The following is a 72,089-nucleotide window of genomic DNA, read 5'->3' as shown; positions in this document are numbered from 1 at the left end:
AATTTGCCCTCGCTCGGAGGGACCGAAAGAATAATACAGATTTAACTAACCTATGAGCTAATTAAATATTACAGACAATTAACTAGTTAAGCCAATTAACTAAGCTAATAAAGCAGTAAAAGGCCTCGAAAGAGGGTCCAATGCATGCGTGCTCGGGTTTGCTCGGAAATCCGTCGCCATGCACAAGTTGCCTCTGTTTCCCTTGCTCTACTCCTCTAAAAATTGCACAAATCCCAAGGTATGCTCCATGGACACTGTGGATCACCACTGACCAAGTAGAAACCCCACCGACCATGTCCGGATGGTCATCGACCATTTGTTGAGCTCTCGGCCATCAATAATTAGTCGGTCGGCAGTATAGAAGGCCAGCCGGCCAAAGCTTCCTGCAGCAACCTGTTTTGACAGCAGCAGAGGGCAAAACATGGCATGGCAATGTATTTCAAGCAATGTTTGCACTAACCACACTCTTTATCATGTTTATGACTCAAAGAAGGATGGTCCTCGATTCTCGGACCATCAGTTGTGCATTTCAATGCGTGATGGCCGAAGAAACCAAGTGTGCAATTTCAATGTCGAATAAAATGCACTTAAACAAACAAATGGCCCAACCCCTATCATACTTAATTCAAGAGGCAAAGCATGCATGCCAATGCCATGCATTTTAGGCATGTGAGCTAGTATGCAACATGAGTATGCAAATGAAGATGCAAGGATGCAACTAACAAGCATGCAAAGTTTAATGTCAACATGCACACATGCAAGGCATATAACATGTTAGACAACTTAGCAAGAAATGCATGCCAAATGCAACACCATTCAAGCATGCAACAAAATGTCCTGAATCAAGTATCTAAACATGTAATCATGCATGCAAACATGGTTCATCACTTAGGCATAAAGAAGCAACTTCTAAGCACACTTAAAAGAGGCTAAACATGGGCATATGGCAAGCAATATAAGCTCTGAAAATCATGAAAAAGGGGTGCCAAACCAACTAATCAAAACAAGCAAAGCATGCATAAAAGCTTGGAATTAGCCCAATGACTTAAACCATGATCATGTGACACATGAAACAAATGATCAAAGTGAATCAAAACAGTCTCAAATCATGCAAAAGTAGGCCCCAAAAACCGCTTAGATGGCATCTAAATGATCTAATCCTAGAGGCATACACAATAGCATAAACATAGAGCATGAAACACCAAACCTCTAACACATTAAAAGAGCATCAAATGCAAGCATATAAGCACACCACAAGGACTGAAATGGCATGGCAAGTGGTTCCAAACCACTGAAATGATGCAAGGATGGCATGCTAGAGGGGTCACTGCTTAAGGCATACAAGAGAGGTTACATGGTAGCTATACAAAACAAGGCATGAACAACCCAAATGACAAAAAACAGACCTTTAGCATGCTAAAACAAGCATAAAAGCTCCACAAAGCTAAGCCAAAAACATGCTAGAAACAAGGCTCAAAGCACAAGGCATGTTAAGGCAATTCATGGCATTACAAGACATGTATGCTAAGCAAGCATGATGTGTCTAAACCAAGTAAAAACAGAGGTAAAGCATGGCAAAATACTACCAAATACCTACTGAAACATGGCCAACATGAGTTCAAAAATGGTGCTCACACATGAGGCTTAAATGGCACATTTTGAAGACAACAACGAAAGGGGGTGGCCCTCTCCTTCTTAGGACCTTAAACCACCATCCTCACCACTGAAATCCCTCAAGATTTCAGTGGTGAGGAGGCCCAAACGAAGTGGTCCCGGAGCTCACCAAAATAGCACAAAAATGGGGCCAAACAAGCCCTAAGAGGGGTCGAACAACCCCAAACAACAAAACACCCTTGAACAACTATTTTAAGCAAGTAAAAACAAGACTTTAATTACTCATGTACAAAGTCTAAAAATAGTTGCAAGATAGGCAAAAAAGCTATGCAAAAATGGCGAATAAAGACAAGAACACTCACCCTTGAAGAACACTTCCAAGATCACAAGGTCAGACCTCTTCTTGGATCAAAACCAGCTCAAAAAGTCCAAGATCAACCCTCTAAAGCCTCAGCAATTAAGGGAAGGTGTAATGGTAGGTGTTTATGTGCAAAACTATGAACAAACACACACTTATACACAATAAGAGGAAAGTATAGAGATAGAATAGGCACACTTCTAACCCTAAAAAGAGCCAGACCTCTGGAGCTTCTTTCTAACCCTAGAAAAGGGAGGAGAGGCTTCCTCTTTATAGAAGCTCACTCTTGCAAAGCTTCTCAAGTAAGCTAGTCAAGAGGGAGATCCCTCCATACACGTGTATGGAGGAGAGCAAAGTGGGTGCCAGCTATCACAGCTGGCACAAAATATCTGCCAAAAGCAGATGCACAGTAGTCGGTCGGCCAAAAATGCAATTTGACCAAAATAGATGGCCGGTCGACCATTTAGAGTGCCGGTCGGCCAAACATTTGGCCGATGGCAACAAAACACGGCCGGTGGCCTCAAGCCACGGCCGGTGGAGTGTGGGGATGGACAACAAGGCATTCCCTGCCCTCCAAAGCAAAAACACAAGTGTTTGGTGCAAAACTAAACACAAAACAGTCGAACCGAGAGATCCTGAGGCAAGGCGCGTAGCCAAGACCTCCGGGAACTCAAGACAAACAAAAACAAGGATGATCACCGAGTGTTCAAACGGTGACGTCCAAGTTGAGGACGGTCAAAAATGGGGTGTCTACAGTTGCCCCTCTTTGACAGAACTCGAAAGTCATAACAATGACGGGAGTGATTGTCAAAGCCCAGAGACGACCCATTTTTGACAAGGCCGAAGACTTAGACAAACATGCAAGACAGACAAGATATGCGCCCGAAGGCAGGGGTAGAATGCAACTGACAATGCAAGAAGCCGAACATAACTTATGATCATGCAAAGAAAGCTGTAACGAAGCATAACATGCAACAGTTTTAAGCTAGCATACAACAATCCAACTACACTACAATGCAGAAAGGATGTAAGAGAATTATGCAATTCTCGATACGTCTCACTCGGAGAATACAATACCTGTGCGGTTCGTCTAGTTGCACCAGCTTCAAATGAACCGTACATACAATATCGTGCCTGAAAAAGAACGAAAACTCAACAGGAACAACATTGTTAGCATCATGCATAACATGCAAAATGAATGCAAAATGATATGTGATATATACAAAACTATGTATAACAATGCAAGTGAGAATGCAATGTAATTGAATCATGATCAAATCATGAGCAGTTCAAAATCACACAAATGTCAAAAGGATGATGGAGATACAAAGTCCATCTACCATAGAAAAGGTGCCGCAACCCTCAAACCAACATACCAGCGTGGAATAGGCGCGTACACATGCAGAACTATGAGTGATGTAGACGGACACAAGAACAGGTAATTGGGTGGAATGACATAAGTGGGGAAGTGACCCGCTGAGGAAAGACCAATGATCCTAATGCTGGATGCAAAAATTACACTACAATGTAATATATACAATGGATATGGCGTGCGGGCCAAACCAAATCTTGCCTAGGAAGGCATGTACACATACAAGCCATGTCTAACACAGAAAAGGTGCCGCAACCCTCAAACCAACATACCAACGTGGAATAGGCGCGTACACATGCAGAACTGTGCTTCAACGCGAAAAGTATGGACACATACCAGACCAAGCTCAACATAGAAAGGCGCAAGCCATAGATGGATGTGATGCAGTGGATGCATGCAAGCTACAATGCAATATATACAATATGCACTAGATGGAATGGATGTACAATGCATTATATACAATGAATGCTATGTACAATGCGATCTGCCGGGGAGAATGCAATGGATGCAAATATAGTATTCACAGCGGATAAGGCACGCGACCAAACCTTGTTTTGCTTAGGAAAGGCATGCACACATACAAACCAACGTTTAACACAGAAACGGTGCCGCAACCCTCAAACCAACATATCAGCGTGGAATAGGCGCGTACACAAAAGTCTCAGATCTGTGTTTAAACGCGAAAAGTACGGGCACATACCAGACCAAGCTCAACCTGGAAAGGCGCAAGCCATAGGTGGGGGTGATGCAGTGGATGCATGCAAGCTACAATGCAATATATACAATATGCACTAGATGGAATGGATGTACAATGCATTATATACAATGAATGCTATGTACAATGCGATCTGCCGGGGAGAATGCAATGGATGCAAATATAGTATTCACAGCGGATAAGGCACGCGACCAAACCTTGTTTTGCCTAGGAAAGGCATGCACACATACAAACCAACGTTTAACACAGAAACGGTGCTGCAACCATCAAACCAACATACCAGCGTGGAATAGGCGCGTACACAAAAGTCTCAGATCTGTGTTTCAACGCGAAAAGTACGGGCATATACCAGACCAAGCTCAACCTGGAAAGGCGCAAGCCGTAGGTGGTGGTGATGCAGTGAATGCATGCAAGCTACAATGCAATATTTACAATATGCAATGGATGGAATATATACAGTGGATGCATGACATATGCATTATATACAATGATGCATGACATATGCATTATATACAATGATGCATGGCATATGCAATATTTACAATTGAATGCATGGCACATGCAATATATACAATGATGTATGACATATGCAATATATACAATAAAATGCATCACATATGCAATATTTATGATGAAATGCATGAAAAATGCATAATAATGCATGCTATTTACAGTGCATGACATATGCATATATTTTTTTATTGTTTGGTTTTGTTTTTGTTTTTGTTTTTGAAATGCAAATGATGCATGTTGTCTGGAATGCGTGACAACGCAAGTTGTTTGAAATGCATGGCAATGCATGTGAGGAAGATACATAACAACGCATGTAAGGTGCGTATAGCAACGCGTGACGAGGATCATGCATGACAATGCAGATGCCAAAGGTTTCGCACCTTCGAAGGATTTAAGGTCTCCTAGACCGAGCGTATTTAAGGTCTCGTGCGTGTTGTATGACGATGCAAGCATAATGGCGCACGACTCAGTGCGGCATTCACATCAAAGCATTGTAAAGCAACGCGTGTGGGTCAACTTTTCAAATCTTGAAAGGGACAAAAGGATACAAAAAGGATACACCCTGCACATATTCAAGTGCTGCGCGCAGAAGACACAGTCTGAGGTCAAAACGGAGGTCGGTTAAGCTTTGAAAATGGACTGTATTGCACTGTCTTGAGCAATGAAGGCCCCAAACCACATATCTGACCCAAACAAGGTTGTAGGAGGCTCACCGGCCATCAGAGGAGGTCACCAGTTGCCCACCGGCCACAAAAATAGTCCACCGGCCAACAGCAAAATAACTCAAACAAACCACTGCCCATTTTGAACACTCGACTCGTAACACAGTGCTTGGTTTAATCTGCATATAGCCCACACAGCTCACAACTGATTCTGAACACTGCTCATTCTGAACTCTGCACATTCTGAACTTCATAGCCCATAACACAGTATTCTTAGTTCATTCTGCACGCGGCGAAAATAGTCCGAATCTGAAAAGATGGAATACAAAGGTAGAATCGGCAGAAGCTGAAACACATTCAGATGCAATCCGAAACCCACATGTTCACTATTTCCAAGTGACCCGGGTTAAACCCCTGCGGTTTTACAAAAGAACCAAACCTGTTTTGCAGAAATATGGAGAATGGCACAGCACTCTGAGCATAAAATGATTTGAGAAAAAGGGTTTTCAACCGGGTATTGAGCCTACGACTGAACACAGTGAAAAAGACTCAATAACGAAAAACAAAAGGTAAACAACCTAAACACAACAAGACACGCTCGGAACCGACTCAAAGCAAGAGTTAAGGTAAACAAAACAAAAGACACGACACACAGACGCATTAATGAAGACGGGAGACCTCAGATCATAAGGAGCCAGTTTCCCTGGGTATTGTTTCCCACCCTTTCTCATTTGTGTGATTCTCACATCACTCGGATCTCAGGCTCGGTTTTTCTCTCAAAACCTTTTGGCTCGCTTTTTCTCTCAACTTACACCTCTCTATTCTTTATTCTCTCATTTTTTTATCCCGTCCCGGGGTGTTTGATGGATGAATAAGAAGTTGTGGGTTCACACCCAATATGATTAGCTCGCGGCTATTTCTTCTGGTGGCGTTTGGTCGATGCCCCAGACAAGGGAAAGGAGTATCTTGACCCACCCCAATTCGTGCTTCGCACTTGGTTTGATACCTCGTTGCTTGGAAGAGTTTGAGGGCTTTCAGCCCTTTTACTGACAGCTTCAATTGTGCCTTCTTCTGGCGAATAGAGTGCCCTTCTGGCAAGTATGTTGACTACGGGGGAAAGACAGAACACCTGACTCAACTGTGCCCCTAGTTCATCATTTTGACCATTTTTTGGTTCCTTACTAAAACAGTCTTGACCAAGATGAGAGTTAGATCAACATACTTGTTCGATTTTCGATTTGAAAATCATGCAAGTCAAGCTATGAGCACTGAAAATTTTCCTTTTTGGGTCCAAGAAAATGGTCCAGTTTTGGAAAATGAAATAGTTTTCGAGAAAATAGTCAACCTCAGTAAAAAAATTTCAAAAACTATTTTTGCAAACGGTCAATGCTCAACGAGCACAGAACTTACTCTTGAGATGTACAACCTCAGATCGAAAGGAAAACTGCCCCTTTTCTGAAGGACACTGCACGGCAACGGAAAGTTGCCCTTTGTTTGAATGGCACCGCAGCGCTTTGAATGGCAATAGAAAGTTGCCCCTGGTTTGAATGGCGACTCATGGCAACGGAAAGTTGCCCCTTGTCTGGATGATGCTGCACCGTATTGTAAACAGTCCTCCTTAGTGATGATCACAACCGAACTCTCGGGTACAGAGAAGACGAAGATGGTCAAAACTAATATATGGACACAATCGCTTTGAAAGCGTTGGGGGCTGGACTTCAGGATGAAGCTGCCTACGTATCCCAAACATGGGAATCAAGGATGATTAAAACCATTATATGGACTCAGTCGCTATGAAAGCGTTGGGGGTTGGACTTCAGGATGAAGTTGCCTACATATCCTAAACATGGGAATCAAGCCTTACGTAGTTCCGGTTAAGGTACACTCAGGTATTAACCTTCACTTTTTAGGCTCTAACTTTTGCCAAGGCGCCCGTTGCGGGTTTTCGACCTTGCAAGTTTTGTTTTTCTTTCCTTTTTCAATTCTTTTCTTTTCTTTTTTTTTTCTTTTTTTTCTTTTTCTCTTTTCATTTCTTTTGCATTTTTTGTTTATTTTCTTGCTCTAACTTTTGCCTGGGTTGCCCTTCTAGGTTTTCGGCCCAGCGAGCCTCTCAAAGGGTAAAAGTGTAACAAGTCCATGCCAAATGGTTTTGAGATCCTGAAGTCATCTGAATCCAGGAAAATGACTGCTGTATTGATTTGCTGAAGGACCCATCTTCGGCTCTTCGAGCACATCGGACATTTTTGCCCCTAGTTGGAGGGGTGCTTCTGTTCTAGCTTCACAAGCTTCTTCTGATAAGATATGATCTTCTTGATCTGACTTTGGTGCCTCTTGTTCGAGGGCTGCTTCCAATCTGGCCACACAGGCCTCTCTTAATGGTCGATCGTTGAACACTCCGAATTATGGTTCAAGGTTTTAAAGCAAGGGCTCAAGTCTTGAGGCTGAGAGCGATCCTAAGCTGCACAATCTCAAGAGCGATTCCACACAGGTCTTCGCAGGGCCCGCGCAAAACACTTTGTTTTTGAAAGTTTTTAAAGAAGCGACAAATCGCTCGCGCTGAAGATAGTGTGGAACCAGTTTGGATCAAGCCAAAGTCCTTCTCAGTACTCACGCTGACAAGCATGATTTCAATCATTAAGGGCTTAGCACGCCTCTCTTTCTCTCATTTTGATCAAAGTTTTTCAAATCCCAAGGAATTCTTTCCCCTTTATTTTCACCGCAGTGTTCAAAAAGGTTTTGAAAAACTTAGGTCAATGCAATGATTTTCAGGGCACAAGAGAGCAGGTGGAATGTACTGCTATTCCATTCAAATCCTCTGGCACAACTAGCTCAAAATAGCAGTACGCACGGAAACATGATAGCCGCAGCTGTTTCATTGAGATTCCTTGGTTGCAACTGGCTCCACGGCAGAGACAGACTCAAAAGAAAGCAAAAGGGTAATTACAAAACAAAAGGGTGTTCAAGACGACAACCCTGAAATCACCCGACGTTCTATACAATGGGACTGACTTGACGCGACAAGACAGACCCTTAAGCAAAAAGACTGACTCAAGACAATGAGACAGACCCAAAACAAAACAAAGAACTGACTCGACACCCAAGTCAGAAATTACAAAACTGCATTCGCAAATGCGCCCGACAGTGCATGCCAAACGCCACATCTGAAGTACACCGAGCGCCGCCCGTAGGTTGTCCAACCCCTGATCACATACTTGCAGTATCCTCGAAGTCCAATAGCTCAGTAGTGACAGATTTTGTTGAGATAGGTGGGAGGATGACCTCATTGTCGATCAAATCTTGCACTTCATGACGAAGGCGGAAACAACCATTGGTGCTGTGACCGGACTGTTGGTGGTACGCGCAGTACAAGGTAGCATCATGTGAGAGAGGGAGATTCTTCGGGAGAGGCCGAGGCTCGAGGGGTTTAAGGTGCCCTTTTTTAGCCAGAATTTGAAATGCCCTAGACAAAGGCATGTAGAGGGCATGAAAGACTGTGCGCCCTCAAGACAGGTACTTCAAAGTCTGAGGGTTCTTGTTAGACGCACTAGAGAAAGGGTCGGCAGGCACTGCCTTGACTTTCTGATCTTTTCCTGGTGTAGGGTTGGCAGCGGAAGGAACTGTCCTGGCCTAACGGGGCCTATCTCGATTTTTCGCCCGGCTTGAACTGCCTTCGGTTGGAGTGGGGAAAGCATTATCCACAATCTTAGTCATGACTACAAATACTTGCTGCTTATTCATCCCCCCGGCTTTCAAAGCCTCGACTGCCCACAGCATTTATTCAACGGGATCAGCATCTGTTCCCACTTTATTCTTACCTCTAGCCTCAGCCTGATCAAGGGTTTGGGTTACTACATCAGAGCAAAACCCGGTTGTTGTTGACACGTCGTTGCTGTAGTTGGAGGCAACCTCTGGTTGGCTGATCTCGATCACAATCCGCCCCAGTAGCGGGGGCTCCTGTGGTACAAAATTCCTGGCATATGATGTGGCTGGTGGCGAAGCCGACATTCCATAGGCCAGATCGGCCACGAATCTCTGGAGATCGCCGATCATTCCCATTAACTCAAACGTGGTAGGCTCACGAGCCTGATACAACTGGGGGATCCAGATCGGGTGTGCAGCAGGCGACCTGGGCAGATGTGGTACATCAACATTGGTCTCATCCTGCAAGATGATCCCTTGGTCTAACGCGGCTGCCATATCCACAATTTTCTCTGAACTTTGGGTCATCATAAGTCCGCTAAACTGAACGGTAACTGACGGATCAGATATCTATCTTGCCTCAGCGAAGGAGAACACCAAGTTTCTGAACCCAAATCTCTGAACTGAAAGGGAAAACAAGCAGTAGTTCAGCCCAGACGAAATAGACATAGACATGACTGAATAACTGTACCCTACTACTGATCACTGTTTTCCAAAATCGCTGTCCCAAAACTGAGTCTGATACCCGTAGATATAACTGATTCCCCAAAACACTGATACTGATGCCCTCAGGCCTGGTGCCCCAGACTTGCAAACTGGTATGTATGTTCTTATAGAGATACATTCTAGAAGCACATAGCAAGTAAGAGAGAGCCAAAACACCCCTATGTTGGGGTAGGGTTTCCCTGTCCTATTTTGTCAGGAGCTAGGGTTTCACTACGCACACAGCGGTTTCAAACAACCTAACATCGGGTAAGCAACCTGTCCTAGCTTGGAATGGTCCCTACGGATTCCGAATATGCACTAGGTCGAATGGTCAAAAGGGGTGCCTCGGTAAAACCGGGGTTTGTGTTCTCATACTATCAGAGCCCATAACCGGTCAGCCTTATGGTCATGCCTTGACAAGACAAGCCTCCGGCAAACCGTTCAGGAACGGCAGATGGCAAACACGGTGTCCTAGGCACACCAATGTGCATGCAATGCAAAGAAACACATAAGTGTAGTCAAAACATGATATCACGAGTTCGACTCAAGCTCTCTAAATCCCCAGCAGAGTCGCCAGAAATTGTGGACGCGCCTTCAGGCTTTATGCCACCACAGTTCGGACTCCCTTTTGTGTCACGATTCTTAATCTGAACCAAAGAGTCCAAATCCGGCAAATCGTTTTGAGAAAACAGATTTTTAGAAAAGAAGTGCCAAACATGGACTGCTTTAACAGCTACAGAGTCGCCACCTAAATATTTTTTAATGGGGGAATTTAGGAAACCCTGACTCGTTTGCCTAAGGCCACGTGTCCGTCATTACCAAAGTTGCCTCGGCTCGGGGACTTGGGTACAATTGGGGAAGGTCAGCTATGAGCACCCCCTCTCGCCCGATCCGAAGATCGGCCTCTACTAACCATGATATCCAATTTTGAAAACGTTATGTGTTCTTATTCCGGTTTAATTAGCTAGAATTACTATGTGATGCGCACAGCAAAACAAGTATAGACTAGATCGCCTAATTTGGAACAAAGCATCGCATATCCATTTGTTTGAAAAATGTTTTGAAATTTGCTACTCGTGAGTAGGCTAAAACACGGATTTCGATGAGTTGTTCCAACTCAAGCAATCCAACCTTCACCCACAGGCATTCAAGCAGTTCATTTCACATAAGCATCTAGCCACATGGTAAGCATGCTATCATGTTAACATTCACACTCGTGTGAGATGCTAAAGCACAAAATACTTACAGTGTGCTCCAAGCCAAAACAAAGAACTCGTTAGCAATCAATGTATGATCCAAGTCCATGTTAAGTGCCTAATGCAGCGCATACAGAATGCAATTAGGATAGGCTCGGCTAATCCTAGGATGGCATGTGAAATGCAACCATTTGATGCACATATTCAAGTTTAGATTTGAAATACTATGCAGTTAGTATGATGCACCGAGCTCGATGCATGCAATACTGATGAATGATGCACGCATGCATAGCATAAGGATGCTAAATTAAATATGTCCTAATACTAACCATCAAAGCAGGTAAGTAAAAGGGAGAAAGAAGTGGGGGTTGGAAGACATGCACACACGCACCCACACTTATTGCAAATTTGCCCTCGCTCGGAGGGACTGAAAGAATAATACAGATTTAACTAACCTACGAGCTAATTAAATATTACAGACAATTAACTAGTTAAGCCAATTAACTAAGCTAATAAAGCAGTAAAAGGCCTCGGAAGAGGGTCCAATGCATGCGTGCTCGGGTTTGCTCGAAAATCCGTCGCCATGCACAAGTTGCCTCTGTTTCCCTTGCTCTACTCCTCTAAAAATTGCACAAATCCCAAGGTATGCTCCATGGACACTGTGGATCACCACCGACCAAGTGGAAACCCCACCGACCATGTCCGGATGGTCATCGACCATTTGTTGAGCTCTCGGCCATCAATAATTGGTCGGTCGGCAGTATAGATGGCCGGCTGGCCAAAGCTTCCTACAGCAACCTATTTTGACAGCAGCAGAGGGCAAAACATGGCATGGCAATGTATTTCAAGCAATGTTTGCACCAACCACACTCCTTATCATGTTTATGACTCAAAGAAGGATGGTCCTCGATTCTCGGACCATCAGTTGTGCATTTCAATGCGTGATGGCCGAAGAAACCAAGTGTGCCATTTCAATGTCGAATGAAATGCACTTAAACAAACAAATGGCCCAACCCTTATCATACTCAATTCAAGAGGCAAAGCATGCATGCCAATGCCATGCATTTTAGGCATGTGAGCTAGTATGCAACATGAGTATGCAAATGAAGATGCAAGGATGCAACTAACAAGCATGCAAAGTTTAATGTCAACATGCACACATGCAAGGCATATAACATGTTAGACAACTTAGCAAGAAATGCATGCCAAATGCAACACCATTCAAGCATGCAACAAAATGTCCTGAACCAAGTATCTAAACATACAATCATGCATGCAAACATGGTTCATCACTTAGGCATAAAGAAGCAACTTCTAAGCACACTTAAAAGAGGCTAAACATGGGCATATGGAAAGCAATATAAGCTCTGAAAATCATGAAAAAGGGGTGCCAAACCAACTAATCAAAACAAGCAAAACATGCATAAAAACTTGGAATTAGCCCAATGGCTTAAACCATGTTCATGTGACACATGAAAGAAATGATCAAAGTGAATCAAAACAGTCTCAAATCATGCAAAAGTAGGCCCCAAAAACCACTTAGATGGCATCTAAATGATCTAATCCTAGAGGCATACACAGTAGCACAAACATAGAGCATGAAACACCAAACCTCTAACACATTAAATGGGCATCAAATGCAAGCATACAAGCACACCACAAGGACTGAAATGGCATGGCAAGTGGTTCCAAACCACTGAAATGATGCAAGGATAGCATGCTAGAGGGGTCAATGCTTAAGGCATACAAGAGAGGTTACATGGTAGCTATACAAAACAAGGCATGAACAACTCAAATGACCAAAAACAGACCTTTAGCATGCTAAAACAAGCATAAAAGCTTTACAAAGCTAAGCCCAAAACATGCTAGAAACAAGGCTCAAAGCACAAGGCATGTTAAGGCAATTCATGGCATTACAAGACATGTATGCTAAGCATGCATGGTCTGTCTAAACCAAGTAAAAACAGAGGTAAAGCATGGCAAAATACTACCAAATACCTACTGAAACATGGCCAACATGAGTTCAAAAATAGTGCTCACACATGAGGCTTAAATGGCACATTTTGAAGACAACAAAGAGAGGGGGTGGCCCTCTCCTTCTTAGGACCTTAAACCACCATCCTCACCAATGAAATCCCTCAAGATTTCAGTGGTGAGGAGGCCCAAACAAAGTGGTCCCGGAGCTCACCAAAATAACACAAAAATGGGGCCAAACAAGCCCTAAGAGGGGTCGAACAACCCCAAACAACAAAACACCCTTAAACAACTATTTTAAGTAAGTAAAAACAAGACTTTTATTAGTTATGTGCAAATTCTAAAAACAGTTGCAAGATAGGCAAAAAAGCTATGTAAAAATGGCAAATAAAGGCAAGAACACTCACCCTTGAAGAACACTTCCAAGATGACAAGGTCAGACCTCTTCTTGGATCAAAACTAGCTCAAAAAGTCCAAGATCAACCCTCTAAAGCCTCAGCAATTAAGGAAAAGTGTAATGATAGGTGTTTATGTGCAAAACTATGAACAAACACACACTTATACACAATAAGAGGAAAGAATAGAGATAGAATAGACACACTTCTAACCCTAAAAAGAACCAGACCTTTGGAGCTTCTTTCTAACCCTAGAAGAGGGAGGAGAGGCTTCCTCTTTATAGAAGCTCACTCTTGCAAAGCTTCTCAAGTATGCTAGTCAAGAGGGAGATCCCTCCATACACGTGTATGGAGGGGAGCAAAGTGGGTGCCAGCTATCACAGCTGGCACAAAATATCTGCCAAAAGTAAATGCACAGTAGTCCGCCGGCCAAAAATGCAATTTGACCAAAATAGATGGCCGGTCGACCATCTAGAGTGCCAGTCGGCCAAACATTTGGCCGATGGCAACAAAACACGGCCGGTGGCCTCAAGCTATGGCCGGTGGAGCGTGGAGATGGCCAAGAAGCCATTCTCTGCCCTCCAAAGCAAAAACACAAGTGTTTGGTGCAAAATCAAACACAAAACAGTCGAGCCGAGAGATCCTGATCAAGGCGCGTAGCCAAGACCTTCAGGAACTCAAGACAAACACAAACAAGGATGATCACCGAATGTTCAAACGGTGACGTCCAAGTCTTAAGGACTGTCAAAAATGGGGTGTCTACAACTACTGCTTCAATTTTCTGTGGATCAACTAAAATTTCATCTTTACTGATTACATGCCCCAAAAACATAACATTGTCAAGCCAAAATTCACATTTAGTTAGTTTAGCATACAGTTTATGTTCTCTTAGGGTCTGTAGGGCAATTCTTAAATGATGTTCATGTTCCTCCGTGCTTTTGGAATAAATTAAAATGTCATCTATGAATACAACAATAAAGTCATCGAGGAATGGTTTAAAAATTTGGTTCATAAGGTCCATAAATGTAGCAGGTGCATTGGTAACTTCGAAAGGCATAACTAAGAATTCATAATGCCCATACCTCGTTCGAAATGCAGTCTTTTCAATGTCCCATGTCTTGACTTTCAACTGGTGGTATCTAGATCTAAGGTCAATTTTGGAGAACACTTGGGCACCCTATAACTGGTCAAATAAATCATCAATGCGAGGCAATGGATATTTATTTTTCACTGTTACCTTGTTCAATTCACGGTAGTCAATGGAGAGTCTCAGTGAGTCGTCTTTCTTTTTCACAAATAAGATTGGCACGCCCCACGGTGAAGTACTGGGCCTGATGAACTTCTTATCTAGTAGTTCTTGTAGCTGAACTTTCAGTTCTTTCAATTTAGTCAGTGCCATTCTGTAAGGAGCTTTAGATACTGGCTGTGTACCCGGAATCACATCAATGGTGAGTTCAATCTCCCTGTCAATCAAATCCCCTGGCAGATCATCTGGAAAAATATCTGGGAATTCTCTAACTATAGGAATACTGTTCACATCAGTTTTATCATCAGTAGGTACAGTCAATACAGAACATAGATACCCTTTACACCCTTTTCTAATCAATTTAAAAGCTTTCATGGATGAAATCAGGTATGGGAGAGGTAGTACTCCAACTCTGTTAAACACAAATTTAGGCAGTCCGGGTGGACGGAAAACAACTTGTTTTGTTACACAATCTATGGTAGCATGGTATTTTGTTAACCAATCCATTCCCAATATCACATCAAAATGATCTATATTCAATGGCAGTAAATCAATATACAGATGAACATCCCCAACAATAATTTCACATGCAGGGTACATATAAGCACAAGTCATGGATCCCCCAACAGGTGAAGATACAGCTAACAGATAGTTCATGGGTTCCAATGGTCTATTCAATTTTCGAGAAAAAACATGCGATACATATGAATGCGTAGACCCCGAATCAATCAAAACATATACATTTTGAGCACAAATTGAGAGTATACCTGACACAACGGTCTCGGTATTCTGTACATCTCCCGGTACGAGTGCGAACACTCAGCCTTGCCTCATAGGCTCTTTTCCAGTCGCCTTGGGGTTGGGTTTTGGTGGAGCAGTTGATGCTGCTGCGCTTGGTGCAACTTTACTATTGCCCTGAGGAGCAGAAGGGCAATCCTTGACCATGTGGCCTACCTTGCCACACCTGTAACAAGCACCAGAAAGTTTATAACTAACCCCCTTATGTTTCTTACCACATTCAGAACAGGGCGGTATGGAACCACTTCCCTGGCTGGAACTGGTTGTTGACCCTGTATTCTGCTTTTTGTTCGATGAATTATTTCTGCCTTTCTTAAACTTGGAGCCTCGTCTCTTACCACGCCATTCAGTTCCCGGTGTTTCAGTGCCTCGATGTTCGACTCAGCCATGATTGCTCGGTCAAGAACATCCACATACTTAAGCAGCTTCAAAACATTAATTCTGTCAAGAATTTCCACATTAAGGCCGCCTTCAAACTTCCTAACCTTTTTCTAGTCAGTGTCAACCATGTGCGGTGCATAACGGGCAAGTTCGGTAAACTTTGATTCATACTCTGCCACCGACATAGTACCTTGCTTCAATTGCTCAAATTCGGTTACCTTGCGGTCCCTAACACACTGTGGGAAGTATTTCTCAAAGAAGGCTCCCTTAAACTGAGCCCAATCCATAGCAGTATTTGTGTCACGGACCAGCATCCACTACCTTCTAGCCTCTTCTTGCAAGGTAAAGGTGGCCAGTAGCACTTTGTGTGCTTCAGAACACGGAAACACTTCAAATAACTTTTCTGTTTCAAGCACCCACGCTTCGGCCTTTAAGGGTTCAAGGCCTCCCTGAAATTATGGCGGTTTCATCTTACTGAACTTCTGTGTTAGAGCAATGATGTCATTATTCACATTCTGTTCCGATTGTACCGGAAGAGGTGGGGGCTATTGGTTCTGTTGTTGTAGCCTTAAGGCCTCAGTCAACATTTCAACTGTTCTCTTTAGCCTTGCCATTCTGGCCTCAGATGATTCAGTTTCATCAGTAGTTCTTGCATTATCCATTTCACTATAGACAATTATAACAATAATAAACATAGGCAGTTGCATACTTAAGCACATTAGCACATTAGCACAGATATTCATGTCATGGCCACACACACTTATCAATGCTCATGCAATGCCCTGATCACTTTTCTACGACATCCTATAGCTCATTTAGACACGTGTGTGCGGTATAACTCGTGGTTTAACATCGCTCTGATACCACTCTGTCACGACCCAAATCCGCCCCTATGGGTTTAGCACCGTAACCGGCCAGTAATACGAAATTACCGAAGGCCTGCTTAACAGTAAAACAGTAATACAGAGTACTAGGACTGGCGGAAGCCAAAACAGTAATTAAAAGATGTCCAATGAGCTATGACAGTCTGTATGCAAAAAGACTTTTCATATATATCCACATAAACAGTACATATACATTCATATACAATCATACAGGTTAGGGACCAAGTCTCTACCATAACAGTACAGTAACAGTCTAAACAGTCTATACAAACAAATACAGAAAGGGGAAATCTAAAACACCCCGAAGCAGCCTTAGCTCGGCAGCACTTGGAACCTCAAGATAAGGCACGATGGTTGGCTTGACAAGACAAGAGCTAATCCGATGCTCCTAACTCGGGTTCGGTGCCTGAACACCTACATATATATATATATAAACAGTAAGCTAAAGCCCAGTGAATAATATATGCGTAAAAAGGTTAGGAATGAATGTCCTTTCAGTATTGAAAACAGTCATTTATCAGTATATCAGTCATTCAGTTTGTGGCTTATAATTCATGCCATAACAGTCATTCAGAAACTATAGTAGTCATATATGGTACATCCAATAACAAAACAGTACAGTAGGTCTTAACAGACCGAGCAATCAATGATGGCCATCATATCAGTAAACAGTAGTGGTTCTAAACGTGGGAACCGACAGAGATCTCTGTAACAGTAGCAGTAACAGTTCAGTAACAGTAAATTGCTATGGATGCCACGAATACAGTTCACAAATAGGACAAACATTCATTTAGTAAACAGTGTCATTTCATAAAGCAGTATAGTCATTTGTTCAGAAAATATCTCAATTGAACATATCTTTACAACATTGTTACTCACAGAGCACTGGGCTATAAGCAGCTAGAGCATCCTCGGATGTCAACCCTACACAGTTATAGAATGAACACACACTAAGCTACATAATTGGGAAATAATAACTCAATCCCTAATTTTCTTCAGTGTGGTTCTATATCAATATCCTCATTAAGATGCCTTAAACTAGGCCTAGGAATGCCTAGGACGGAATGAGGATGCAAAGATGCACTTTAAAACACTTTTCAGATTTTTTAGAAAACAGGGTCTCGCTCGAGCATGGCTTTCTACGCTCGAGCGGACATGCAGACAAAGGAGCTCCGCTCAAGCGTGACTTCCGTCACTCGAGCGGACTGTAAGCTACAGTAAAAGTACTGGATGCACAAAAATCACGCTTAATGGGCGCTCGATCCTCGCTCGACCGTGAGACACAAGTCCTCGCTCGAGCGTGAACTCTCTCGCTCGAGTGGACTGAAAACGCATGCAAAGTACTGGATACACGTATTTCACGCTCGAGCGCCACTTTCCTCGCTCGAGCGGACTTCATGTATTCAGAGTGTACGCTCGAGCGTGGAGTTCCTCGCTCGAACGTGGGTCCAAAATCTGGAAATTCCAGATTTGAACCTCAAGCTCAAAACTCAATTTTAAATCATCAAATTCGATCCTTTTGGGCCAATTTTCTAGAAAACACTTGTAAATTCATAGTATGACATGTTTCAAAGATCAATTTGAGAAATAAAAGCCCAAAGGTAGTTCAATTAAACACAATTTTCAAACAAAACTTCAAGAACATGAAGTGTATGCAACATGCAAGAATTTAAACAACTTTAAAGCTTTAAATACTTGTTCAAAAGAGTTAATTTCCTCAAGAACATGATGAATTCATGAACTATACTCAAGATATGGACATGCATGCAATAATTTCCATGAAAACAACTCTATACTTCAAGAGATGCACATGCATGCATGATTCAAGCTTCAATTCAACATTTTTAGACCAAAACTTGACTTAGATCACTAAACTCCCATGAATCATGCAAGACACAACTTCAATTCACAAATGAGATGATGAAATTTCTACCTTATGTCTTGAATTCAAGGTAACAAGCTCAAATATACAATTCTCTTCCAAATTCTTCAAGTCTCCAAGCTAAATGCCTAGATGAACTCAATTTCTCCTATCTCTCTCTCTCTAGTTGGCTAGCTTAAGAAATGGGCTGATAAAATGTTGAAATGTTAGCATATAGAGATCAAATAAAGGCTCATGAAAGTCTACTAAGTGGCATTCTTGTAAATAAGTCCAACTCTTGTAAATTAGCATTATTTAATCCAATTTAAACATAATCACATTTCAACTAAATATATCATAAAATTACATAAATTCCAATTAGCATAAAACACTAATCAATTTCAGATTCGACCGCCGATAAGGCCTTCAATTTGCAGTTTGAAACTTAAAACACGAACAGATCATTTAGCAGTCAAACAGATAGAAATGCATTTAACTAACACACTCAATCAATCAGTTCAGATTTTCAGTCAATCAATCAGTTAACATGCTTAATCATAGATTAGCACTAATCAGTGGTGTTATCAGTAAACAGGAGTGAGGGTTGTCACAGATACATTTTTGTATTCCCCAAATAAACAGAAAATTTTGAACTGTGGGCTTCTTAATACATTTTTGTAGCACCTGCCTCCTTAATTAATTGTTAAATTACGTGATTTGCCTTAATTATGTGTTTATATGCAAAATTATGTGCCACGTGTTTTATGTGTCATGTGTTCATTGTATTGGAGTAATGGGAACAGATAAATAAAAATGAGAAATAAACCTATCTGAAACAGTAAACCATCATATTAAAATTAAATATTTGAAATAGGCAATTAGAGCCTGATTCACAATAGTATGCTTCAATTTAGTGTTAATTGAAGTGGCTTGTGATGAGAATTGAGTTGGTAAGAAATTAAACTTAGAATTAGGAAGACCCAAACAAGACCTAACTTTACTCATCAAATAAGAGATAGATAGAGATAGATATTTTTGTAGAGACTTGAGATAATTCTAAAGACAAAAGGGAAAGAGAAAAACCTAGGGTTCAAGGAGAAGAATGGGGAATTGACCAATCTTCATCAAATCATCAACTTAAGGTAAGAAATTTCCCTCAATCTCATGAATTAAAGTTGTTCTCATCATGAAATTATGAAGCAAGGTGGTGTAAGTTGTTATTTAGAACCCTAAAGAGGAAAATTCTTGGAAATAACTCAAGGTGTTAGCATCCATGGCATTATTCTTGTTTATTCATTTGTTTCTAGCATGAGTTATGAGATTTGGGGAGAAATCTTTATGGACTTTGATTTGGGAACTCACCACATGCCTAGTTTTGTTTTTCTTCTTAACTTCAAGCTTTTGGATCTTGTGAATGGCCAAATGGGTTTTGTTTTAAAGCTATGTTTTTGTTTGATGTTAGAGTTATAGAATTGAGGGTGTTTTTTTGAGTTTTGGGCCTTGTTTGCATGAAATTGAAGTTGGTTTTGGAAAAAGGGAAAAGTTCCATTTTCAGCAGAATTTTTGAACTATTTTTCACCTAAACCGCTCGAGTGGCCTGGGCCATCGCACGAGCGGCCGGGCCTCCATTGGCCAAAATTGCATTCTGCTTAACCACCACTCGTGCGGCCAAGGCCACTGCACGTACAGCCAATAGGGCAGGTTTTGTCTATTTTTCTATCTATGTTTCTGACTTTTGGGCCTCCGTTTACATGGTTTTCACGTGGTTTTCATGTGCATTCACATCTTACAAACATGATGGGAATTAAGGAATGAAAAGGAGAGATTTAGGGATGAAGTAATAAGTAAACCGAACCATTGAGACTATATGTTGAACCATTGTGCTTGTATGTGTTTATGTAAGTCAGACACTGCATCCTATCCACATGTTATAAGGAGCCAATTGTAAGTAACAATGTTATAAAGATTTGTTTGAGCCATATTTCTTTTTTACTGTTCTTGTTAAGGACTGTGTCTAAAGCGATATGATTTATTGAGTAAATAAGTATTCCACCTCATGCAATATGTTCACGTGGCCCTTACCTGGGGGTAACAATGCCATGGTTATATTCACATGGCCCTTACCCAGGGGTAACAATACCGTGGCTATGTTCACGTGGCCCTTACCCGGGGGTAACAATATCGTGGTCTATGTTTACATGGCCCTCACCCAGGGGTAACAATATTGTGGTCTATAGTCATGTAGCCTTCGCCCGGAGGAAACAATACTGTGGCTTATATTCATGTGGCCTTCGCCTAGGGGTAATAATACCATGGCCAAGTGTGTACAAGATATTGAGTTATATGATCTTATCGACTATGATTTTAAAGACCGTTACATGTGCACGTGCATCCTTATGGTTGCTATGCTTTTATATAACGAACATGATATTGCTATGTGAATTGACCTTGATGTTTAAACGGGCATTATTCCTAACCTCTTTACACATTTGTTATTCACTGGGTTTCAGCTCACAGTTTATATTTGTTATGTAGGTGATCAAACTCAAGAAAGGACCTAAGGGCGTCAACCTACCTTCTATTTTGTAAATCTAACCATTGTACCTCACTTCGAGGTTTCGTTTGAACTAACTCCAAGGCTTTTGGGTGATTATGAGTTCACCTTTTTGTAAAGTAATCAAGTGATCTTTTGTTTTATAAAGTTTTCATTAAGGGATTAATTCCCTAAGTGTTGTATATGTGTTGTATATGATTTTGGCACACATGTATGATATCATAACGGGTGCTTGTACAGTGATGCTTGTTAACATTTGTATATTCATTTTAGTTTCACAGCTCATTCGACGATGTAATGTTACATCATTGGCTTCCACCAGCCCCTATTACTTTTTACTATTAAGCAGGCCTTTGTCAGTCTCGGATTACTGGCCAGTTACGTCTCTAATCCCGTGGGGCGGGGGTTGGGTCGTGACAGTCATGTTCTAATGCTATATTCTAATGGTTTGAGTAAATGATGACCATTAGAATATGATATACTGTCCTCATCATAATATTGCTTCTAGTTTCTATCATTGAAAAGCTATCAGGGGACACTTGTGCTAGAAAAAAGTAATTTCAAGTTTTCAAAATATTAACAAGTTTAGAAGTATATGGAAGATATGTTATGAAGTGTTGATGAGTGCCTAGATGAGTCAATTAGATTTTTGAAATTTACTATTAAGCGAGTCTAAAATAATCACAGTGTATGTATAAATAGGTGTCATGAGTTGAGAAGAGAAGAAAAAAAGCCTCTAAGAGTGAGGAAGAAAACATATTATTTGGTAATTCACACTTTCCATGTTGTTTATGCAGTTAATGTCAAATTTATTTGTCAATTTTTATTAGTTTCATTAATGAAAAATGAAAATGGTAACTTGACTTAAAGTATAATTAAATCAACTGTCACAATTAAAAATAATGTAACTAAAATGAAATTTCGATAAAAGTTTAACTCTTTTAAGTATAATTAATCTAAATGCCTACCGTGTTGTCTATCTTATTGGAGCTTCATTTTGTGATAAAGCTAAACAAAATTTGTAAAATGCTCTAAATGTGCCTGTCTTGATGAAGATGCTCTTATTATTTTATTTAAAATAATCTCTTTTTTTAGGCAAACAATAGAATATTAGTAGGTTAGTTAATTAGATTACAATGAAAGGGTCAAAATTGCTCCTTCACCTCAAATCATAAACCCTTGATCTTCTTATTATCCCAAGGGATAATTATAAGAGCTATTAGGTCAACTATCTTGTCTGTTAATTTGAAATAATCTAAAAGGCAGGAAAAAATTAAGAAAATTAGAGGGCCATCTATTCCCATATATAAATAAGTAGGTGCATGTATGAGACTATCCATGGGGTTTATGGTTCCATTAATTAAGATTGGCACATTTTATTTATGAAGTGTATATGTGAAGAAATGTGTATAGGAGGGAGGAAAGGTAGTTAGTTGGAGAGGGAAAAAGTTGCACCAATGTTTTGTAAGAGGTAGTTGGATGGAATGACTTAGAGATGGGAGAAGAAATCTCATTTAAAATTTGTGTATGAGTGAGAGAGAGAGAAAAGAGAGAGAAAGATGCAAAGTTGATGTTAACACAATTATAGTTGTAAAGTTGCCTAAAGTGTACCATTGCTTGCAAGTCTCAAGCCATAAGATATGCTTCCAGGATTAGAGGCTTTTACATCGGACTTGTTTGATAACTCATTTTTAATTTTTATTTTTATCCTTATAAACAAAGGTGGGTCTCTTCATATATGCATGAAGAAGTTATGAGTCTCAAGCCAAAGGTAGGTCGAACTGTATGTGTGGAACTTTCATTAGAAACTGAATAGCTACAAAGATAAGGGATATGAAAATGAAACCCTTTTCTTGCCCTTTTTGTAGGGCCATAAAACCAATCTACAAAACCACCAAAACACAAGTGGTTGTCACCTACAAACATTAACATTATAATCTTAGCCTTATATTTTGTAGTTTGTAACACTTTCTCTAATATTTTGTTGATGAATTAATGTTATGGTTGTGTTTAACCTTTCAGATGGCCCCAATTAACAAGAGTTGGATGACAATAAAAAATAGATTAAGCAGTAAGGAGTATCAAGAAGTGGTTAATTCATTTATTGAATTTGTGATGAGAAATGTAGGCCTGGAGGATAAGATTCGATGTCCATGTATCAATTGCTTGAATGACAAAATACATGTGAACCACATTGTCAGGATTCATTTGATTCGAAGATGGATGTCTCTTTCTTACAAGAGTTGGGTGCACCATGGGCAACTAGTACCCGTGGCTAAACCTCTCATACTGAATGGAGGTCACCATGACATATGTAGTCAAATTGTAGGGGAAGATCAAGATGATGAGGATGAATTGCCTACTATGTTGGAAGAGGTTTTCAAGGGTTTTGCAATGGATGATGAAGGGAACGAATTACCTGCTAGTTTTGAGAGTGTGGATGGGCGAAACTTTGATAAGTTATTTGAAGATGGTCAACATAAATTGTACCCAGACTGCACAAGGTTCACTGTGTTGCCATTTGTTATTAAGATGCTTCATATTAAGGTCTACAACAAGTGGAGCAACAACTCGTTTGATATGGTTATGAAAGTTTTCAAAGCCACTCTACCCGAGTGTGATGAGACTGTTCCATGGACCATATATGCTGCCAAAAAATTCTTGAGTGACTTGGGTTTGGGCTACATTCCCATTCAAGCGTGTAGGTATGACTGTGCACTGTTTTGGAAGGAGAATGCAAATCTTGATAATTGCCCCAAGTGTAAAGAGCCTAGATACAAGTTGGACGACGGAAAGGGTAAGAAGATCCCTCAAAAGATATTGAGGTATTTTTCGTTGACAGCGAGATTGTATATGTTCAAGAAAACCGCTACAGATATAAGATGGCACAAGGAGAAACATGTGGATGATGGAATATTGAGGCATCCAGCTGATGACGAGGCATGTAAAGACTTTGATTGCCAACATCTTATGTTTGCCATGGATCGACAAAATGTAAGGCTAGGTCTTACTCCTGATGGTTTCAATCCATTTAGAAATATGAGCACATCATGTAGTATATGGCCCGTTATCCTAATGCCTTACAATCTCCGACTGTAGAAGTGTATAAAAGAGCCTTTTTCCATGATGTCATTGCGTATCTCTGGACGATCGGCACCTAGAAGAGATATCGATGTTTACTTACGGCCATTAATTGATGAGTTAAAGGATTTATAAGGAAATGGGGTGTAAATTTATGATGCCATACACAAACAATCTTTTAGAATGCATGTTGCGGTGATATGGACCATCAACGACTTCCCTACATATGGTAACGTGTGAGGGTGGACTACCAAAGGTTATTTGTCTTGCCCCATTTGCAATGAGGACGCATCATCACAAAGGTTAATAAGTAAGATAGCGTACATAGGTACTCGTCGTTACTTACCCGAGAATCACAATGGCGTAGGAGCAAGTTGTTTTCCGGACGAAGTGAGTTTAGGTGCAGACCTTTGGAGTTATCAGGGGAGCAAATATTAGAGCAAATTGAGATTGGGACATACAAACCATTTGGAAAACATCCAAATAATAGGAAAAGACAAAGGAACGAAAATCCAGTGCTAAATTGAACGAAAATCTAGTTTTGTTAGATATTGAAAATTATTTTTTACACGAAATGAAAATTATTTTTTTATTTTTTATTTCTTAACTAAATTAATTTTTACTTTTAAAATTTTTTTTCTAAAAATCAAACCATACATAGCCTAAGAATTTTTTGATAAGTCATTTCTTACGTTGGTAACTTATTTAATTATTTGTTAATTTTACAACATTTTTACCATTTGAGACCTGTTTGGTAACCATTTCGTTTTCAGTTTCAATTTATATTGATAAAAATTTTAAAAACTATCATAAAAACTTGTTTGATAATTTTTTTGGTTTATAAATAGTTATCTCAGTTTGTAAATTTGCGAAAAAAACTTAAATTCAAAAAATGAGTTTACATTGGTTTTTAAATAAAAATTTAAAAATTTTACTAACAAATTTTTGTTTTTAATTAATTTTTTTCCAATTAAATTTTTTTTTCAATGAATTTTTTTCCCAACTAATACTGACCAAGGGAGCAATTCGTAATACTACTTTAAACCTTAGGGAGATTGTAATTTAAAAAATGTGAGGGGTGTCAATGTAATTTACCAAATGTAAGTAAAATTAGTATTTAAAAAATTAAAAGGGCTGAAGAGAATCTATAATGAAACTTTAAATCTCAGCAGAAAATATATTTTTCAAAAGGTGAAAGGAAAAATTGTAATAAGGGATTGTTTGGGATGACCTAAATAAGTGTATTTTTTGTCTTTTTACGAAAAGATGTACAAAAAAGTAGAGAGGTGATATGATGAAAAATAAATAAAAAAATAAAAAAATAAATTATTTGAGATATGTCAAACTTGACTTAAATATAAACCCCAAAAAATATCATTACAATTTACCCAAAATAAAAAATAAAAAAAAATAACTTTTTACCATCTTTTCAAAAACAACTTTTAATTATTCATTCCGATGCTTTCTTCTCTTTCCTCCGACCTTCGCTAATTCTCTCAATTGCACGCATTTTTCCTACTCCTTCTTCTTCTTCTTCTTCAAGAAACGCAGCCTCTGAATCAGTCTAACGACGATCATTATCATCATCACCATCATCTGCTACTATATTAATATATAGGGTTCAGTTCTCAGAAGCCAAAGATCGAACACCTTGTAGATGTACAGTTCAAGAATCAAAGAACCCAGATCAGAAACCACGTTTGAGAGTGATGGTCCTCCCTCTATTGAAGCTCGGTACACTCGTATTGAAGACTCTCAGCAAACCCATTGCCAGTCGCCTCAAGAAAGAGGCTGGCAAGCACCCCAAATTCCGTAAAGTCATTGTCGACATGGCCCAGGTACTCTCTCTCTCTCTCAAGTGATTTGAGTTTTTTGAAATGTAATGTTCTCAAAAATCACTGAAGTTTATTATGATTCTGATATGTGGATGTGATTTTGTTATTTGATTTATCAACCAGTTGTTATGGTACCAGTATGTAATTGAGAAGTAGGGTTTTAGGGGCCTTATAGATTGAAGAATATGAAAAATGTTTAAGCATTAACACTATGTTTGGATACTTTGGAGAGAAAAGAAAAGAAATGATTTGTTAAGTTAGGATAGAAAAGAAAAGAAAAGAAAAGAAAAAATTGTGATTCCTCTCCAAATAAGTGATTAGCACCAAAACAAATACATTTCTTTTCTTTTCTCTCCAAATCACTCAATCCAGACGGAGTGTAAGATGGAACGGAAGTGACCTTGGATTTTCATTCATAGGGTGTTTGGCAATATTTTGAATTGATGGTTCTATTGTGCTTTACACATCATTAAAATGAATAATAATGTATTCTGGAAGAAAAAGAACTAAAATGTAGGGTAATCCGTATCCGTGGATACGTATGGGATACACTACATGGCGTGTTCCCTTATTTAATTAATTTGTTTTAAGGGGACATGTCGGAGACACTTGAGGGACAAACTAGGGACATGCCAAGTTGTATTTTCCTTCATTTTACTTAGTACTTTTGATGAATGTTGAATGCTTATTATTTTTTTGTTAGATTTAAATACTCAATAGATCATTCATAAAAAAAAATTATAAACTATAAGTGCTAATTTAAATTAAAAAAAAAAGAAAAAAAGAATTAGAGTTAGTTTTTGTTAATATTGATTGTTTGTGGATGTAATATTAATCTAGATAGTAAATCAAAATATATGAAATCATATTTTATTTTCGTGCCCCTGCTATGTCCGTGTCCCTATTTTTTTGAAATCGCCGTGTCCTGTGTCCGCATCCGTGTCCGTGTCTGTGTTTGTATTCGTATCTGTGTCTGTGCTTCTTAGGTTGTCTATGTATTTTGCTCATTGTGTCATTTTGGTCGCTACACTTTCAATTGGCTTGATTTTAACCTTTAATTTTAGATTTTATGTCAATTTGGTTCAATTGATAATGCCAGTTAGGGTTTTTGATGGAAATCATTAAGTTGATTGAGATTAACTTACCAAGTTGAGCAAGTTTACAATTTTGCTTCTAAAAACATGACACATGTTAACAGCTATAATCAATTGGTTCAAATTGACACAAAATCTAAAATTAATGGTTAAAATCAAGCCAATTAAAAGTTTAAGGACCAAGATGATATAAAGAACAAAATGTAGGGACTACCGATGTAATTTTCCCTAAAATGTATTATTTAGATGGAATGGAGGTGATCTTAGATTTTCATTGTGTCTGGCAATCTGTCAAATTGATGATTCCATTGTGATTTAAAGCAGAAACAAAGAAGAATGTAGCATTGCAAAATGGTATGAGCTTAAAATTCAGTGTATACTGGAATGCTTAAGTTTTCAAGTTCTTTTTGTCAAATGCAATAAATTAAATTGGAGGCTTTGATCAAGAAGGTTAATGAAGGCATAATAGTTATTGGTGTTCTTTCACTGCCTAAATTACTGTTCACTTTTTCTTCCTATTGTCTTCATGTAACTATGCTATACATCAATGTTGGTTTTAATTAATGAGTTATTTAGTTTCTGTAATTGTTCTGAGGCACAAATCCTAAATAGGAGTAACTTTTAGTTTAGGTTCCAGCTTCTCTGGTAATGTAGTTCTGTCTTTGAATGTGTAATTGAAGGATTTTAAGGATGTGTTTGTCTTTACACTGGGTGTTGGTACCAGGCAAACCATCGGCTCACCACAAGAATGCAAAGGCGCATCTATAGCCACGCAACTGATGTTGAGATCCGCCCCCTAAATGAGGAGAAAGCTGTTCAAGCTGCTGTGGACCTTCTTGGGGAATTCTTCGTCTTCTCGGTAATCTTTATTTACAAGTTACTTCTTTTTTTCTTTTTGAATATTTTCCAAAGCTTCTTAAGTCATTTTCAATAATATATTCTCAAGAAGATTAAAGATAACTAATAATAGGAAAATCATGCATGTGGACAAACATTCTTGTGTGATTTGAGAGTGAAAAACCCTGTGCTCTCTATCTGTCATCCAGCTGCAGCACACACACATCGGAATGAGTTATAGCTCAATGATTTTGAAAACATGGTCACAAAACTCGTGATAAGTTGCAAATTCCCAAACTATATGTGATTTGTTCGTCAATTCCTAACCCCAGTGTGATTTGTATAATTTGATTGTTCACATGTGTTTTTTTCAAATATTCTGCACTAAGTCCTAATTATTCTCATAGTTATTTATTACTCCTTATTTTGTCATATATTGATTGTATACTTGAACATTTATTGGCTTGTCCACTTTTTAAGTCATTCTTGAATATTGGTCTGAGTATTTCTAAAGTTTTTCCATTGCATCCTGAATCCTTGATCCCTTGGCCGAATTTTTCTATAATACTGGGTTGTGAGTTTGTTCATATGCCTGAGAAGACCAATAATGGTTTGTGGGATGGGATGTTCTTCTTCTTAATGTGCAATCTATTTGCCTTTCTTTTGGCATTGGGAGTGAGTACTGCAGAGACTATACAGTTCAAAAATCCTGTGTGCAGGCTGGGCAGCAGATTTTCCGACAATTGTTGCAGTGACGTGCTGGTCACCAATTATTTGTGTAATGTATTGCATTACTGTGCAGTCATGCACTTTGTTCCCAAAAGTGAAGAGTGGTGGTAACTACTAAGGTTCCAGTCCTTCCACTTAGGTCTCTATGAAGTATTTCCCTTGTTAGGAGATTCTAGAGCAATTTATTACCAGTAAATTTTCGTCGGAAGGAGGTCTTTAGGCAAGGAGCAACTTGAAAGTCCTTGAAACTCAGCACCAACTTGTAAAATAGAAATCGATTTAAGTAATTAGCACTAAAAGGAGTGACATCAGGAGTGGTTTCAAAATATCCTTTGCTATCGGGGTTAACTAATTGGATCCCATCATTTGTATTGTGCCACGACGTACTATTGATCACTTACTGGTTGATGATTGCTGTAATTCTGAGCAATTATTGTTCATCCAGCAATGGTGCTTATTTGACAGGAGAATCTAGTCTGCTATGGCTTCGCACATTTTTATTTTTGTCAGCTTGACATCTAAAACCAACCTTATGATAGATTATCAACCACTAATTATAGGCCTGAATGTATATATAGGTTGCAGGAGTTGCTCTTATCTTGGAGGTGCAAAGAAGTGCTAGATCAGAAGCTAAGAAGGAGGAATTGCGTAAGAAAGATTTGGAGGTAAAAAAACAATAGTCTTGTCTTTTTATGAAACTGTACTCCTGTTTTTGTGTCCTTTGTAGGGCAAGCTATGTTCTTATCGAAGTATAAGATGATGCCTTCTTTTATTTTATCATCATTATCATTACTATATTTGTTGCAAGTAGGTATTTTTAACAAAATGTTTTGCTAAGTTTTAAAGAATATCTATAAATATACAAGATCATTTTAAGGCTTGGTTAATCAACTAGTAGAAGTTTTATGACCAGTCTCCATATTGCCTTTTCATCTATCTATCAGACCAAGACAAGTTTTGGTTCATGCTTTCTTTGTTTCTGTCTATTATAGTTATAGATTGTACTTCTTGTTTATCTTGAACTTCTCGTGCTTGATTATTACAAATGCAAATTTTTTCAACCACAAAAGATGTATTTGGTAACAAAACTAGATCAATGAGTCCAATTAGAACTTGGATAAACCATTGAATAGTGTGCTCACAGTATCTATCAACCAAGTAGCACAGTATAGAATAGTCATTTTTATATTGGACACTCATCTCATTGGCACTCTTTGTGTAGTTGTAGACATGTCTTACACTTTATATATTTTATAGACATGCTCATATTTTAAGAATAGATTCTATAAATTGGATACATGGCCAACACGCATCATGAGCATAACCCGATTAATGGAGATTGTGATTGAAAGCTTACTTTTTAGGAGTTTGAATTTACTTAGGATTTTGTTTATTAGAGTTTTCTTAAGATTAGTTTTTCTTAAATTTATTCATATTAGGATTATTACTTTTATTAGGATAACTTATGAATGTGGGGTTGGTTGTATGATGAGATTATCAGAGACTGTTGGCATAATTAAAAAAAAAAGAAGTTAGGATTTTGTTTATTAGGGTTGAATGTAGGATTTTGTTTATTAGAGTTTTCTTAAGATTAGTTTTTCTTAAATTTATTCATATTAGGAATATTACTTTTATTAGGATAACTTATGAATGTAGGGTTGGTTGTATGATGAGATTATCAGAGACTGTTGGTATAATTAAAAAAAAAGAAGTTATTTCTTGGTACACCTCTGTTTTCTATCTTCAACAGACTCTTTCCTTTTTCTTTCTTTCTTTTTCCTTACCTTCTCTTCTATCTCTTTCTTCCCCTTCTTTGCTTTTTATCTGGCATTTGTTTCCTGTTGCTTGTTCTTTCCTTCACTCTGATATGTCACTCTTGGTATCAGAGCCTAGCTCAATAAATACTTAGAGCGAAAAACGTATTGAGATGTCCATGACCAACTAGAGCTCAATTCGTTTGCAGCTCTATGCTAACCTTGTTGGAGAGAATCAAAGCTCTTCTTTTTTTTGATCTGCGAAAGTTAGTTGTTAGTTATTAGATTAACATCTATGGGAGTTAGTCTCCCCACCCTTAGGGGTGACAAACGAACCAAACAGCTCGAGCTCAACTCGTGTTCGACTTGTTAAAAGCTCATTCGAGCTCAGTTCGTTAAATAAACAAGCCAAGTTTGAACCCATTTTAGAGCTCCTTTAGGTTTTCAAACCAAACTTGAATAGTCAATTGCATTTTCGACTCAATTCAATAAGCCTACAATTATAAAAAAAATATCAAATTACTCGAGCTTGGCTCGATAAAAAGCTTGTTTGAGATCGACTTGAAAGTTTAACAAACCAAGCTTGAACAAATTTTGAAACTTGTTAAAGTTATCAAACCAAGCTTGAACAGCTAACTATTCGACTTGTTCAGTTCGTTTATCAAAGCACCACCCTTGCAGAGCACCAAGTGCTTGCCCCTCCTAATTCAACTCCCCCTTAAGGAGAGTTAAACCCATGACCTTCCTCTTGGGACTAGACCCTTAGGAGGGTCATGGTGGCCAACTAGGCTAGGCCTAGTTGGTTGAGAATCAAAGCTCTTGACCCATAAAGTATTGGAGTTCACCATCTTTGCTACAATTGAATTCTAGCCATTGCTTGTCATGATCACGCTTACCGACAATAGTCACTCAAGAGTTGCCAACGTTGATTGTGATGAACTTTTTCCCAACAAAGCCTAGCTTATTGTACCCTTATTTGAAACTTGTCACCATTAATTGCAAGCCTTGTTATCAAAAGCCACATACGTGTTCTTGTCTGGTAGATTGGTGTAATTGCCACCCTCGCCAGTGTCTCATTGTGTTTTCGTTAGGTTTCATTGATAATAACCAGCCATCGTTAGCCAGCTACCGTCGCCACAGTGTAATTAGCTACCATTATTACTGACTGTGGTTGCCAAGGGTTGCACTCAAGAGTCTCAAACTGTGGCATGAAGAAGCAAAGATCTAATACAAGGGCTTGTATTTAACCAAGGTTTCAAAAAGTTGTGTTACATAATGGTTGCAGTGGTAAACGCTACCCATTAAACTCTCTTTTACAGTGTAATAGAAATTCACATGTGTAATAGCCATTTCGGTGTTACGTAACGGCCGTAGTGGTACCGTAATGGTCGTAACAGCCCGTTACACACCATTACTATATTCTAAATAGCTTCCTTGAAAAAACCTTATGAAAAAATAAATAAAAAAAATCTTACGAAAGAAGAACAAATGCTCAAGTGATCTAAGCCCAAAGAAAAAACTTTGTATAGATTTTTTTTTCTTTATAATTTATTTTTTAATTTTTATTTCATTACATTAGCATGTAAAATGAAAAATATATAAACAGTGGTTGTATTTATTTTTATAATAATTTAATTTAATATTTAATTGTAAATATTTTTATTTTGTTACTATAATGTGTTGTCTAAAAAATGTCTTTAAAAAAAATTCACTGATTTTTATAATCATTTCATTTAATACTTAATTGTAAATAATTTTTTTTAGTTAGTTGTAAAGTATTATCTAAAAATGTCTTTTAAAAAAAATCATTAGCTCAAAATTAATTTTTGTTTACAATTTTTTTTTTTAATAATTGTAAATATTTTTTATTTAGTTAGTTCAGGTATTGGTCAAAAATAATTTTATAGACATTTAAAACTAATCATTCTTAAAGTCATTAACTATTGAAACAAAATGTAAAAAGTTTATTTTATAGTGATTTAAAAATTTGTGAAATATATTGGATCATACTTAAAAATTAACAAAAATTGATCAAAATCTATTTTAAACCCTAAAAAATGTGATTTTCAAAGAAAAAAAAATATGCATCTTGGTAAGTATTTTTTCAAATTGTGCGAAAATTAAAAAATTTACGATTCTGATTACCGCAATCGTTACACTACGGCCTTTATACCCCGTGACCGCAATCGTTTACCGAAACCTTGTATAACCCTTGACCCAACCCACTAGCTTAAGTTCATGCAGAATATAAGAAACTCAAGAAAGAGTAAATTCAAAAACGTTGTGATATTTCGAAATTAGCATAATTTCAAAGAAAAAATCGATAGGAACCATTCATAACATGTTTATGCCATTATTAGAGTCTTATTTTATTAGTAGTTTATATTTTCTAAGATTTTTAAGTCAAGGGTAATTTGGTAATTTTCATATTTGCCTACATAGGCTATAGGGGTCACTTATGGATCGTCTTGTGGATCAAGTTATATAATGGGGTTGTATTTATGTTTCTTATTTGGTCTTAAATTGGTTTTGAAAGTCAGATATTGTAATAGTTTTCTCTTTTGGTTTTAGTTGGTTTAGGAAATCTCCTAATTCTATGTAAAGCTATGTAATGCTTATAATTCTATACCGTTAATATTTTTAGAGAATGATGCTTAAGAAATTCTAGGAGTGATTCCTAGATTTATTTCTTCTTTCTTTTTCTTTTCTATTTCAATTTACTATTCTCTGATTACTATTCATAGCCCTCTAAAAGTGCACTTTTCAAACTCAAAACCCCATCCAATCACCCCCAAATCAACTCTAATCCCTTCCCCTACCTATTCAATTTCACCCTTTAAACCCTCTCTATTTTCAAAATCCAGCATTGTCCTACATCAGTTTGGTATCAAAGCAAACTGATGTAGGACGATTAGGGACAGCCACAACAGCGGGCTTTTGGGGCTGATTTGACACTGTTTAGGACTGTTTTAGAATGTTGTGAACAGGCTTCAGGAATTGAAGAAATAAAGAAAAAGATAGATCTAGGAATTACTCAGAGAATTCTTTAGGCATCACACCTTGTGTTGATTGTATCACACAATCCATCACACCTTCGGTTTAATTGCATCACACAATTCATAAAGAAGCTTCAAAAGCTCTTAAAATTCTCTAAAATATTAACTGTATTGAATTATATGCATTACATGGCTTTATATAGAATTCCTAAACCATCTAGAACCAAAAAAAGAAACTACTACAATATTTTTGCCTTCCACAACCAATTTAACACCAAATAAAAAACATAAATAAAACCCAGTTAAATAACATGATCCATAAGACCGACCCATGGGCAACCCCTACAACCCATGTCCTTGACTTAAAAATCTTAGAAAATATAAATTAATAAAGTATGACTCTAATAATGCTACAAACATGTTATGAATGGTTCCTATTGGTTTTTTTTTTTTTTTTTTTTTTTCTTTGAATCTACTCTTCCTTGAGCTTCTTTCAGTCTGCATCAATAGTACTAACATGAACCTGCTGAACTACTCAAGCCCAAACTCAACACATACCAAATCCGAACCACACCCTCCCCATACTAGCCCAACCCAAACCCCTCTAACCATAGAAATCATAGATTTAGTTCAACATCTAGTCAACTAACATGTATTGGTTGATCACCTGATCAACTAGTCTCTGGTGTGATTGGCTAGGTGTTTTGCATTGTTTTGTCTATCAATTGCATTCTCAATTTATCAACAAGGCTTACTACTGGATATGCAACAATTTAATTCCCCGATTAGTGAATCTGAGTGTGCATTGTTAATTTTAATATCATACAAATGAGAATAATAGTAATGACAATATAAACATTAACAAGTACTCCAGGTATGCTTGACTATGAAATTATCCCAACAATTTGCATAAACAGTGATCAATCCATTCACACAAATGAACACACGAGATGTAGTGGTTTATCAACTTGTGACCTACATCCGCTTTTCTCCAACCTTGTTGGTTGAAGGCTTCAATCCAATATCTATAGGGTTTCCTTGATCACCCCACTCACCAATCTACCTAATGCTTGTCCTCAAGGCCAACACTAGGATTTGTTCTAGGTTTTCACTCCAAGGGTTCACCTAAAACCCACTACACTCAAGTTACAGGTTTTTCATACAGAGGATCACCTAGAACCCACTAGTCGGTTTTGCCCACTACAATCCCCAACTACCAATCCAAAAGACTCACTTCCTAAGGGATTTTCTCACAAAGTGGTTTCAAGGTTCGCCCTCAACTTTTCCATAAACCTCACTTTAGAATGGATGTTGCACAAAGGGAGTCAAATCCATATCGTACCCATATCGGATATCGATACTCTCCAGGGATACTCGTAGATAAGTATCCAATACTTCCTAAATGTATCTGATACTTGAAGTTAATTTTCTTTAATTTTGAGAAGTATAAGATACTTTTCGGATACTCTTGGTCATGTATTTGAGCTACTATCCAATTTAGATTCTAATAATTTTCATAACATTAGAGTATAATTGTTAAGATAAATATATGAATAGGTTTTTTAATACTTTGCTTACTTATTAAGAAGAAGAAAATAATACTAAAATTGTATTTCAATAATTAAATAAGTAAACTTGCATACAGTAACTTTTAAGTGTGAAAGTGACAAGAGGGCAATACAACCAGTTTAGACTTGATATTGAAATAAAATTTTTAAGTGACTTGCTAGAAATAAAAAATAAAAAGTAAAAAGATTATTATAGCTCTTAAATTAATACATAATTCCTAAGAGTCGTTTTTCACTTTTCTTTGAACTCATGTATAATAGAGTACTAAAAATTGATATTATGTTTTTTACAAACGTACCTTGACCGTACCTCTATCCTACTTTTTAAAGTTTTTTCGTATCGACGTATCTATATCATATTGTATCTATATCTTGTATCTGTATCTGTATCCGTATCCGTATCCGTATCTATATCCATGCTTCACGGATGATCAGATCACCAACTACCATCCCCAAGGACTCACTCCCTAAGGGATATTCTCACACCTCACAAGTGGTTTCCAAGTTTGCCCTCAACTTTTCCATAAACCTCATTTCACAATGGGTTGCAAGGGTTACCCACAACCTTTTCACCATCTCTATTTATTCAACAACTTCAAATTCTATAAACAAGAACAAATATCTGAAGTGTCTCTAAATACTTAATAAGAATCTTTATACCTCTAGATGAAGTCATCAAGCTTCCAAAGATTTTCCCTCTAAATCCCTCAAACTTGAAGCTTTAGTTGTTGTGAGTAAGTGATGTTTAACTACTTTGAGCACTTTCTCGGAATCTCCCAATGAAGATATGTTCTCATATGTTTGCGGGTGATATTGGGTCTCAAGCTATGTTACTAAAAAATGCTAATATCCTAACGAATTACATATTGATACACACGTTCCAAAACATGGTACACTTCCATTCGAAAATGATAAATTTAGTGATCTAAGCGATCCCAAAAGTTTTTCCCTATATATTTCCTTAAATGTTACCTTAGGAGGGGGGGAAAAAAAATTAAATATAATGAATTAAAATCTAAGGTGAGTTAAATTTTGACAAAACAAAAATATAACCAAACTAAATCAAACAAAGCCTTAAGTCCCATCAAATGAGGTCGGCTGCATGAATTCTTTTTCTCCACTCGATTCTATCCAAGGCCATTTCATTAATCAAATTAAAGAGATTCATATCTCCATTTACTACACTAGTCCACGTCAATTTAGATCTACTCCTTTGCCTAATGCTACCATTTACTGTCACTGTATCGCATCTCTTCACTACTGCCTATGTTGGTCTCCATTGTATATGACCAAACCATCTCAATCTATTTTCTCTCAACTTACCTTCTATCTGTACTACTCCTACCCATTCTCGAATATATTCATTCTTAATTCTGTCTTTTCTAGTCTTACCACACATCCACCTTAGTATTCTCATCTCAGTAACACTCATCTTCTCTATATATTGTTTCTTAGTTGCCCAACATTCCGTCCCGTACAACATCGTTGGCCTAATAGCCGTTGTATAGAACTTCCTTTTTAGTCTAATGGGTGCTCGTTTATCATAATTAAAAAATAAAAAAAAAATTTATTTGATGTCTAGAGGTATCTTAAATTCTCAAATGTAATATATACAAGTATACCCCAATCGTACCACATTTTAGAGCATGTGGCGTACCACATTTCCGTTCCCATTCCCCGTACCAGAATGATCCACGTTCCAGGTAACATAGGTCTCAAGCCAGCCATCAAGTTCCAAAATCTAGAATAAGTGTAACTCTGTAATGAAACTCTGCCAAATGCTATTTTTTATTTTATTTTTTATTTTATTTTTGAATCCTGAGACATCCTAGACAACTAGGACGTTTAGTGGTTGACTAGATTTCCTTCTAGTTTAACTCCTCTTCATTCATTATGTGCTATCTTCTCCTCATTTGAATCAACAACAGACTAGCCTTCCTAAGGGCTTGTGCTTAAGCCTAAAAGACCTTGTGTACCTTTATACTTCTTGAAGTCTTTTCCGGAGTTGAGATCACAGCTACATTACAAGACATGAAATTGCCAACCTACATTATTCCTGGCACTTACAAATTTCGGAAGAGTTTTAATTTTTTGGGGAGGGTCTTATTTATTAGCACAATGTAATGTGTAGTGTGATAATAATCTCATGTAAAAATACAATAATTAGTACATAACAGATAAAGCATACAATAATTTCTCATCCTTGTAAAAAACTATGCAATATCTTCTTCTTCTTCTTTTTGGGCCTGACAAGGCTGTTTTGTTTTAAGATTGTACTTCTGTATTTCTTATGCTCTTATGCTCTCTCTCAAAAGTAGAGAGGCATTTTGTCGAGAAGAGCTGAAGTTTGTGATGGACAATAGGTAGAACAATTAGATTGAGAGGAGTGGTGTGAACATCATGATTAGAGTCAATAAAAATAAAATTCAGTATCTATCTGGTCGAATACTTCCAGAACCTACCTAATGTTTGATATTATCTCTAGATTTAAATGACTCATTTCACGCTCCCCTAACTACTGGCTACACCTTGTGTACTGGGTCATACTTTTTTTTTTCACTCTTACTGCAGGAGATGCTCAATACTCCTTGAATGATTAAATATTAATCCTTTTATTCTATGTTTACAGTCTCTTCTAAATTTGTGAAGCAGCCATATGTAGACACTGACACTTTATTATGGAAAATGTGTTTGACATGTCTAAGTTGGACATGCACCAAACAAATATGATTATGTAGTAGAGTTTTTATGAGAATATGCATGAAACATTCTATGCATAGAAAGTGTGGGTACTTGTATCGTGCTTGGCACGTGGCAAGCCCTATGGGCGTCACGTCATCACCATCACTCATTCACGTGGCAGACCTCCGAGGCCCCACGATGAGTTGGGGTTGTACGCCTAGCCTAAGCGGGGGTATGCACACCACCATACACAAAGCTAGCAGTAAGAGCTCAAAGGAAAATGGGTCAAAGCATGAAGCAGCAACATGGCTCACCTAGAGCTCTCCATGGTCCTTCATGCCTTGTAAGAAAATGTATTCTTTGCCCACTCGCTCCAACTCAATGGCTACATAGTTGGATCTTGGCTCATCTATGTTCACTTGGCTTCTTAGGATTAGCCCTCGCCTCACCCATGTACTCACTCACTTGGCTGCTTAGGTTGGGAGCAAGACCTAGGCACTCTCGCTTGGGATCATTGGAGGATTGTGGATTGGAGGCTAAGACCTCAGGATCGTCGAGGTCATGTAGCTATCTCTATGCAGTGATAGCTGCACCTTGATTAGGCTTAGAGAGGGGACGTTGACCTTACATTCACACCTGTTGTATATATGATACACCTCCCGAGATATCATACCTTTAGGCTGCACTTGCAGCTGCTATGATGCAACCTTTCCAATGACCTGAATCATAAGACACAGCTAATGGGGCTGATATCACCTTCCTGTCTAGTTGAAGAGAACTTGCCACCAGTCTATGGGTTGTTTGGGCTTCAATACTACTGGAGTCAATATAATGGTAGCATAAATGCAGCCACAAACAGAATAACAAGAAGAAGAATGACACCACATAGACATCACAACGTAAACCCAGAAGTGTTCAAGGTCTCTCACTACCACTCTCTCCACCTCTAAGCTTGCCTTGGTCTTCTCCTCCACCTTCGGTGATCCTAGGCCATTGAAGTGCCCACCATCTTCCTAGAGGCCAATGACCAACCGCTTCTAAGCTCAATTACCCATAGAAAGCTTTATGTTAGTTTGTAAACACTATCTAATCGTAAATAAATGATTGAAGTATTTAAGAAATGAAATTTAGCCGTATCCTAGTGTCCCTTAGCATGAGGGTTAACAAAATCCAATACTACATATCTGCATTCTGCATCCGACAGTCATACCTGAATCCATGTAATATAGCTTTTTATTTCAAAACCGTGAGTCCAAATGCAAATTATGCAACCTAATTGCTTTTCATCAAATCATCCCCTCTTCTGAGTTGTCAATGCATGCATGGATGCACTTACTTTTTCTGTATTTGTGTAAGAAAATGAGTTCTAGTCAAAACTCATTTCTGAGATGTGTATTTATTCTTCAACTGGAAGAAAGGAATCCATGTAGCCGACTCTAAGTAATTGGTACAAAGCCTTGTTAAGTTGAGTTGTATTTTGTTCTTCAAATGTTGTTGGTTCTATGTAAGAGATTGAAGAGAACGTATTTGCAAGTTTTGTTTAACTTCGAGTTTTTCTCAAAAAATAAATAAGCAAATAAAAAAAAAAACATTTTTTCTTGACTTAATTGTAGAAGAAAAATTAGTCTTTATTCTGTTTTTGTTGAAAGTATTAAATGAAACAACCGCATTAGAATGTCAATGGTTATGCATATTTGAATCCACCATCCCCTCTCAGAATGATTTCCACCATGTATTTAGTGTAATTCTTATGTTAATGGTTATCTAGGGGATGAGACAAAAAGACGAAGAGTTAGCGAAAGAGGTAGAGCTTCTTAAGAAAAAGCTTCAAGAACTTGAACAACTTGCTAGGGGGCAAGGACTTGCTGGGGTTTTTAACATCAGACGTCCTCAAGCTGAAGATGTGAAGTCGGGAAAGCCTGCTTGATCACAAGATTTTGACTGCAAATAATGCATTAACTGTTGTGTAATGCAAAAACGATTCATTGCTACTGATTTATGTAGCTCTTCCACAAAGGAAAGCTTTCTTCTTTTTTGATTCTTTTGACTTATTGTTGTCCATTGCTGATTCAGCTTTTACCTGCTCCATTTTTGTAAGTGAAGAATGCCAAATGAGATCCTGTTTGTGCTATTAATGAAAAACAAAATAGAATGAAGACTGTATTGTTGCTATTTATTCATTTTTTCCCGGTGATATGTGTCAATGCGATTGAGTGAGGTTGGTATATGGTTGTGATAAGAATGGTGAGGGCACAGAGAAAGAGTGGTTAGTGTTGTTAATTTTTCAAATTTGGATGAGAAGAATAGGGTTCTTTATTGATAGACCTCCTATTTCACTTATGAAATGAAGAGCACAAAATTCTTTTTCATTTTTTGCCCCAAATTTGGAATATATGTGAATTTGAGCTGAAGTTTGGCTGCAAGCATGGGTGTCTTACATCTGTGCTGAATGCTATGTTATTGACTGGTACCATTGGCTATCATTCAAGTATTTGTTTAAAAGAACCCTTATCTTTTTTTATTTAATGAAAAACTTTATGAGAGATTTGGTCAAAGTCTCTTCGTGATAAAATTTTAATACATTAAGAATAAACATAAAAAAATTTCTTTAAAAAATAGCACATCACTATTACCAAAATATAGTTAGTGAGTAATTTAATATTTTACACTTTAAAATAATATTACTTTTGATCTAGACAAGATTTATGTTGACTATGAAATTTTTAAAAATAAAAAAATAAAATCGAAATTGACGTAAACAGTAGCATATTATTCTGTTTGATACTAGCATGTTATTCTGTCTCACAGTAACATGTTACTCTGATTCACAGTAATATTAAACTATTACAAAAAAACAAAGTACATACTAGATTAACCAATCAAAAATATACATACACAACATTATTAAACTTGTATAAAATAAAATAAAAGTGTCTCTCTTCATAAGAGTTCTATGATATATATATATATATATATACATATGAATAGGTAATATTGTCCAAGGAAAAAAAAAAAGAAATTTTATTATATCCTTACTCAATTATGCGCCTCTTCCTTAAGGGATTTATGAAACAAAATAAATTAGATTGCCCTTTTCAACAAATAAAGGTCTAATGGAGGGGTTTTGGCTAAAGTTTTCAAACTTTATTCATATAGAAAATACCATATGAATGTTGTGATAATGTCATTATTATAAATAAGTCATCTTATGTATATTTTGTTTCAAAATGAAAGATCCGCATTAAGTCACCTCATCATTTATACATTCTACCATTTATTATTATTATTATTATTAGGGGAAATTACCCACAGGTCCCATGTGGAACATGTGGACACCATTTAATCCCATAACTTTTTTAGTACACCCAAAAGTCATTTTCTCTCTCTCTCTGTTTTTTGCTTCCCTTCCTCTCTCTTTTTTTTTTCTGCATTTTTCTCTCATCGTCTTTGTCATGGACGACGACCGGTGATCATGTTTTTCTCCATTGATCGGGGTTCACTGATAACCGTCAACCATCGAAATCAACTCGTGACTTCACTCTCACCGACGACGAAGATAATATATTTCCGACAAAGAAGATGATATATTTCCGACGAAGAAGATGAGTGGATCTACTTAGATCTAATGTAGATCTACTCAGATCTACATCAGATCTGAGTAGATCTACATCAGATTTGGCTAGGTCTAAACAAAAAATAGTTGCCAGAGTACAATCCTCTCTCTACATGCGCCTTTCTCCTTCGATCTCTTTTTTTTTTTTCTCTGCTATACACTTCTGTTTTTCTGTTCTAATGGAGAAAATTTTCGAATTCTGAACAAGTAGTTTTCGAGTTTTAGTTACAGGCAGTGAAAACTGTAAAATTTTGCAGTTTCAAATTTTTTTGGTGCTGGAATGAATCATGGTATAAAACTGTAAAATTTTACAGTTTCATAACATGTTTTTCAGTTTGATTAATAAGGATAAATGCTTAATAGATTTTTGTTTTGAAACTGTAACATTTTACAGTTTCAAAACTTACTTTTCAGTTTGATCACTATTTAGAGATTATTTGCTTGAACCTTACAAAAATTGAAAAATAACATATGTTTTCCCCATTGTTACTGTTTTTTGTCGTTTCATTTTTTTTCCTTTTAGTTTATCAATATTTAGCACATTTTGCTATGTTTTTTTTGCTATAATTTATCCATTTATTCTTTTTTTTTGGGCAATATTCTAGACATTCCGGTGAGTCTCCAGTGATGTTCTTAACGTCCAGTGAACGTTCTGAACATTTCGGCGACTTCCATTAACGTTCTTAACACTCCGGCAAACTTTCGGCGAAACTCCGGCGACTTCTTGGTGATACTCCGGCGACTTCCTGGCGATGTTGAACATTCCGACGAGTCTCCGGCGACCGTTTGACGGAAGTCCTACGGTAGTAAGATGTGAACAGTGTCTGTAAATTAAAAAAAAAAAAAAAAAAAGATTTTTTGGTAACAATTAAAAATGTATTAGACTAATTGGTGCAAGTATTTTATTTTGAGATTAGCTGGGTTTTGAACTTGGTACATGAGACTTATCAGTAAGTTCCCCTTATTATTATTCATATATCGTTACTCTTGCTTATTAACCCATACAAGCTCAAAATCCAGCCATAGGGTAAATTACCAGACCAGTGTATTTGGGCTTTTCTTTGTGCCATGTTATTATTTTATTATTATGATTTGGTCATTAGATGCTCATTATCTTAAATAGTTACTTATGCTCTGCATAAATTCTCCCCCTTTAAGACCCTTATACCTCAAGGGGCATCAAGGAATGTAGAGATGGGAATCCCTCATGGAGGGGTAGTGGAAGTGCCCTTTATGCCTTTCTTCCTCAACTCATCTTTCACTTTTCTCACCCACAAAAGGGACTTTTTTTTTTTATTGATGGATATGGCTTTTCCTTGGCAAGCCTCATGCTTGGTTTACACCATTCTCATCAACATAGATTTTAAGATGACGCATGTTTGATATTATTTTTGTTTTCTGTTTTATATTATCGAAAATTGGTAAACAAAAATTGACAAAAAATTTGATAAACAAACTCATTTTCATAGTGGTTTTCAATTCCCAAAACTCAAATATGATACATAAATTTAATAATGCAATCTCAATATAAAAGATTTGAACAACGTTAAATATTTTTACCTATGAAAAGAAAGATGTGGATAACTATTTCATAGATTCTCCAAAAATGATGCTAAAACATATTGTCCAAACTCATTTATTAGTCCTTTATGTTTTATTCCTTTTTATTTTTTATTTTTCATTTCTCTTCATAAATTCAAATCCAAAGTCATCCTAATGATATTGTCAATAAATTCTCTTAAATGTATAATTCATCTGCAAATCAGTCCATTTTGTGGTTTTAAGATTTTATTTTCATTTCTGAATCGAATTGAATAGCAATATATTCAACTAGCAAGATTTGAACACCTAGCTATCTTGGCTGTGGAATTGAATTGCTTAACTAATTCAGCAATGTTGCTTGTTAGTTTATTTTTTTTAATAAAATATATATCATATGTCCTGTTATATAATATTTTAAGAACCGTAAGATTGAATTGAGCCAAATTAGTTTTTATAGTTGAGTTATGATTCGATTAAGCTCAATGATTTAGTTACAGTTCTAATTTATTTAGAATCATATGAACCGATTTGATTCATAATATATTCTAAAATTGGACCAATTCAATCACTTAGCACCCTACTATTTTTCTTTAAACTATAAAAATAAAAGTATAGCATGTAAAGTATTTTCTTTATTATTCTTTTGGCTTGGTATTTTCCCTCTTTCCCAAATCTTATTATATATTAACAAATGAAATGTCAATCAACGTGAATGAGAAAAAGTTTATTTATACAATTTTTTTGTTTTGTTTTGTTTTTTTTTTTTTTTTTTTTTAAAGTAATTGTGAAGATAAAGCACTTTTCAAAGCATAATATATATATATATATATATTTAAACTAATGGGTGGCACACACAATGTGTATGTAATTCAGATAAGCAAGTATAAAAATAAATAATAAAGAAATTAATATCAAAATATTTATGTTGTCTAAATGGTAAGAGTGTTCTTAATGAAATCTAAGGTCTTAGGTTTAACAACATAGATTCATTTTTTTTTTCTTTTTCTTTTTTTAATATTTAACTTCCATACTAATCTTTAATTAAGGACTACGAAATTACCCCCAACAACAATTATACCAATGCAGAATGAATACCCCTTTTTTTTAATTTTTCATAATATTGTTAGGATAAATTATACTAAGAAAATACAACAAATTTTACAAATTTAACATAATTATACCTATTTTTTTTTAATAAAGTTAACACAAAGAAAATGAATACACGTAGTTTATACATACAATTAGGGTTTATGGCACTTTATATATTGAATTATCGCCAATTTGTCTACTTAATTCTTAAACTATCCCTTGAATTTATTAAGCCTGAAAGTCAAAGATCACTTTTTAGTTGAAAAGTCAAAAAGAGATTAAAAAAGTTAACAAGTCAACAAACTAGAAAAAAAAAAGTCAAAGGTAGAGTTTGGTTTAGTTTTAAAATCATAATTTGAGAATAGAGTTGCATTTTGAGTTTGTGAGTTGTTGAATCATGATTTGAGAAAAAAACATTTATTTGGTTATGAGTTTTGAAAAGAGTTTTGAATGGAATTTTGAATTGAGTTTTGAATTTTTGAAATGAGTTTTGAAATAAGAAAAGTTGTTTGATTATGAGTTTTGAAAAAAGTTTTTAAAACTTAATTCAAAAACTTATAACTCATAACCAAACACACAATTCAAAACTCTACTGAAAATTCTATTCCAAGCTCATAACCAAACTCATTTTAAAATTCAATTCAAAAAAATAATTATTGAAAAAAATAAATTTAATATTTAAAAAATTCAAAAAATTCTGAAAATATTTTTTTATTGAAAATATTAAAAAATATATTATTTTTTGTTAAAAAAAATTTCAGCTAATGCTTTAAAATTACTTTTGATTGTATATTTGATTGGAAATTTTTTTTTTTATTTCTTTGTTTAAATTTTTTTTTAAATTACTGTGTCAAATTAATTTTTGTTAAATTTTTTTTTTGTTAATTTTAAATAAATGGAAAAATAATTTGTCATTTTGGTCTAAAAAAATAATTCCTATGTTTTAAACATATCACAAACAAAATTTTTTTTTTTTTCAAATAATAGGTGGCAATTGAAAAAAAAAAAAAAGGAAAAAAAAAGCACTATTCGGTTGACGGGCCGGACGTCCGAAAGGATGTCCAGACGAATGACTGGATAGATCCAAAAATTCAAAAACTATCCAAGAGGATGTCTGAGAAGACGACCGGGTAAACCCGATTTCAAAATTTAAAATTTAAAAACTCATTTTGCCAAACATGTTTTGAAAAGAATTTTCATACGTGAGGTGGAATCAATTTTTGAAAACTACATCCAAACACAACACTGAAATAGAAGGGTGGAATTATGATTCCATCCCTAAACCAATCACAGCCAAAGATATATTTTCTCTCTATTTTTTTGCACATCTTTTCATAAAAAATCAAAATTTATACCAAACATACTAACTGTTTTTACCTTATATTTTAGTCAAAAAATCAAAAAATTACTAAAATAGCCTATTTCCAAACAAGGAGTTTATTTAGTTCCTAAACTATCAATTGAATCTATTAAGTTTCTAAATTATTTAAATCAAACCTATTTAGTCCCTAAAAAGTTACAAAAATAAAATATAAACCCATAAGCATTATAAATTGATAAAAGACCCTAACTAATTAAAATTTTATTTTAAAAAAACCTTCGCTTTTTATTCCGTCTTTAAAAAGTAGGCATTAGCACTTATGGTGAATTCCTTTATAAGGGTAAAGGCAATTATCTATAATATTTTCTTACTTATATTTTAAAATGGCTATGTGTACTTTCCTTTATCTAGTATTATATGTCAGAAATAATTTCTAATGGATTGTTTTAAAAAATTTCACTAAGTTTTTTTTATTTTATTTTATTTTATATAATTTAATTAATATCTTTTTTTTTCTATTATTGTTTGTAGCAAAATATTATTATTTAAACTATCTAATTCTACTTTTTTAGTAGATCTAATACACATATAATTTTATTAGCAATATTGATAAATCAGACTCTAATACTAATTTAAACACACAATGAAATAAAACACTTTTTAAAGACAACAATAAAAATTTTAGATTTTTTATAATAAAATTTTAATTAGTTAGTGTCTTTTACTAATTTATAATACTCACAGTCATATATTTTGATTTTGTAATTATTATAGGGACCAAATATGTTTGAATTAAATATTTTAGGGACTTAATAGATTCGATCGATAGTTTAGAGGCTAAATCAATTTTGATTCATATACTTTAAGAACTTAATAGATTTAATTGATAGGTTAGGAACTAAATAGACAATTTAACGATAGTTCACAAGTAGATCATTACATTGTTATTAAGAGATAAATATATATATATATATATATATATATATATATAAAAGAGATAATTACATTGTTATTAAGAATAATTGATTAAAAGGGAGTAACATATTCTTGAATTAAAATTTTAATAAAATACAAAATAATTTGGTTAAATTTTTAAGATTCAACATATATTTTTTTGAAATCTCGAATAGAGATTAATGTAATTTACTTTAATTGTTATTACCATACTATTATTGTTGGAAATTTTGAATTTAATTTACTTCAATGGTTGTGTCTCTTGAAATGAAAGGGTGTGTCCTTTTGAAGGATCACAACCTTTTTGAAGAGTCACTTAGAAGTCTTTATATTCCATGTCCCTCACTTCATTTTTAATGGGGAATTGCCATTCTTCTTCACTTTGCATTTTTTTTCTTCATTTTTCCTGAGTCTAATTTTCCTATAAAGAGAGTTCATGCACAGCAAAGTTCGCTAGGCTTGCAATAGTAGTGCTGCTAGTGCAAGACATTGATCGTTGTATCCTGGGAGATAGACGTCCATTGAATCCTAAGCACCGGTGGGAGGACGAATCTGTCTTAAGGAAAGAGTGTCACACACTCGACTCGATCAGGTTTTATTTTTTTTATGTACTATAAATCACGTTATTATGTTGATTAAAATGGAATTGCTGAAAGGAAGAATAGAACCCTAAAAGAAATGATGAATGCCATGTTACTAAGTTCAGGCTTACCACAGAACTTGTGGGGGGAAGCAATATTGTCTGCTAATTATGTTCTTAATAGAATACCCCACAAGAAAACCAAAAGCATTCCTTATGAATTGTGGAAAGGTCGACCACCTTCCTACAAATACTTAAAAGTGTGGGGGTGTTTGGCAAAAGTAGAAGTACCTGTTCCTAAAAAGACTAAGATAGGACCAAAAATAGTAGATTGTGTGTTTATTGGTTATGCTCAGAATAGTAGTGCATATCGGTTTCTGACTTATAAATCAGATATACCTGATATAAATGTGAACACTATTATAGAGTCAAGGAATGCTGTGTTTTTTGAACATATCTTTCCTTACAAGAAAGGACAGGAATTAAGTTCATAGAAAAGAACTTATGATTGTACACAAAGTCAAGAGACTAATGACAATCAAACACAAGAGACTAGTAATAGTCTCGACCAACAGGATTTAACTAATGATGAACCAAGACGAGGTAAGAGAGCGAGAACATCAAAATCCTTTGGTCCAGATTTTCTGACATACTTGTTAGAAAATGAACCTCAAAGCTTTAAGGCAGCAATGACAGGTCCTGAAGCACCTTTGTGGAAAGAGGCTGTTAATAATGAAATTGAATCAATTATGCAAAATCATACTTGGGAATTGGTGGATCTTCCACCAGGTTCTAAACCTCTTGGATATAAATGGATATTCAAGAGAAAAATGAAAGCAGATGGTTCAATTGATAAGTATAAAGCAAGACTTGTTGTTAAAGGTTACAGACAAAAGGAAGGTCTGGACTATTTTGACACATATTCCCCTGTGACAAGAATAACATCCATTCGCATGCTTGTTTCTATAGCAGCATTGTTTAATTTAGAAATACATCAAATGGATGTTAAGACAGCTTTCTTAAACGGTGATCTAAATGAAGAGATCTATATGGAACAACCCGAAGGGTTTGTAGTATCAGGGCAAGAAAAGAAAGTTTGTCGACTTGTAAAATCCCTTTATGGATTAAAACAAGCACCTAAGCAATGGCATGAAAAATTTGATCATGCAATGCTTACTAATGGGTTTAAGATAAACGAATGTGACAAATACGTCTATGTTAAGAACACTGACCAAGGATATGTCATAGTTTGTCTTTATGTGGATGACATGCTTATCATTGGAAGCAGTCAAAACATGATCAAATCAACTAAGCAGATGCTTAACAAAAGATTTGATATGAAAGATATGGGGGTCGCAGATGTTATATTAGGAATGAAAATTACTAAAACATCTGATGGATATGCATTATCTCAATCTCATTATATTGAGAAAATTCTTGATAAATTTATCAAGGATGATTTGAATTTAGCTAGAACACCTGTAGACATCAGTCTTTATTTATCGAAAAATAAAGGTGATGCAGTGTCTCAGTTAAAATACTCCCAAATCATTGGAAGCCTAATGTACCTAATGAATTGTACTCGTCCTGATATAGCATATGCTATAAGTAAATTGAGTAGGTACACTAGTAACCCTGGAGAAGACCATTGGAAAGCGATCATTCGAGTTCTTAGATATCTAAGATTTACTCGTGATCAAGGTTTGAACTTTACTCGATATCCAGCAGTACTTGAAGGTTATTGTGATGCCAATTGGATATCGGATACTAAAGATTCAAAATCCACTAGTGGATATGTCTTTACTCTAGGAGGCGCTGCTGTTTCTTGGAAGTCCACGAAACAAACGTGCATCGCACGATCCACAATGGAATCCGAGTTCATTGCTTTAGACAAAGCAGGTGAAGAAGTAGAATGGCTTCGTCACTTCTTAGAAGACATTCCAATGTGGCCAAAACCTGTGCCGGCTATTTGCATTCATTGTGATAGTCAATCTGCAATAGGCAGGGCACAGAATCATATGTATAATGGTAAGTCACGACATATTCGTCGTCGACATAATACCGTAAGGCAATTGTTGTCAAACGGAATAATCTCAATAGATTATATAAAATCTAAAGAGAATATTGCGGATCCGTTAACAAAAGGTTTGACAAAAGAGCTAGTGTATAGTTCATCGAAGGGGATGGGATTAAAGCCTATTACATAAGAGTCGTCATAATGGTAACCCTACTTATATGACTGGAGATCCCAAGAACTAAGTTCAAAGGGACAACTAAGTTATGTATGGCTCGCCAGAAATCACCAAGGGATTAAAATTCCTACCCATTCCTATGGTGAGAGTGATATCTGCAACATATGTTGTATGTAGAGGTATAAGGATAAGCTTTGCTTTTAATGATTACTTATATCTTGATTAAGACATAAAATCAAGACGAGTATAAGGAGATACTCACAATAAGAATCACCTATATGAGTGTTGAACTGGGGCCGGTTCTATGAGAATGCAAAGGCTAAATTCTCTAGAAACACTTATGAAAACCAGGCGCGTTCAAGGCAAAAATAAACACAACAGTGAGAACCACGATGTGTTAGAAGATATTTTGTGTGAAATCTATTGTCTTGGCTTACACAAACGGCTGAACAATTCAAGGCATCGCGTCCATTGGTTAGCCAGTAAGTCCGATAGGTTATCAGTAGGGAAGGTTCAAAGCCGAAAACTACCTATCCTGATGCAAGATATTTTCGACTTATACTCTTTCGTTAAGTCTGCATATTGTTGCATTTCCGTTGTCATCAAATTCCATTCATGTGGGGGATTGTTGGAAATGGTTAATTTTTCCTCAAGTTTGGTCTATTTTTTAGGTGGGCCCCGAGTGTCGATTTACTCGGGTCAAAGTGGTAACGCGTTCTATGCCGCGTTGTGATTCACGTGGTATATTTGGTTGCTCAAAACCATTACCGAGTGAATGGAAAATTGAAGCCAAAGTGTGCTCCATGGAAATGGAGTTTTGGTGGAAATTCCTTAAGGTTGTAAATTGGCTTGTCCCACATTGATTTGGTGGGAAGTTTTGAAAGGGTTTATAAGGCTTAGGGTGAGATACTTGGGGTGTGCCCCAAGGGGTACCCAAGTGTTTTAGAGGGAGAGGTTATGGGCAAAATGGTCTAGACCCATTGGACCCAAAAACCACCACACGCGCGCGCGCGCGCCGCCGCCGCCGTCCGTCCGGTCGGGCGGGCGCGGGTGTGTGGTTGGGTTGGGCTTCTAATCTTTTTGGGCCAAAAACATTTGAATTTAATTTTATTTTTTATTAAAATAAAATCCAGAATTCAAATTAAATTAGTTTGGATTTTTTGTTCATCCAAACAGGGCCCTTCCCGGTTTCAAACAGAAATAAACTGTTTTGGAATTAATGCACACCCAAACAGGGCCCTTCCCGTTTTACTATCTGTTTGAATTAATTCAAATCTGTTTGAATTCAAAACCCAACAGGTATGATACCTGTTCAATTCAAAACCAAGAGCTACATACCTGTTTATTTCAAATCTAAGAGCCACCTTCACATCTATAAATAGGACCACCCTCATTTGATATTTTGCATTCAGAAATTTCGTATTTCACCTCTGTTAATTCTATTCTTCATCTTGCTGCATTTTATTTTCAAAAGAAAGAGTGTAAACACTTAGTGTGTTCGTAAGGCAAACAATTAGTAGTGCTGCTATTGTTTGTGGAAGATCATTTCATCCTGGGAGATAGACATCCGAATTCTGAAAGCACCGTGGAGAGGACGAATCTATCTTAAGGACACAGTGTTAAACACTGGACTTGATCAGAAAAATAATTCGAAGAAATTAAATCAAGTAAGTTATTTAATTACTTTCAGTGTTGTTTTTATTTGTTTATTTATTCAGATTTTAATTTTGTTTTTGTAACAAAATAAAATCTGTTTTTTATTTATTTATTTTTATTTCGAGTTTGATATTTGTAATCAAACATATTCTCTCCTTTTCTCTATTTCTTTTATTCTTGTTGTTGTTTTGTACACAACAGAATTAAATCTTTTTAAATACAGTGAAGATTGTCCAACAATTTTTTGGACTAATAAGAAGCCATCTCAGTTACCTTATAGAAGCCCGACCACATTTGTTTTTAGAGATAAATAATGAGATTGGAGTAGTAGTGAATTGAGTCTATAAAAATTATTTTTGTTTTAAAAAATTATTATGGAATTAAGAGTCTTATGGAATTATAAAATCTTTCCAAGAAGAAGAGCAACAATCCCATAAGAGAGATGATATTAAAATTGAATTCCATGAAATTGGAGATAAAAAGACTATTTTGCCTCTTACTTCATAAAAATAGCTAGCTCTTTCTACATAATAAGGGTTTTTATATAATTTCATAAATTTAATCACAATCAACTAATATCACTATATAGTGCACAAATAAATATAATTTATTCTGCATCATCAATTTAATACCACTATATTAATAATTTTCTCATTGAATTACACCGTATTAATAATCCTCTTATTCAAATAAACGGGCCTTATTTGCTTAGCAATTACCAAACGTGCACATTTTTGTAATAAAAATGGGAAATTCTAACATGCACATACTTAAAAGGGGTGCATCATATACTCCCATAGTTATGTCATTTTTTTATAACTATGATCAATTTTCTTCTTTAGTTATGACTTATGAAATTTTTAGTTATACATCATGTTATGTTTGGTTATAACATTTCCTATTTTCTTTTAATTATAACTTAGAAAATATGAAATTATATCATTTTATTTCTTTAGTTATATGGTACATATGTACACACTAGTGTTTCTCAATAAAAAGAATGTTGCTATTAGCACTCCATCAATCATTTTGGATCCTCCATTTTTTTTGTCTTTTTTATTACAATAATAATCTCAAATGAAATTACTAAAAAAAAAAATCAATAATTTTAAGATACCCCATCTCATAATTAAGCTCGCACACCCACTACATTATGAGATAGAGTTTATAAGAGCCCCCATTTCCATCACCACCAATCCATCTTCCTCAAATCCCACCTTAAAAACCTATCAACCCTCAAAATCTTAAAAATCTTTTGACGGTAATGGTGACAATTATTAGATTACATACATTTCTTTGGCAATAAATATTCAAGAAATCAAAAATTTTGTAGAAAACTTCAAGAAACATAGTCATGAATATTCAAAAGCGAAGGAAAGGAAAAAAAATTCAGTGAATATATGATAAATTATTGAGTGATAATCTCAAACTAACAATGTATATGTAGAGAATTATATGTAAGAAATGGTTTGGCAAAATAGATTTTTCTTAAACTTTGGCCTAATTTTTAGGTGGGACTCATGTGTTAAAGTTGGCGAATCCATGTGGCAATGTGTTCTTTGCCACATAATGATTCATGTTATATATTTGGTTGCTCAAAACCATTATCGAGTGAATAAAAAATCGATGCCAAAATGAGCTCCATGAAAATGGTGTTTTGGTGAAGTTTCCATAAAGGATGGAGTTAAGGTTTGTCCCACATTGCTTTGGTGGGCAAACTTGGGTATGGGTTTATAAGCCTTGGGTTTGCATCTTGGGGAGGGCCCCAAGGGGTAGCCAAATTTTGTGGAAGAATAAGGTTATGGGCAAAGTGGACCCAAAACAAACACACACAAGCCACCGCCATCCATTTGCCCGGTCGGTTAGGCTGGGCATGGACACGGATGCGTGATGTGAGGTTGGGTTGGGCTTGTCCAGCCCAATGCTTATCTTTTTGGACCAAAAACATTTAAATTTTATTTTTTCTAAAATTAAATTCTTACCATTTGGAATTTGAATTTTGATTTGAAATTCAAAATTAATTCCAAATTGACCCTAACGTTTCTGAACGTTGGCAGTTTGGTCCAATGCACTTATTTCTCCAAACCGAACAAGTTCTTGCCTGTCTAAATTCAACCTGAACAAGTTTTATCTATTCAAATCTGTCCAAATAGGTTTTTACCTGTTCAACTTTGTCCCGAACAGGTTTTTTACCTGTTGAAATCTGTTTTGAAAAGCCACAAGTTCTCTTATAAATAGTCAGCCCCTCATTTAGATTTTGTAATCAATTTTTCCGTTTGTGCTTTTACTATTTCTCTCTGTATTTTGCTGCATTTATTTTCTGTGAGAAAGAGTATATACATAGAGTGTGTTCATTGTGCGAACAGTTTGTAGTGCCGCTACTATTTGTTGTAGATCATTTCATCTTGGGAGATAGGCGTCCATAATCTGTGAGCACCCTAGAGAGGACGAATATGTCTTAAGGAGACAATATTGAACACTAGACTTGATCTAAATATTTGAGAAAATAATACTGTAAGTGATTAGTTTTCTTTTTTGTTTTTATTTATTTTTCTTTTTCAGATTCTTATTTTGTTCATAACAAAATAAGAACATATTTTTCTTGGTTTTATATTCTGTTTTGTTTTTTTGTAAACAAATAGACTCTCTCATTTCTTAATCCATTTTTTCAAAGATAGTGAAGAGTGTCTAACAATCTTAAGATAGACTAGTTTCTTCATTGTATTCACAATTCTGATTTTTGTTTCTAATTTTTGTAACTAGAAATATTGTGTTTCTTCTAATTTGTTTTTTGATTTTTGTAATCAGATTTGATGGCTACTGAAATTGGTACACCAAATCCGGTTGTGATACCAACACCAGCTATTGCCCAGAACCCTGTTCAAATGCCTGTGGTACCTGTGAACCATGGAGAAAAAACCAAAAAAATTTAACGGTACAGAGGTTAAGAGATGGCAACAAAAAATGCTATTATATTTGACAACTCTTAATCTTGCTCGGTTTCTCTATGAAGATGTTCTAGCACTTGAAGATGATGAAAATTATTGGCAAGTTGTTGCCGCGGTGGATGCATGGAAGCATTCTGATTTTCTTTGTAGAAATTACATTCTCAATGGTCTAGGCAACATGTTGTATAATGTTTACAGCCCTTTGAAAACAGCAAAAGAGTTATGTGAGACCTTAGAAAAGAAATATAATACAGAGGACGCTGGCATAAAGAAATTTTTTGTCAGTAAATTTCTAGATTTTGTTATGATAGACTCCCAAACGGTTATTTCTCAAGTTCAAAGTCTTTAATTAATTTTGCATAATATTCATGTTGAAGGTATGTCTCTTAGTGAGTCTTTCCAAGTCACTGCTGTTGTGGAAAAATTACCACCGGCTTGGAAATATTTTAAAAATTATTTAAAACATAAATACAAAGTGATGACCATGGATGAGCTTATTGTAAGACTGAGAATTGAGGAAGATAACTGTAAGGCTGAAAAGAGGAATAGTAAAAATCTCAATGAGTCCAAGGCTAATGTAGTGGAATAAGTGTCCAAACCACATAACAAGAAGATGAAGTTTGCTGAAGATGGTCCTAAACAAGGTGACAACAATGGCAATAACAAGTTCAAAGGAAAATGCTATAACTATGGTAAGACTAGACATCGTACCTCTGATTGTTGACACCCTAACAAGTATCACGGAAGTACAAGCAAAAGGACCACCAATCAAGCCAATGTGACAGAAGTCGATTATATCTCTGACGAGGTAAATGACATCAATCTCTCTGTTGTGGTGTCTGAGGCTAATTTGGTTAGAAATCCCAAGGAGTGGTGAGTTGACACTGGGGCAACTCGACACATTTGTGCAGACAAAAAAATGGTCACTATTTATAATGAGGCAGTAAATGGTGAACACCTGTTCATGGGAAATTTATCTACTTCGGTTGTGGCTGGGCAAGGGAAAGTTATCTTGAAGATGACATCAGGGAAGAAACTTACCCTCAACAACATGCTACATGTACCAGACATCCGAAAGAATTTAGTTTCTGATTCTTTGTTAAGTAAAATGGTTTTAGGCTTGTATTTGAGTCTGATAAGTTTGTATTAACAAAGAGTAGAATTTATGTGGGTAAGGGATACATGAACGATGGTCTCTTCAAGTTGAATGTAATAACGGTTGTACCAATATCTATTATTAATAAGAGTAACACATCTTTTGCATATATTCTTGAGTCAAAATTTATGGCATGGTAGATTAGGACATATGGATTTTGATGCTTTGCGTAGACTAATTGGTTTGGATTATATGCCAAAGTTTGAAATTGATCCTAATTACAAATGTGAGATATGTTTAGAAGAAAAACTAACTAAAACTTCATTTAAATCGGTTGAAAGAAAAACCGAACTTCTAGAATTAATTCATGTTGATGTATGTGATTTGAAATTTGTTCAAACTAGAGGAGGCAAAAAGTATTTCATAACATTTATCGATGATTACACAAGATATTGTTATGTATATCTACTTAGAAGTAAAGATGAAACCTTGGGAATGTTTAAACTCTATAAAACTGAAGTTGAAAATCAACATGGTAAAACCATTAAAATGATTAGAAGTGACAAGGGTGGTGAATATGATGCACCTTTAAATGAATTTTGTGCACAACATGACATTATTCACCAAACTACAGCACCTTATTTCCTACAGTAAAATGGAATTGTTGAATAAAAGAATAGAACCCTTAAACAAATGATGAATGCCATGTTACTAAGTTCAGGTTTATCATAGAACTTGTAGGGGGAAAGCAATTTTGTCTGCTAATTATGTCCTCAATAGAGTACCTTACATGAAAACTAATAGCATTCCGTATGAATTATGGAAAGGTCGACCACCTTCTTACAAATACTTAAAAGTATGGGGTGTTGGCAAAGGTAGAAGTTCATGTTCTGAAAAATACTAACATAGGACCAAAAATAGTGGATTGCGTATTTATTGGTTATGCGCATAATAGTAGTGCATATCGGTTTCTAACTTATAAATTAGAAATACCTGATATACGTATGAACACAATTATAGAACCAAGGAATGTTGTGTTTTTTGAATATACTTTTCTTTACAAAAAAGAAAAGGAATTAAGTTTACAAGAAAGAACTTATGATTGTACACAAAGTCAATAAACTAATGACAATCAAACGCAAGAGACTAGTAATGGTCTTGACTAACATGATTTAACTGATGATGAACCAAGACGAAGTAAGAGAGCGAGAATATCAAAATCATTTAGTCCAGATTTTCTGACATGCCTGTTAAAAAATGAGCCTCAATGCTTTAAGGATGCAATGTCATGTAGGTCCTGAAGCACCTTTGTGGAAAGAGGTTGTTAATAGTGAAATTAAATCCATTATGCAAAATCATACTTGGGAATTGGTGGATCTTCTATCCGGTTTTAAATCTCTTGGATATAAATGGATATTTAAGAAAAAAATGAAAGCAGATGGTTTTATAGACAAGTATAAAACAAGACTTGTGATAAAAGGTTATAGACAAAAAGAAAGTCTAGACTATTTGACATATATTCCCCTGTGACAAGAATAGCATCTATCTGCATGCTTATTGCTATAGCAGCATTGTATAATTTAGAGATACATCAAATGGATGTTAAGACAGCTTTCTTAAACGGTGATCTAAATGAAGAGATCTATATGGAGTAACCCGAACGGGTTGTAGTGCCAGGGTAAGAAAAGAAAGTTTGTCGGCTTGTAAAATCTCTTTATGGGTTAAAACAAGCTCCTAAGCAATGAATAAAAAATTTGATCACGCTATGCTTATTAATGGGTTTAAGATAAACGAATGTGACAAGTGTGTCTATGTTAAAAGCACTGACAAATGTTATGTTATCATTTGTCTTTATGTAGATGACATGCTTATCATTGGAAACAATCAAAACATGATCAAATCAACCAAGTAAATGCTGAATAAAAGATTTGATATGAAAGATATGGAAGTCACAGATGTTATATTAGGAATGAAAATTACTAAAACATCTGATGGATATGTATTATCACAATCTCATTATATTGAGAAAATTATTGGTATATATATCAAGGATGATGTGAATGTAACAAGAATACCTGCAGACATCAGTCTTTATTTATCGAAAAATAAAGGTGATACGGTATCTCAGTTAAAATACTTCTAAGTCATCGGAAGTCTAATGTACCTAATGAATTGCACGCATCCTTTATAGCTTATGATGTCAGTAAATTGAGCAGGTACACTAGTAACCCCGAAGAAGACCATTGGAAAGCAATCATTCGGGTTCTTGGATATCTAAGATTTACTCGTGATCATGGTTTGAATTTTACTCAATATCCTACAGTACTAGAAGGTTATTGTGATGTCAGTTGGATATATGATATTAAAGATTCAAAATTTCTAATGGATATGTCTTTACTCTGGGAGGTGCTGTTGTTTCTTGGAAATCTACGAAACAAACATGCATCGTATGATCCACAATGGAATCCGAGTTCATCGCTTTAGATAAAGTAGGAGAAGAAGCAGAATAACTTCGTCACTTCTTAGAAGACATTCCAATGTGGCCAAAACCTGCGCCAGTTATTTGCATTCATTATGATAGTCAATCTGTAATAGGCAAGGTACAAAATCATATGTATAATGGTAAGTCATGACATATTTGTCGTCAACATAGTACCATAAGGCAATTGCTCTCAAGTGGAATAATCTTAATAGATTATATAAAATCTAAAGAGAATATTGCGGATCCGTCAACGAAAGGTTTGGCAAAAGAGCAAGTGTATAGTTCATTGAAGGGGATGTGATTAAGGCCTATTACATAAGAGTCATCATAATAGTAACTCTACTTAGATGGCTGGAGATCCCACGAATAAAGTTCAAAGGGACAACTAAGTTATGGGTGGCTTACCAGAAATCACCAAGGGATTAAAATTCCCTACATATTCCTATGGTGAGAGTGATATTTACAACATGTGTTGTATGCAGAAGTTTAAGGATAAGCTTTGTTTTTAATGATTACTTATATCTTTATATATGCATAAAAATCAAGACGAGTATAAGAGATACTCACAATAAGAATCACATATATGAGTGTTAAATGGGGGCCGGTTCTATGAGAATGAAGAGGCTACATTCTATAAAAACACTTGCGAACAGCTAGGAGCGTTCAAGGTCAAAATGAACACAACCGTGAGAACCACGATGTGTCAGAAGATATTTTGTGTGAAATTTATTATCTTGGCTTACACTAACGACTGAACAATTCAAGTCATCGCGTCCATTGGTTAGCTAGTAAGTCCGATAGGTTATCACTAGGGAAGGGTCAAAGCCGAAAAATCCCTATCCTGATACAAGATATTTTCGATTTATACTCTTTTGACAAATTTTGTATATTGTTGCATTTTCTTTGTCATCAAATTCTATTCATGTGGGGGATTATAAGAAATGGTTTAGAAAAATAGTTTGGCAAAAACATATTTTTCTTAAACCTTGGTCTAATTTTTAGGTGGGACCTATGTGCCAAAGTTGGCGGGTCTATGTTGCAACGCGTTTTTTGCGGCGTAATGATTCACGTCGTATATTTGGTTGCTCAAACTATTGTCGGGTGAATGGGAAATTGATGCCAAAATGAGTTTTATGAAAATGGTATTTTGGTGAAGTTTCCATAAAGGATTGAGTTAAGGTCTGTCCCACATTGCTGTAATGGGCAAACTTGGTGTGGGTTTATAAGCCTTGGGTTTGCATCTTGAGTAGGGCCCCAAGGGGTATCCAAGTTTTGTGGAAGGGTGAGGTTATGGGCAAAGTGTGCTAGACCCATTGAGCCCAAAACAAACACACACGCGCACGCGCACCGCTGTTCGTCCAGTCGGTTGGGCTAGGCTTGGACGTGGGTACGTGGCATGAGGTTGGATTGGGCTTGTCTGGCCCAATGCTTATCTTTTTAGGCAAAAACATTTGAATTTTATTTTTTTTTAAAATTAAATTCTTACTGTTTGTAATTTGAATTTCGGTTTTAAATTTCAAAATTAATTTCGAATTGACCCCAATGTTTCTGAACGTTAGCAATTTGGTTTAATGCACCTGTTCCTGCAAACTAAACAAGTTCTTACTTGTTTAAATTCAACCTGAACAGGTTTTATTTGTTCAAATCTATCCAAACAGGTTTTTACCTGTTTAACTCTGTCTCGAACAGGTTTTTTACCTGTTGAAATCTGTTTTGAAAAGCCACCAGTTCTCTTATAAATAGTCAGTCCCTCATTTGGATTTTACAATCAATTTTTTCGTTCTTGCTTCTGCTATTGCTCTTTGCATTTTGCTGCATTTATTTTCTCTGTGAAAGAGTATATACATAGAGTGTGTTTGCTGTGCAAACAGTTTGTAGTGCTGCTACTGTTCATTGTAGATCATTTCATCTTAGGAGATAAACGTCCATAATCTGTGAGCACCCTAGAGAGGACGAATCTATCTTAAGGAGACAGTGTTGAAGACTAGACTTGATCCAAATATATGAGAAAATAATACTGTAAGTAATTAGTTTTCTTTTTTGTTTTTATTTATTTTTCTTTTTCAGATTCTGTTTTGTTTCTATAACAAAATAAGAATATGTTTTTCTTGGTTTTATATTTCGTTTTGTTTTTTGTAAACAATCTCTCATTTTTGAATCCATTCTTCGAATACAGTGAAAATTGTCTAACATTATAAGGCTGTTTGGGAAGTGAGATTTTAGCCCAATTTAGGATAAAGTCTACAAAAACACAAAATAGGCCAAAATAGTTAATAAGACAAAATGTCACATCAAATCCATAATTACAAATACCACATCTAACTATAAAAAAAATTCAATTATATTTCTAAACACAAAAATTTTATCCTATTATAATAGCCAAAAACTAAAATAGCCTACTAAAATAACAACTTCTCAAACACCCAATATATATATACAAATTCACCCATAAAGAACTTACAAAAATAAGAATTGAGAAACATTCCAGAATAACAAATCAAGAATTCAGTAGAAAACATCACAATTCAAAAACAGAGCGTCATAACTCTTAAATTAAGTTTTATTATTGTTTTAGCTAGTGTGATATTTTTAACTCCTTTAAGCATTGAAGAGCCATGAAAATGATCAGCTAACAAAACCCACAAACAGAAATCAGCAATTTTCAAATTTTAAATCAACAAATTTGTTGAGGGTTTTGGGAGATAAGTTTTTTAGAATGTGGGGGTGTGCATTTAAATGGGTGTAATGTTTTTATAAAAAAAGTTTTAGTATTATTTGGGGAAAGAAATTTTTTTTAAGAGTTTTAAAATTTATAAGTGGGGGTTCAAAGAAATAAGTAGTCCAATATAATTGATGGGTTAAGGTCTCGTTCGACAACTCATTATTTTAATTTAAAAGTTAAAAAGTCACTATGATCTCATTTGGGAATATAGGCTCTGTTTGGAATGATTTCCAAACGAGTTTTCTACTCCCACATTTGAATATGATGTTTGGATATGTATATGGAATTAATTTTCAACAACTCTCCAGAAAACTTTGTTCAAGAGCGTGATTTTTAATTTTTTTTTTTTAAAATTTGGCCTAACCGGTCTTCCCACTAGACGTCACACCGGTCGTCCGGCCGGTTGACCGGAACAGTGCAATTTTTTTTTTTGCAATTGATATTTTAATTTTTATATATTCGAAAAAAATATTTTCCGAATTTTTAAATTTTTTTTATGTGATTTAATAGAATTTTGAGTTGTATGTTTGGTTATTAGATGTAAATTTTTGTATCAAATATCAAATGTCACATCAAAATTTCCCACTCAATTCAAAAATTTTTTCAAAACTTTTTCACTAAACAAATTTTCTACACTCAAATCATAATTCCAAAACTCACAAACTCAAAATACAATTCATACTCTCAAATCAAAGTTAAAAAGCTCTACCAAACGCAACTTATTATTTTAATAAATTTTTAATTTGTTACGAAAAGGTGTGAAAAAAAGTAGAGAGAATGATGTGACAACTTATAATGACTTTTCGACTTTTTAACTAAAATATATAGTTGATAAACGAGATCTAAAAAAACTAAAAAATAAATAATCTATACAAAAAAAATTAAAAATTTCATTTTCTCCCTATTTTTTATTTTAATATTTTCATAAAAAATTAAAAAAACAATCCTAATTGTTTTATTTCAGATTTTAATTAAAAAATTATTAAGGCTAAGTTTGGCAATCCAAAATAAGTACACACTTTTTATCTTTTTATCTTTTTTTCATCACATCATCTCTCTATTTTTCTGCATATCTTTTCATAAAAAGACAAAAAGTACACTTATTTAGGTCATCCCAAACAATTCATAAATTAACCTATTTTCAGACGAGGCAGAATCATACATAAGCACGTGAACATGGAGGTTATAACCGTAATTTAAAGGCAAAGTCAAGGGTATAACCGAGAAATCATATCCAGTATAAATTCTGCTCAAGCTTTTGCCGCGTACACATTGCTTTTTCTGGGTGGAATACAAAAGACGACTCTGCTCTGCATAGAAGAGAAGAGAAGAAGAAAAGAGAAAGGACAGAGTGAAGAGAAGAGACAAGAACAGCACAAACAAACACTCTAACACTCCTCTCTCTCTCTCCCCTCAACTTTCTCTCTCTAACATAAATATACGTAACCACAATCTCTTCTCTCATCGGCTCAGGACTTTCCGGTGTTGAAATTGGTACAAGTGAACACTTTTTCTTTCAATCAATCTTTGGTCCTCAAATTTTTACCATTTTTAGTTTCCTCAGACTTTCCCATTCTGAATCTCTGATTGATGTCTCTAACTCTTGTTTTTTACCCACAATTTCGAATAGTCCTTGTTGAATTGTACGGTTTTCGTCTAATCTAAATTAGGGTTTTGATTGCGAAATTGAGATTGAGACAGTTGAATTGTGGGTTTTGTAGGGTTTGTCGTGATGGGAAAAGGGTCGAAGAGTGGTGGGTGTAAGTCCGCGTCGCATCAGATCTTCAAGGATAGGGCCAAGAATCGCGTGGATGATCTTCAAGGCATGTTCACGGATCTGCAGTCTGCGAGGAAGGAGAGCCGTACGATCGATGTGGCTGTGCTTGAAGAGCAAGTGCATCAGATGCTTCGAGAGTGGAAATCTGAACTCAACGAACCTTCACCAGCTTCTTCTTTGCAGGTTAACATCTTCTGTTTATGCCCTTATGATATATGTATGTATATATGTATGTATGTATATTTGTGTGTAATGCATAATTGTGAATTGTAATGATAATGGGCGGTTGGTTTTCTTATTTTTTATTTTTTTGTTGAATATGTAAATTGTGAGTTGGGTTGTGATTTGGAATAAAAATGCATGATTTTGCAGGGTGGGAGTCTCGGGTCATTTTCGTCGGACATTTATCGGCTTCTGCAACTCTGTGAGGAAGAAGATGATGCGACCAGTGCATTAGCTGCCCCGAAGCCTGAGCCTGATGCCCCAAAAGTTGGGGATAGTACCCGGTTCCAAGAGGTATATAATTTTATATTTTTGTTTTGTTTTGTTTTTTGCACCCATGAATTTGATAAGATATGCAAACACAAAGTTCTGTTTGCTCTAGAATGCCTCTATAATTCTAAGCTATTATTTAAATCTGAATTGTAGGAATTCATGCAAAGTGATGGGCCAAGAATACAATGCAATGTTCCTATTTCCCTGTTGTGTTTAGAAACTGTCTTGTTGCATCAATTTTATGTATTTCTTACTATTTTTCTTTTAGAACCTTACTGCGTTATTTACTTTGTGATATCCTTTAAAATAAATACATGTGATATGGACGTCTTCGTTAGCTTTTTAAAAACTAATACTGTATGTACTTTTGGTTTGAAAGTTAGTTATCCAATAATCTCTCTGCTGTCTATGTCTGTATCTGTCTATATCCTTGTCTCTCTGTCTCTCTTATTGTCAGTGTGCTTGATATTCTCTTCGATAGTTTGGTAGGAAGATGCATGGGTGATGCAATGGTTAGGTGCAACTTGGATTATCAGTATATCACTGTTGTCATTATATATATATATATGCTTGTTTGGGAATTGGCTTTTTAGTGGTTTTTTTACGAAAAGACATGCAAAAAATTAGAGAGTGATTTGACAACTTGTATTTCTTTTTTGGCTAAAATGTTTGGTTCCCAAACATGAACACTTTCCTTCATTCAAAGCGTGTCCATTTTAGCCAACTTCTACTGTCCGTTATTGCTTGTCAAGCTTTTGACTGGTGTTGTGTTCGTGTTCGAAAACGTGTTTATGCATATCTCTTTGAATATCTTTTTGAGTATGATACCCTGCAATCTTTGGCAGTAGATGAAATTTTGTAACCTGTGTTGCATTGACAAGTTGTAATATAATTTCCTCTGTCCATATCATGTTTGTGCCTGTCCCTCTGTTTGTCTGTGATTGGTTATTCACTTACTCTTTTAGGGATTTTTTATATAATGATCTATAACCGACGGAATGGTTGGTGATCTTTGAATATATCCATTGTCATTATACATATAAATTTTAGAACTTTCCTCCATGTGTCACTCATTTCCTTTTTGGCTCTCTTAATATCTATTATTGCTTATCAAGCTTTTGAATGGGCCTTATCATTGTGGTCTATATGGTCTATAACATGTATTTATATCTTGTTGAAGATCATTTTGAGTTAGGATACCCTGTAATTTTTTGGTAGTGCATAAGTTTTATTTTATTTTTTCTACCTAGGTGACGTAATTAAATTGTTATGTAATGTCCTATATATGATTTTTATTGATTTATTGATTTACTTGGAATATTTTTAACCTCTTACCCATATTATGGAACATTTCTTTTTGTTAGAGCATCTTTGATATGATGGAATGGATTGGAATGACCTAAGTGGAAATAGCCATTTCATTAGAATGACTATTCCAATAAAAGTGGGAAAACCTATTCCTTTCTCACACCAAAGAAATAGGCATTCAGTTCCATCATGAAATCACTCCAAAACAATGTTTGTTGGACTCCTCTCTGTTGGCTACCACCACTATCCCCTTTTTGTATCACCTCCACCCTTTGCAACACCACTACTACCACCGCCACAACCACTGCCACCTTAGTACCACCACCATAGCCATCACCACTAGCACCATCATCCTACTACAAACGCCACCGCCAACAGTTACCACCACCACCACCACCACCACCACCACCACCACCACTACCATCCTATTACCATCGCTACCACCATTACCCACAACCACAACTTACCACCACTGCAACTGCCATTTTACCACCACCACCGCAGCTGCCACAACCATCATCCTACTACCCCACCTCCCCCTACTATCACCACCCTACCACTACAACCACCACCGCCATCCTACCAACATTGCTACCTACCACCACTAGTACCACCCTACCACTCCCATCAACCCTACAGCCACAACCTATGAAGCACAAATACAAACACACGACATGAACGTGACATGACACAGACATGCCACATGACATTTTTATAACAATTAGGACACCAAAAAAGAATATGTTAAATAAAATGTACATAAATATGTGTTGTAAATTCATATATAAAAAATAACATTATTTCAATCAAATTAGGGATAAAAATACGCACGTATAACACATGCATGTCACGACAAATATAACAAAGAAAAGAGAGTACACAGTTATAATTGAGAGGAGAGTAATACCACAGTTATAACAGAGTACTCAAGGCCACTAGTGTATAAGTATCCGCGACAACTTAGAGAGAAGAAGAATAGCACTACTAACAGTGCCCAAGAAACTAACAATACCCACAATATTAGAGAGGGAGAAAAGAGAGGATTTGTGATATAGCTTTAGACAACCTTCAATTTCAGTGGGCTTAGGGCTTATGAAAAAAGAAATCATGTTGACTGTTTGAAAAAAAATATAAAAAAATTATTTGGTCAAATGAAGAGAGAAATGAGGAAATTGGAGAGTCCTCCTCCTCTAATGTTGATGACCCCCATTCTCTTTTCTTATGTCCTTTGTGTATTGACTGATGATTCTCTTTTCTTATGTCCTTTGTATATCGACTGATGATAAAGCATTCAAATGAGCTTGGGGCTTCAGATTTGGGCTTTTTGTATAGGTTTTTTCATATTACAACTTGACTCCACTGTTATTTTTTACAGTTTCAAAAATGGCCTAGCTTGTCTCGTACTCTTATAACGTGGCCACTAGCATGTCTGATGTCTTTGTTATACGGTCTTGGGTCCAAAAGCTAGCTATTAAGGTGAGGGTTCCCTCACGCTTATATGCTTAATATTACTTTAGTACTTAGGCAATGCGAGACTTCACTTCACACCCTCCCTCATGCCTAGCTTGTTCACTCAACAGTACCTGTGGCGTGCAGGCCTGGGGCACGTACCCTACCCATTCATGTGTATTTTTGCTCTGATACCGTGTTACACAGTCTTGGGTAGAACTCACCTCAAAAGCTAGCTATTAAGGTGAGGGTGTCCTTATACTTATATACTTAATATTGCTTTAGTACTTAGGAATGTGGGACTTTGCTTCACAGTCCATCATGTTTGCACAAAAAAATAAAATAAAATATTTAGACACCTTTATAGGGACGTGTTTGACACGTGTTCGGAGCGTGTCCATGTCGAAGACATCTCGGACACTGATAAATGAGGCTGAAAGAGGTGTTCGTGCTTCATAGACCACATCCACCACCACCATCCTACCACCACCACCACTACCACCACCACCACCAACACCCTTGCCACTTAAGCACCATCATCACCATTGTCACTTCACTACCATCGCCATCCTACCACCATTACCACCCTATTAGCATTGCGACCACCACGATGACTGCCACCGCTGCCTCTGCTACCACCATCAACGCCACCATACCACAACATGCCACCATCACCACCCCATCACTACCACCCGCACCATCATCTATAGGTATTTGGTTTGGTTGTTAATAGTTTGATTAAAAAATAAAAAAAGAAAGGGAGAAAAATCTCTCATGTTCATTCCATTAACTTAGTAGGCATAATTAAACATGAGAATGAGATCTCATTCCATTTCTACTTCATTCCATGTTGGTAATCAAACAATTGAATGGGAATGGGCATTCCATTCGATTCCATTCAACCTTGTATTCCGTCCTCACTGTCATTCCATTCCTGTGTACCAAACATAGCTTTAGTTGTTTTAGGTTTCTACTTCCGCATTTGCATACTATAATAAATTTGTATGCATCATAATCTCCATCATCTGTTTTTATCTATGCTTAGGCCCCATTTGGGAACTTACGTTTGTAGCCAAAAAGTCATTATAAGTTTTCACATTACTCTATCTACTCTTTGCACGTCTTTTTATAAAAAGTCAAAAAACCAACTAAAATAGCTAACTCCCAAATGGAGCCTTATTGTGTGCTTAGTTTCCCTTTCGTAAATTTATTTCTTTCCATTTTTTTTTTTTTTTTCATTTCTAAACTTCATTTCTCATTATTCTACCACCAACTTTGCTTTATATGAAGTTCCACCTGCAGGGGTCTATTTCACAAGACTTTTGAAACTTTGAGCCCTCTTATTTCGTTTCCTTGTCCGGTTAAAAAAAATAAAAATGGATGTTATTTATTTTTCTCCTTCAAGCGATCTCTTTCTATTTTTATCTGATTTAATGAATTTTTTCTCTTAAGAAAAGTTTGCGAGGGTCGTGCATAGATTCTTGCTGAGAATTTGTGCAATGGATTTGCTGCAGGGCTTCATGAATCAGGGGCACGATGGACAAGATTTCCACCTGGTTGATCAATGCAAAGGCTCTCCTTCAGTAGTTCAAAACATGGGAGTTAATACCTTAGGGTTTCCTTCTCAGTTGGACTACCATGCATATGATTTACATCAAGACCTTGAGCAGAACTTCTTCTCTGATTTTGACGGTACTACTGTTTTGTACGAAGAGGAAGCTATGCATCATCCTGGCTTTTTGCCAAACATTTGCCCTCCACCTTCTGCTTTCTTGGGACCAAAATGTGCACTTTGGGATTGTCCCAGGCCTGCTCAAGGATTGGATTATTGCAGTAGTTTTCATGCAGCACTTGCATTGAATGAAGGCCCACCTGGTATGTCTCCTGTTCTGCGACCTGGGGGCATTGGCCTGAAAGACGGTCTGCTTTTTGCCGCTCTTAGTGCAAAAGCACAGGGAAAAGAGGTTGGTATTCCAGAATGTGAGGGGGCTGCGACTGCGAAGTCACCATGGAATGCTCCTGGTAAGTTCTCTCTCTCTCTCTCTCTCTCTCTCTCTCTCTGCTAAGTTGTGTGGAACTTGTGTAATTATTATTGCAATTGGCTATTGCAGAGCTCTTTGATCTTAGAGTCCTTGAGATTGAAACAATTAGGGAGTGGCTCTTTTTTGATAAGCCTCGAAGAGCATTCGAGAGTGGGAATAGAAAGCAACGATCACTGCCAGATTATAATGGACGCGGTTGGCACGAGTCAAGGAAGCAAGTGATGAATGAATTTGGAGGGCTGAAGAGATCTTATTACATGGATCCCCAACCTAGGAAAGATTTTGAGTGGCACCTTTATGAATATGAGATCAATAAATGTGATGCTTGTGCCTTGTATAGGCTGGAATTCAAGCTTCTTGATGGGAAGAAGAGTACAAAAGGTAAAATAACAAATGTTTCACTTGCTGATCTGCAGAAACAGATGGGAAGGCTCACTGCTGAGTTTCCCTCAGATAACAAGCGATCTGTGAAGGGGAGGACAAAGGCTTCTTTGAAGGACGGTGTTGGAAATATTTATTCTGGTCCAAACCGAGTGGTCCCGCCTACAAGCGAAGGGTTTGATTATGGAACAGGTGCACCCTATGACTATCTTGTTGACAATTTAAATGGGTATTACTTGACATAGTTGAAGAAACTTGATTGCACAAGGAATAAGCAGCATATTGTCGGTCTAGTTTACAACCCACCAAACTGTTTCACTATCCCTTAGGCAATGGTTGCATCAATGTTTTTTTTCGCGCGATATCATCCAGTTTTCAGTCTCTTGCCAATCCAACCTTGTTTTTTCACAAGAGGGTTTTGTGCAGCAATACATCAGACTGTTTTCGCTGCCGGAGCTTATTCTAACTGCTGGAAGATGATTACAGACGTTAAATTTGAATGTTCTTATGTTATTTTCTTAACCATTTGTGCTTTGGAATCTATAAACCATGTAGAAGTGTTTTTCAGAATTGTTATGGAGGGTGCACAATTGTAACATCTTCCAAACCTTTTTTGGGTTTTAAGACTTTGATCTAGTTATCTAGGAGGGACATAGTTCATATGATAGATAGTATAAACAATATGTAACTTCTTGTTGCTGGGTATATAAAATGCTTATTTGGAGTTAGTTTGGTTATCAATGAAATATGTAAATGATTAATACTGTTGCAATTTTATCTTTATTTTTCATTTTTGCTGTTAGCCAACAACGATTGGTAAATTTCAGTCAATGTGACGTCAAAAATCATGTTCCTTCATTTTCTGCCCTCTTATATGGGGGGCTTCTAACTACACATTTTAAATTTGTCACTATAACCACTTTATATATTGTAATAGTTGTACACTATGAAGTTCTGGTTGAAATTATGCCAATAACTAGTTATAATGTGGTTGAGTTATGATACAATGTCGAATTACGATCGAGTTATTACAGTTGCTATATAATGTGCTTAAATCATGATTTTAAGCACTTATTGTTGTTTATAAATTTATTGGGTTAATTTTACGTATCTCTTTTGAAGTTTCTGATATACAATGGCTTTTCATCTGAACTTTGAAATAACACTGCCTTCCCTCGTTAGACTTGGAGTCAAAAATATGATTTACTCTTACCCTCGCAAAATTAAATTTTTGTCATAATATATTTATGTCCAAACAAAGACATTAAATTTTTTCCTTCATTGAATTTGTGACCAAACAACCCAACTCATCTCTCTTCCCACCAATTTCCATCACTTTGAGGTCTTGATGTTGAAGAAAAGAGAAGATAGAATCCAGTTGAAATTGAAAGCTATTGCCAATCAAAAGGTCAACGAACTCCACCCAACGCCTCCAACTCCACTGTACACTGCCCACTACTTTTCAAGGGCCCATCCCCCACCCAACCCTCTGAACTATCCCTACTCCATCTAGCCACACTTCCCATCAACCAAAATCCACAAACCAGACCAAGCACACAAAGAACCCCAGCACCACGACCTCCGCAAAGCAATTCAGTGTTGAGCCACACCACAAACCCAGCACCAAAATCCATACTCGTAGCTTCTCACCACCTTTAAACCGTAAAATGTCAACTATATAACATATATATATGCACACAGAAATTAAGAAAAATTAGTGAAACAAAACAAAATCAATGCCAGAGAGTGGTGATTATAGCTGTGGAGGAGAGGTGGTGAGATGAAGATGAGAGAAGATAGAGAGGGACAAAGGGACCTTGGTTGGGGTGGGAGGGAAGTGATTTGGGTGGAGGGGAATGGGGTGGTTCGATGGCGGTGGCAAGAGAAGAGGTGGTAGTGCTACTGCTAGAGGAGTTGATCGTGGTGCCATTGTCGGCGGAGGAAGGATATAGGAAAAGAGGGAGGGGGAAGAGAAGAAGAAAATGGTCTGTTTGTAATGATTATATTGGAGTTGTTTGTTTTGGTTATGAGAATACAATGGGTTGGAGCATTGGTTGTTATGAAGCACGGATACGGACACGGATACGGGCACGTGACACGATACGAACATGTGAATATTTAAATTTTTAAAAAATGAGAAACGCGACACGTTGATGACACGCTCAATATATATTTATATATATATTTATTCTATGTAAAATTAAAATATACATTATTTTTACTTTTATTATTTATTTTAATATCAAATATCATTCATAAATTATTTTTTTTACAAATAAAAATAATTAATGTTTAACAAACAAAAATATTAAAAAAAGTAAAAGAGGGGAAAAAAAAAGGATTTTTTTGTTACTAAAAATAAAATAGGTAAAAAAAAAAAAGAAAATGAGAGAGACGACAGACAGTCAAACACAAAGAAGAGGAGAGAAAGAGAGAGTTGAACAAAGAAGCAAGAGAAAGAGAATCGAACAGAGAAAGAGGGAGAGACGAACACAGCAAGAGAGAGAGAGAGAGAGAGAGAGACGAAAAAACAAAGATTTGAAGAAGATGAACAAGTTCGAGGAAGACGAATAGAGAGCACCGAGTCAAACACACAGATTGGAAGAACACACCTCGATCTAGCCTCGATCTAGGGCTTCAGCAGGCTTTTCACCATTTCTCTTTCTATGTCTCTATCTTTGTCTCTGTCTTTAATTGTTAGGGTTTCTCTCTCTCTCTCTCTCTCTCTCTCTCTCTCTCTCCAATGGGGTAGGGTTTTTGTCTCCAATGTGTCCATAACGTGTCCGAGAGTGTCTGGCTGCAAAAAAAAGAAAAGAAAAAGGGAGACACATTAGGTAAAGTGTCCGATACGTATCCACCGCGTATTCGATGCATGTCTGTGTCCGATATGTGTTGGACACCCATACGTTGCTTTCGGAGAGTTGTCTGTGTTTCATGGGTTGGTTGATAAGAAGGGTTAAATTTTGAGATGCATAAACATGTTAGGTAATGGAAGTGCGGAGGTTTATGTATATTGTTATTAAAAATAGTGGAGGATAGTGTAAATTTAAAAACTTCAAGAGTGGTCCATGTAGTTAGCCCTAATCTATTTTAACTTGGGGTAGGGTGGGTCTTCATCCAGTCGAGTCAGGCCGGGCCGTGCCGTGCCGAGTTGGGTTTGGGCTGAACCGACACTATATAATAAAGAATTTTGTGTCTACCTAAGCCCTGCTTACCTTAACATCGGACTTTATCATTTGCCCAAGCTTGACCCAAAAAATAATTATAAATCTCAAATCAACTCATCAGGCTATATGTTAAATTTTTTTTAAAAAATTTCATAATTAAATTCAATCAAATATTATATTTCTTAAATAAATATACTGACATCAATATAAATTGAAAAATTTTGTATATAAATTGAAGGATTTCTTAAATAAGCTAAATCACACATCACCACAAATGTAAGTTTCTAATAAACAAAGATAAAGTCTAAATCCCAACAAAAAATATACATTTTATTATATTATAAATAATTAATTTAATAGAGAGCCTGACCGAGCCAGGTTGAAAGTATAAATCCCAAGCCCAATCCATTAATATATCAAGGCTGAAAATGTTGCTTAGCTCAGCGCTATGGGTTAAAATAATATTTCTAAACCCTCAAAAAATAGGACTGGATCGGATGGGCCAACGGGGCAATGTCCACCCCTACTTGCGGAGAAGTTATTGGGTAGTCTTGGAGCATTGCTCCATACCATTCATTGAAGGAGAAGTGTCCTTTTGTCTCCAAAAAAGAGACAATTGGGGGTGTTTGGTGGGGCTTTTTTGAGCCAGCTTATGGCTTCTGGCTTTTAAAAAGTTATTTTAGACTGTTTGGTTAAACTTATTTCAAACAGCTTCTGATTCTAACAACTTATTTTAAGTCAAAAAAGCTGATTCTGAGAAGCTGCTCACCCCTTGCTTCTGATTATCAGCTTCTGCTGTTGACATATTAATTCACAGTTATACTCTTAGATTTTTTTATTTTTTATTTTTTTAAAAATAGAAAAAGACCCAAATGGACTATAAAATATTATTATTATTTTTTATGAAAAATGTAGACAAATAGTGAATAATAAAAAATAAAAATTAATTGAAAAAGTTACTTCACAACTTATTTAACAAACACTACACAGCAACTTAAATCTATAATCCAACAGCTATACCAAACAGATTAACAGCTTCTGATTAAAGTCATAATCTATAATCTGTTAAGCTATAATTTATAATCTGTTTTAACAGCTACACCAAACAGCACCAAAATGATGGTGGGTTCCACTGTTTCAACCAATAAAAATCAAGTTGGAGCACAAAATCACCATGCCCTAGGAACAAAACATAATTTTCCCTACTTGGAGGGAGGGGAAGAGAGTGGCGGAATGGACTTGGGGTCATTGTTGTGTGTGCTGCGCAGCGCTGACTATTGTGCGGCCCATGTGATTTATTTTAAGTTCTATTTTGATAATCTAAACTGTTCAAATTTTAAGAACACATTGAGAAGAATATATCTGTAAAAAAATCAAGTTGAATGGATTACATTTGTATATATAAAAAATAAATATGTATATATCAAACTGAATACAAATATAATTTGATAAAAGGTTATCAATATCCGATCAACTTGATTTTTTATAAGTATATTCTTCTCAATATTTTTTAAAATTTAAACAGTTTAAATCGTCAAAATAAGACTCAAAACGAGTCTCATAAGCCGCACTGTACATTACATACAACAGTGACGCCATGTCCTGGGTGGATAGGCGATATTAGGGATTGCAATCCCCCTCCCCCCCTTTTTTTTTTCTTGTTTTTTTGTTTTTTTTTTTGTTTTGTTTTTTTTTAACACGAATCATCCTACAATATCTCTATCTTTGTTAGAGTTTAAACCTTCAACTATTGTGGGAGTGTTGAAGTCATG

The 72,089-nt window shown here is 36.1% G+C and overlaps 2 protein-coding genes across 3 annotated transcripts; both read left to right on the top strand.

Moving 5' to 3' along the window:
• Positions 1-25,431: 25,431 nt before the first annotated feature.
• LOC114286721 (OPA3-like protein) lies at positions 25,432-39,679 on the top strand. The gene is made up of 4 exons (XM_028229939.2): positions 25,432-25,846; positions 27,662-27,796; positions 29,082-29,168; positions 39,272-39,679. The coding sequence occupies exons 1-4, from the start codon at positions 25,718-25,720 to the stop codon at positions 39,428-39,430; spliced, it is 510 nt and encodes a 169-aa protein (XP_028085740.2). The 5' UTR covers positions 25,432-25,717; the 3' UTR covers positions 39,431-39,679.
• Positions 39,680-60,946: 21,267 nt separating this feature from the next.
• Positions 60,947-67,878, top strand: LOC114286725 (transcription factor VOZ1). Of its 2 annotated transcripts, none has more exons than XM_028229953.2 (5): positions 60,947-61,192; positions 61,420-61,658; positions 61,848-61,991; positions 66,242-66,749; positions 66,839-67,878. In XM_028229953.2, the coding sequence occupies exons 2-5, from the start codon at positions 61,431-61,433 to the stop codon at positions 67,393-67,395; spliced, it is 1,437 nt and encodes a 478-aa protein (XP_028085754.2). In that variant the 5' UTR covers positions 60,947-61,192; positions 61,420-61,430; the 3' UTR covers positions 67,396-67,878. The 2 variants fall into 2 exon arrangements, with proteins under 2 accessions (XP_028085754.2, XP_082743917.1); XM_082887791.1 differs by having other exon boundaries at positions 60,966-61,192; positions 66,185-66,749.
• Positions 67,879-72,089: the final 4,211 nt, after the last annotated feature.

This window comes from Camellia sinensis, chromosome 9 (assembly GCF_055761805.1).
Source record: "Camellia sinensis isolate YWXY chromosome 9, ASM5576180v1, whole genome shotgun sequence".
In the NCBI taxonomy this organism is placed as follows: domain Eukaryota; kingdom Viridiplantae; phylum Streptophyta; class Magnoliopsida; order Ericales; family Theaceae; genus Camellia; species Camellia sinensis.
Note: the sequence above shows the minus strand (reverse complement) of the source record. Positions and strands in the feature narration are given on the sequence as shown.

Coding starts and splice junctions, on each gene's coding strand:
- LOC114286721 (XM_028229939.2), top strand. CDS start 25,718: ATGGTCCTCCCTCTATTGAAGCTCGGTACACTCGTATTGAAGACTCTC. Junction 25,847..27,661: donor TCATTGTCGACATGGCCCAG/GTACTCTCTCTC, acceptor TGTTGGTACCAG/GCAAACCATCGGCTCACCAC. Junction 27,797..29,081: donor GGGAATTCTTCGTCTTCTCG/GTAATCTTTATT, acceptor ATGTATATATAG/GTTGCAGGAGTTGCTCTTAT.
- LOC114286725 (XM_082887791.1), top strand. CDS start 61,431: ATGGGAAAAGGGTCGAAGAGTGGTGGGTGTAAGTCCGCGTCGCATCAG. Junction 61,659..61,847: donor CACCAGCTTCTTCTTTGCAG/GTTAACATCTTC, acceptor ATGATTTTGCAG/GGTGGGAGTCTCGGGTCATT. Junction 66,750..66,838: donor GTCACCATGGAATGCTCCTG/GTAAGTTCTCTC, acceptor TGGCTATTGCAG/AGCTCTTTGATCTTAGAGTC.